The sequence below is a fragment of the Lytechinus pictus genome, chromosome 3 (assembly GCF_037042905.1).
Source record: "Lytechinus pictus isolate F3 Inbred chromosome 3, Lp3.0, whole genome shotgun sequence".
Taxonomy (NCBI): domain Eukaryota; kingdom Metazoa; phylum Echinodermata; class Echinoidea; order Temnopleuroida; family Toxopneustidae; genus Lytechinus; species Lytechinus pictus.
This window is the reverse complement of record NC_087247.1, coordinates 29,884,475-29,945,422: the sequence shown is the minus strand read 5'-3', so window position 1 is coordinate 29,945,422 and position 60,948 is coordinate 29,884,475. Positions and strand designations below refer to the sequence as shown.

At 36.8% G+C, this 60,948-nt stretch overlaps 1 protein-coding gene across 1 annotated transcript; it reads right to left on the bottom strand.

Moving 5' to 3' along the window:
* Positions 1-305: 305 nt before the first annotated feature.
* LOC129257476 (centrosomal protein POC5-like) lies at positions 306-45,879 on the bottom strand. The gene is made up of 10 exons (XM_054895802.2): positions 45,651-45,879; positions 35,034-35,180; positions 32,951-33,147; positions 29,971-30,041; positions 28,459-28,657; positions 27,590-27,769; positions 26,354-26,501; positions 13,236-13,429; positions 6,104-6,235; positions 306-2,229 (listed from the first exon to the last, which is right to left on the bottom strand). The coding sequence occupies exons 1-10, from the start codon at positions 45,877-45,879 to the stop codon at positions 2,068-2,070; spliced, it is 1,659 nt and encodes a 552-aa protein (XP_054751777.2). The 3' UTR covers positions 306-2,067.
* Positions 45,880-60,948: the final 15,069 nt, after the last annotated feature.

The window sequence follows — 60,948 nt, the reverse complement described above, 5'->3', positions numbered from 1 at the left end:
GGCTAGACCAATTTGGTCTACTATCAATTTAGTCTAATTTCCTTCTTCTCTACACTTCATCTGGTCTAATACTCACATTGTCCAATTCTAATGAGAAACACGCTTTTATAGCTCTCTCTTCTCACTCAACCAATGGAAAGGAGTGTGATAGCTAGTAGCGGACCGTGACCCGGAGGAGACAAAGCATTGGGGGGGGGGCACTATATTGTTTGTGAACAATGCTGTGCCCCCCCCCCCATGCTTTGTCTCCTCCGGGTCACGGTCCGCCACTGGTGATAGCATCAATCTTTACAAAGATTTCTTTTAAAACAATACTCTCGTCTTTTTTGATGTCGTTATCGCATCTTTTCAAGCATCATTTCAAAGACAATATTAGTCAAGAAGTCTTTTGAAATAATTCCTGATTGTACAGGAATAACGTTAAGGTGTTACTCTCAATGTATATATCATTTTTCTTCATTTTCATGTCAACATTTGTAGTTCATTCACAAATGTTGCGGAGATAAAATAGCTCCTACCCTCTTTTAATTTCATTTTATTTTTCTTCAAAGTATGATGGGTGCAAGCACATCATGAGTTGCAATGGTAAGATATGCAATGGGTATGTCTACGCAGGCACCTCTCTGTCGCGCATCGTCTATAGATACACAAGATAAAATTCTAAATTTTAATTGAGAGGTAAAATGTCCTCTCAGAATATCAATTTCATTTTAAGAGATAAAATAAACAATTTTAAAGATAAAATGACTTCAGAATACCGCCCGCTTAGTCTACTAGTTAATTATTACTTTATCAAATGAAAATTTGGTTCATCCCGGGGGGGGGGGGGGGGGGGGGGATCTCAAATTATTTTTTGAGGGGGGTGTGCCTCACGAAACTCTGAAATGGGGGTCTAAGGAACTGACTACAAGGGTAAAATATGGGGTCTTGGGAACGAAATAAATACCGGGCGGTTAGAAAAACAGGGTCTACTGAACAGGATCGCAGCACTGTAGGTACGTTGCACCATAGCGCTGTGCATGCGCTAGCCATGCACAGAGCGGCTACTAATTACGTGTAGGGAGTTGCAAAGCCGTACGTGCATCTCTCGCATGCGGTGCTCGCGCTTGACGATTTTGGCAGGGCTGGGGAACTGAGATGTCTCGTCACGGGAGTCTTGTGAGTGGGGCAGGGAGGCTTCTGCACTGAACTTTTGTCATTCAGAGTATCTAGAGAACAGAAAATTAGGTCTGAAAAAGGGGGTCATCAAAGCGGCATGTCCCCGTACCACCAATATATGGACCTGAACTGCGGTCGTCATATAGAGTCTTGCAAGTAAACTTGAACGTATGAAAAAAAAACCTGCAGGTACTCAAAAACAATATGACTTCGAATGACCCTTGACCACACCATATGACCTCCGACCACACCACGACATGATGGTACCCCCAAATGCATCTACCACTCAAGTTTGGTTGCAATAAGACAACCAGTTACCAAGTTGTGAGTCGAAAGATATTTGTGACAGATGGACAGTCAGACGCCATTTAGATTTTACAAACATTATTACTTGCACGCAAATACAGCTAGGTTAATTTCATTCTTTCAATGAACCGATTTAAGACATTTAAAACAACTGTAAGTGTATGATCACATTTTTAAAGAATAAGTTCATAGCAGTCTACTTTAACAATAGGCACCCCAGATTTACCAGTTCCGCAAGAATTAGTGGAGTAATTTAACACCCGATAGCCTAGTAGTTCTAGAAGGATTAGTGGACTACTTAAAGAGTTGGTGCCCCAAACCTAGTAGTTCCATAAGAATAAGTGGACCACTTTAAGAGCTGGTAGCCCAGATCTAATTATATAAATCCAGATGGCAGAAATGCCAAGGTCAAAGGACAGCAATTTCATGTGATTTTTTTCATAGGCAAGGAATTGTGACTTGGCATGATAACCAGGCAGTGCCTATAATGAGGATAGGCTGAGATACAAGCATGTGAAAGAAATTTGGGGGAAGATCGAGCAAGAGTCTGGAAAAGCGGGACTCTCATGCCCAAGACGTGAGATTTGGCGCGTCTGAAACTGATTAGTGAACTACTTTAACGGTCGGTGCCCCTGTCACTGCTGTTGGTTGCTTTCTAGATGGCATACTACTTCCACTCTTGGACGATGCACCTTTGAGATGGCTCGGCAAGCTCTGGGTTGTCGACATTGGATATCGGGAAGCAGTGGCGTGACCAAGGGTTTGCTGGAGAAAGAGAAAGAACCACAAATATTATTATTCAAAAGCAGAATATACTTTCCATTAGGAGGGTATTTCGCTTGTGAGCGTAGCAATCTGAGATTTATTTCGCCATGGTTCCTAAAATGCTGCAAAAGGTTTGCAAAATCTTGCAAGAAAGTTTGTAAACAGTTTAGTTTTCATTGTTGCAAACAATTTTTGTTGTTGCAAAGAAAATTTTTGTTGTTGCAAAGAAAATTTTTCAAACATGATCAAAATTTCTTGGCAAATTGATTTTTTCTGCAAACAGTTGCAAACGGATGTAACAGAAATTCTCTTTTATTTGCCAATAATAGTGACCGAATGTCCCCTGTATTAGAGGTTGTCCAATCCAAACTTTGCAGTCCACCCCAGAAATAAGTTGATTTGAATAAATTGAGAAAAATCAAACTAGCATAGCAGTGAAAACTTCATCAAAATAGGATGTAAAATAAGAAAGTCATGACATTTTAAGGTTTCGCCTATTTTTCACAAAACAGAGATATGCACAATTTACTCAGTGAAATGCAAATGAGACAGACGATGAAGTCCCTCACTCACTACTTCTTTTGTTTTTTATTGTTTGAATTATATAATATTTCATTTTTTACAGATTTGACAAAAGGGAACAACTTGACAAAAACCATACAGTGTTAAACAATGCTAATTCCACATGTTCAGAGAGGAATTAATCGTTGTTTCACTTGACAAAGAGGAGAAAATTAGAAAATTTCATATTTCCTAAAATAAAATACAAAAGAAATAGTGAGTGGATGACGTCATCAGTCTCCTCATGTGCATACCGACCAAGATGTGCATAGAACTGTTTTGTGAAATTAAGCGAAACTTTAAATTGTCATGACTTTCTTATTTTACATCTGATTTTGATGAAATTTTCAGTGTTATGCTTGTTGGATTTTTCTCTTTTTAGTAAAATAAACTTTTTGTTTGGGTAGGCTTTTCCTTTAAGCATTAGCTAGCTGCTCAGTGAGATACCCCCTTTTGCCTCCAAAAGTTCCATTTGGAAAAAGATATCAAACTTAAATTTGAATTTGTTAAAAACAATTAACCAGACTTTTCTTAGTCCTTCAACTAACTGTTCGGAAAGACAAATGCCTTGAAATAACATGTACGTCAAGAAAACCTACAATCAATTCTAATATATCATATGCCCTATTGGCAGTGGGCATAATTAATCCGGATGTAGACAGAGACAAACATCTTAAAATTTAGACCATTTAATTGTATTTAAATGTCAAGAAGTTTGAATATCAAGAAAACCTACAATCTACTCTAATATTAAAGGGGAATCCAGCCTTGGTAATAAATTGTTGTATTGGAAAGGAGAAAAATAAACCTAAAATGGTGAAAGTTTGAAAGAAATCGGACAAGCAATAAGAAAGCTATGGCTGTTTTAAATTGAGATCCCTAAAGGCCACCGCACACCTTACGACCCGATTGGTCTGCGACTGAGTGAGGGGAGATGTGACGTCACAGCTCTTGACAGCTTGATAGTCACATACCAGTTAGAGACAAGTCGCAAGGAAAATCGTAAGGATTTGACATGTCGAATCCTTATGACTGGATCGCAAGCTCAATCCAACGTCCAGCCAATCAGACAGCAGAGTTGCACGACGCGTATATGATAAACAACGCGCATACGCAGTAGTAAGCACACTTTCTCAGTTGCTATGGCAAAAAGCAAAAAGCGCATGCGTGAGTCGCAGATCGGATCGCAAAGGTGTGCGGTGTCGAGGCTTATGACTACCTTGCGATTCATCTCCCCTCTCTCAGTCGCAAGCCAGTCGCAGACCAGTCGGGTCGTAAGGTGTGCGGTGGCCTTAAGACTATGTAGATTTCAAATTGACAACTGGGTATATGACAAGAGGCAAGGACAACTTTCCCATAGGCCATGTACTTAATTATCAGGGATTTGTGGTTTTCCCCAGGGGCAGTAATCTGAATATAACTCAGGTAATATATTGTTGTGTGTCCTCATGAAAGAAAAATTTTATTTGAAGTAATACTTTTGAAAAAAAAAAGACATTTTAGCCATTTTATGTACTGTAGTACATGGAAGAGTAGTCCTTGCCTTACATCACTGACATCACATATGCGGCTAATTTGAAGTCTCCATGGGTATGGTGATTACCAATATTTACAACTTCTAAAAATTCTTAAGTTTTGTATTGTTTGTCCGATATTTTTCAACCTTTCACCTTTCCACTTGTCGTCTGATTTTTCTCTTTCCTTTAATTCCAGTTTTTATAAGAAAGAGAAAAATCAGACAAGTTGATAGGTGAAAATTGAACAATATTGGACAAACAACAAGAAACTTATGAATTTTTAAAAGTTGTAAATATTGGTAATCACTATACCCATGGAGACTTCAAATTGGCCGCATATGGGATGTCATAGTGATGTAAGGCAAGGACTACTCTTCTATGTACTCCAATACATATAATGGCTAAAATTTCATTTTTCCCAAAAGTTTTATTTCAAATTATATTTTTCTTTCATGAGGACATACAATAATATACTACCTGGGTTATATTTAGATTACTGCCCCAGGGGAATGGGTACTTAGGAGAAAACCACAAATCCCTGATAATAAAGTACATGGCATATGGGAAAGTTGTCCTTGCCCCTTGTCATAATTTTTTCATTATTTCATACTTGTGTGAATAATATGTCTCCCTTATAATGAAATAAGTTGCAGCAATAAATATCTAATGCACTAAATAAGTTGTCAATCCAATTTTTCTAGTTCTTGGAGGTAAAAATTTGAATAAACCTAATTTCATATAATAGAATACCAAAGAACAAGTGGGGATGTGACAAAATCAGCCCATCTAATGAATATTCAAGACAAAAATGAACACAGAAAGGATCAGGAAAGAAAGCTAGGAAAGATTGAAAATTAAGAAAGACGGACCAAAAAAAGGGCAAGCAGGCCGAAGGATAGAAGAAAGGATAAAGAAAGAAAGAAGGATAGAAAAGAAAGAAAGAGAAAGAAAGCTCAAACTTCAAACAAAACAAATCCAATCATCTAACAAAAATCTTTCTGATATTTCTTTTTTAATACATTTCAATAATTGTTAGAAAACTATTATGTTTTATAAATGAATAAAATTTCAAAGTGAAACATTGCCAAACTTTAGATGAATCATTTCCCATGGATTTTGTGATTACTTTGGTGGAGCCACCACAGCTAGCTAAGCCTAGTGTTACAGAAGCCTGGCCTCACTCAGTGCATGTTAGCAAACTAATTTTAACCGATTTTTGTCAAAAATTATTCCATAGTATCGAACCTCAACCCGACTTTCAACTACATCCAGCATCAGGAATGGCTTTCAGCTTCGATCTTGATGTCATTTGAATTCTCTGTCTGACGTATATTCCTTTCTCAGTCTGCCATATACTCTGATATGGTCAGAAGTTATCCATTGATTTCGAAAAGGCAACGTCAACGAACGTGGTGCTGTCTTCTATGCTCATTTGGCAAAGCTAAAATACAGCCGTCTACAATGCTTGATGAGGCTAAAATCCAGATTAAGTATTGTGTAAGTTACAGCAGATATTAGGAATAAATCCAAGCTCATTTCACGCATGGAGGTATTATGGTTCACATAATCTCGCTGCTTATTTGGTACATTTCCAACACATCTTCCAATCTTTGCTCTTTTCAGCTCCCAAGCTCTATGGAAATTCCCTCCCCCAACTCGCTGGGCTCCTAGTTCCAGCCCAGTCTAGTTCCCAACATTATAAACAGCCTGAAATTTAGGCCTTGATACAAAACTTCTACTCCAAAAGAACAGGATTAATTAATCTAAGAGGTTAACAGAGATGCAAATACACCCACCTGGGTAATTGGATGATGCCGTTCAACCACCACCGAAGCCATAGGCGGGTTTAGGCCACTGGATGTCTTCAAGTCGCTCATTCCGCTTGCTCTGGCTGTCACCGTCTTACTATCTGATGATCTCCAGGTTGCCTGGAAGAAAATGATGAAACACATACTCTCACACTATTATGTCCTATTTATACTGCTATGGAAGATTGAACATGCATCATGGATACTTGCTATTCTGCCTGAACACTTTCTACAAATTAAAAGTAAGTTCATCTGCGATTTGTCAATTTGTATCTTTTGTGACTTTTATCATTCTTTTCTATCAATTAAAAATGTTCAATGCTTTCTTAGGAAAAGACAATATGTTTCCAATATCAAAATAAATTCAAATGAATTAATTAGAAGTAAAGGTATTCCAGGAATGCTAGGATTAAGATTCAAACTAGCTAACGGCATCCCAATGGGCAGCCTATCATTTGCTGTTAGAATGCTAATAATTGTCAATTCATTGAATGATCAATCTGGACAATGTCACCAATGCTCCTGTTCCTGGTGTGCTGAAAGTATATCCTCACATAAACTCTTAGATTGCCTGCTTTCTACAATTGCTTCAAAAGACAATAGCCACAATGTCGAGCATAATGGTTTGACCAAAGCCGGTACGAATGAGTCTCACAATGGATTGTTACATTCAAACCGATCAATGATTTCCAAAGCCCCTATCATCCCCATTGTTGATAATTGAGTCATATATACATAAGATGCATTATTTGTGATATGAAGAGTTCAGATCACATTTTGAAATGAATATACGTCAATTCGGATTGAACAAATTGCCTTAGATGTAAAAAGAATGAAGATCGTTGATTCCATTCTTCAGCAACCGAGATTGAAACATTTACTCCATCCATGCCGTTTAACAATGAATAACGTCCAAACAACAGATTGGGAGAATTGTCCTCAGTGGTGCCAAATCAGCACAATACTAGTCAAATTAATTGCATCCCTAGATTAGGGAACGACCCTACCCAAACAAATATGTTTTTTGAAAGGAAATTATCTGATGTAGGTATAATCATACTCAATCACACTTTTTCAGGGGTGATATACATTCTTGAGCAACATAGACATACCTAATCGAGGGAGCGAAGCAGCCGAGGGGGGAGGGTGTGTCCTCCTCCCACGGTAGGGAATTTTTGCATTTTGGGACTTTAAATTGTGCAATCTTGTGCATACCTGGAGGGGAAATTTGGGCTTAAAACCGTTCTTCAATTTCAATTTCTTAGTTATAATACACAAACATGTAGGCGCTAGGCCTAACGTTATATCTTTGGGTAGGAGCGCATCAGCATGCACATGCTTTTTGCTTGCTCTCCGAAAGAGCTCTTTATTTGCTGTTCATACTGTGCCATAGTATTTCATATTGTTTCTAAGCTGTTATATATGTATCTTAGATAGCAGTGGACAAATTTCAGGTGATATTTTGTTCATCTAATGTTGTAATTTGATGTTAGATTTTTCTTCAGATTCTGAGTTTTGTAGCACACTGGAGGACATTTTCACTGTACTATTATGTTTTTGTGCCTGAGTGAACTTGAATTACAAGAGTCTTGAGCTTCAAGGTATCACAATGGGACCTTCTCAGTTTGGACTTTTGTTGATTCTCTGCTTGTATGCTACTGTGAAAGGGACTGCATTCTACATGTATAATGGACAACCTAGACTTACATCTTCAGATAATGATCTCTTCAACAGAAAACACTTTCTCAAGTGTAGAATTCCCTACAATCCGAATACTACAGCTACCCTTCAACTGGAGCTGCTTCACGCAGGTGACGTGCATCCAAACCCTGGACCGGAAAATCGTAATGAACTTGTACGATCATCTACCACTCACAGGGTCCCCCGTCTCCAGCGAAGGATCCAGTATTCTCCTACTGAACTTTCGCAATGGAGATCCATAAACTTTCCATTATAGTCGTCTGTTTATGACACCATCCATACCTATGGAATTCAGCGGAAGAAAACAAGGAGAGGAAGAAGAGGAGGCAAGAGGCGAAACAGCCTGCGACAATCAAAACTGTCAAAATCATCGGAACAAAACAACCGACAATACCAAGCAATATTGATAGAAACTTATTTGTCAACCAATTAGGCGAATTCTTTGTAGACAAAGTTAGGAAAATTCATGCTGATATAGAGTTGAAACTAAATGGAATAGATGATGACAAGCTTGTTCTTGATGTAGTTTCAAGTGAATCACAGATTGAAAGTTTATCTTCTTTAAAATCATTGACAGAACATGATATTGAAAAACTGATTTTGAAGCTTAGTAAGAAGTCTTGTCCAATGGACCCACTGCCTACAAAGTTGTTATTGCAATATCTTGATGTATTGACACCTGTTATTACATCCATGGTTAACCTGTCTCTGTCAACAGGACAGTTTCCTGCTCAGTGGAAGCTTGCCTTAGTTAAACCACTGCTAAAGAAGCCTGGTCTTGAAACAGAATTTATTAATTTGAGACCTTTTAGTAATCTTCAGTACATCTCTAAACTAGCTGAAGGCGCTGCTACCCAACAAATTCTTGGGCACCTTGAATCTCAATCACTTCTGCCTGTTAATCAGTCTGCATATCGAAAATTCCATAGTACTGAAACAGTACTCCTTAGAATTAAAAATGATCTCTTAATGTCCATGGACGATCAAAAGGTCTCATTGCTACTTCTACTTGATATGAGCAGTGCCTTTGACACGATAGACCACTCGTGCTTAGTTGAAACACTGAAAAATCATTTTGCAATCAATGGCAATGCACTCGAATGGATTAAATCCTATCTTTCAGAGAGAAGGCAGTCAATCGAAATGGATAATACTATGTCAGATGTATTCAAGGTGCCTTTCAGTGTACCGCAGGGTTATCGTCTCGGCAGGGGCGTCGATCCATTTTTCAGATTGGGGGGGCAAAATCATGAATCAACTTTCCAAAGGCACTCGATCACACAAAACAAACAAACTCACACACACATATGCCTATATATATATGACTCATGAGATAGAGACACATATCTCACCAACAAATTAATGCGAGCGCGAAGCGCGAGCTGAAATTTCTTTATATTGTGACCTGAAAGCTTGATATTCTAAGCATTTTTGGTACTAATGATTAAGATGGGTATCTAAAAAACAATAGATGCGAGCGCGAAGCGCGAGCTGAAAATTTTGATATTTCGATCTGAAAAAAATTGAGTTTAATGGACGTTTTTAATAAAGAACAAGATATATATCCAACAAAAGATTATTGCAAATCGAAGTGGGAGTTCTTTTGAGGTCTAGAACTGAAAAAGGGACATTCTATTTACCGATTTAATCATGAAAAGTATGGGTTTTGCTACAGAAATGATGCGAGCGCGAAGCGCGAGCTAAAATTTTTTTATATTCCAATCTGAAAATCGGACATTTTGAGCACGATTTTAAATAAAGAACGAGTTGTGTATTTCAATCTCGCTTACTGATTTCTGTGTAACATTACAATCTTATTTTATTTTTTGCACATGCGGCGGAATTATTGGGGGGGCAAAATGATATGTTTGCCCCCCAATATTTTCATTGGTGGGGCGATCGCCCCCCCCCTGCCCCCCCAGGATCGACGCCTCTGCGTCTCGGCCCCTTATTGTTTACTATGTACACAAGTAGACTTCTTTACGGTATAAAAAGAGAGTTTCCCAGTATCACTTCCCACTGCTATGCAGACGACACACAACTATACTTATCTTTCTCCCCAAATGCATCACAAGATGATAAATCATCAGAAGATTGTGTGGCATATATTAGAACCTGGATGCTTCAAAATAAATTAATGTTGAATGATAGAAAAACTGAATTGTTAGTCATTGGTACCCCACGTCAGGTTTCAAAATTTTGGGGCTATAGCTTAACTGTTGGCGATTCGGTTATAACTCCATCAGATAATGCCAGAAACCTTGGTGTAGTCTTTGATACCCACTTAAGCAAAGAATCACAAATCAACAATGTCTGTAAATCCGCTTATTTTATGATCTATAACTTGAGACGTATCCGTAAATTTTTTGATCAAGACACCATGAAAACTATTGTTCATGCTTGTATCACAAGTAAATTGGATTATTGTAACAGTGTTCTCTATGGATTACCAGATTCTCAAATAAGCAAACTGCAGAGAGTGCAAAACACATGTGCACGTTTGATATGTAGTCTTCCCAAATTCTCTCCAGTCACCCCATTATTGAGAGAATTACACTGGTTACCTGTCCGGCAAAGAATCACATTTAAGATCCTAATGATAGTCTTTAAAGGTCTTAATGGTCAGGCCCCAAGTTATATCTCAGATCTCTTGAAATTGAAATCCCGATCTCATGACCATCACCTACGTAGCTCACAAGATACACTCACACTGCAAGTACCCCCACACAAGACTAAAGCAACACTAGGTCAGCCCCACGACTATGGAACAAACTTCCCCTCAACATTAGGAATTCAACAAATTTACATAATTTCAAGTTAAAATTAAAAACCTATCTATTCCAATAGTATGAAAAGCACCTAGGAAGCTCTTGCAGCGCAATAGAATATATAGAAATAGTTTTTGCGCTATATAAATGCATATTATTATTATTATTATATCTAATGATGATTTCCCTATGTGATAGGCCTACTGATATTGATACGAGTCTGCACTGGTAACACTAGTAAACAGAAAAATATCACAGGTCCAACAGAGTTTCACAGTATCCAATTTAGCGAAATAATAATCCAAAATGAAAAGTGGCGAAGAAATCCAGAACAAAAAGTCCATTTACAAGGTGAGTTCCGTCTAAGGCGTGCAACAGTTTGTGTGATACTCCCTTGATAATAAGTGTTTCGTAAATACGAAGACGATGTTAAAAAAATTTGCAAAGGCCAAAGCTCAGTCATTGTAAACAAGAGAACAATTCATTTGCATGTCCATATCCATGGTGATCCACAAAAAGTTTTTTTGATGCCTGCAACAAATTCCTATTGAAAATTTTCAAAAGGTAACAATAGACGATTCGGATCGCGACTGGCGAACGGACATCCGCACACACGTTCCAAGATGCTAGCTCGCCTGCGAGCTGCGCCCAGGCAGCTCAGGGGTACGGTACTGCGCCAGCATGATCATGCTATATCGGCCGGAAGCTCTGCGGTTCTGAAATTGCTCACAATTAGAGCCATACGGTGCAATAGCGCTAAAAGATACCAAATCAGAAAAAAAAAACAGAAAAAAGCTTGGATTTTCAAAATTGGGTAAAAATTAAGGAAAAAATTGTATGCCTTGCTTAGGAAAATGAAAAAAAAAATTGGAATTTCGATTTAAATTAGAGGAATATCACCCCTGCTTTTTGCAGTGACAATATATCCAATGACAATGTTTCCTTAAAAGATTTCCAGATCTTTTTGCATCGACCACAACATTTGAGGCAAGGCTGTATTAGTTTAAGCATTAACCGCACTATACTTGTAAATTTGATGTTGAGTGTGAAGAATCAGAAATGATTTGTCTTGGAGGACCCCAAATTTTTTCTTCTAGTTTTATTTACATTTGCAATATTCTTAATAATATGCCAGACATTATTGAGGTAGTACTTATGGGTGATTTTATGATTTTATTTTGCTTTCACAATGAAGAATAATACTTCAGTTATCATTCCCAGACAATTCTCGCTACCCCAAATAGCGATTTCGCCGAGATCCGGGAAAATCCCTGTAACGTGCATTGCATTATGGGATAGCTTTTTCGGTATTACAACTTCCTGTTCGGAAGTCCAACGCACTGTTTTGCCATTTAGATCAACAGTGCCGTCATGCACAACAACACAACGTAGCTTTCGCTCGGAAAGTTCGTGATCACAACCCTCTCTTTCACTAACAGTTTTACAGCCTTTTCTGCTAAAGTCACTAATTCTGCCTGACGCTTTCCATTGCACGGTATTCATCTGTCAGTTAAGATTTTTTTAAGTTCCGAAACTGATTTTTATCCATTTTGTGGTCGACGAAAAATTGAACGAAATGAATGCTGAATATATTTAGTGTCTAGTTGAATACGATCGTGATGTCAGGCCGGTCGCTAAATGCAAAATTTTAAGATATTCATTATTTGTTTGATTTTTTTTATAACCAAATAAAAACATGAATAAAAATTATTCTCACGTGAAATATATTTTTTTTTTAAATTTATAATTCAAATGGAATCAAAACTGACCAAATGTAATAAAAAGTATTATACTCTGTACATATTACGCTGATTGGCATCGATTTCAGCTTGGTGGAAAACTCAGTATCGCGAACCTCGCGCGAGCATGACTCTAAACCGGAAGTGGTGATGACGACCCGACGGAGTGAAAATTATCTCGTCTCGCGCATTATGAGATTTGTGTTCCTATTTGGGGTAGCGAGAATTACAAACAATTTGGGTATCATATAAACTAATAAATTGAATGTGTTACTGTAAGGGATTTGTGCTCCAATTGGCTCTCCATAGTTCACCCACAACTTTAAACCATGGTTTAATTTAAACCTGAGTTCAGAATACAGGCCTAAATCAACAAAGTAGAGCTATGAAAATAATAGTACTGAGCAGGATTTTTTGCTTGCATTTAATCACCCGAAACGTTATAATCCCAATGGCATGGCTGCATCCATTTTGTTCTTTTTGCACGGTTTGCCCTTTTAGTTACTCCGGCCACTGCAGAATTCTTCTGCTTGGGTCACTACACAAGTCCTGTACAGTGGAGGAAACAAGATCTATCGTTGGGGTTGAAAGTTTCTAGATCTTTGGCAGTGCACGGCTCTGGTAGGAGGGGGCAGACCAAAAGGGTGTTGCGTCGTCTGATCCTCCTGCACAGTCGCAGGCAGCGTCTCCATCCCTGCTGTAGCCACATTTCTGCATGAGGACTTTGCACAGATGCCGCAGTATTTCCACGATATCAGTCAATCAAATGTTGGTGTTAGTAGGCAAACGACTAAATGTCATTTTAACCAAGTGAGTATTGGACCAAGTCATGGGAGGACCAAATGACTGTACAAAAAACTTTACAAGCAAGTCAACAAAGTAGACCCATTGCCAATTTACCAACACACATACCGTTTTCTTGACAGCTGAAACATTGCCCCTCTGGCTCTGCGATGACGTAGGCTTAGAGTTTGGTATAGATCTTCCCAGCGAAGTGGTATTGACGGATGGTGACGGTCTGGCTGGAGCTGGGGTAGGAACAGGGGCAGCTGCTGCTGGGGTGGGTGCCGACGGTGGGAAAGACGGTTGAGGCTGTCCGCTGCCTTCTGTAATCAATGAGAACAAAATAATTCAAGGAGAAATCAATAATGGTGTAATAATAGCTGGATTCATAAAGCACTCTAAACGTATAAATTATGTGAGTTCGTGGATGTGCACCCAAAATCATTCTAGCCATCCAATTGTGTAACTTTACTAAATCTATCAAGATTTTTTAATGAGAAATTTGACCATGCAACATCGGAATAATATAGAAGTGGCATGATTAAGGAACAACATAACATCTTCAAAATTTCATTTGGTAAAACCGGTTATGCAGATCGTCTTAACCCTATACCCGCGATTCGCGCAATATTTTCGACCGCGTCGCTCGCTGACTTTTTACTTTCAAGTCTTGCGCAACTTTTGAGACAAATTTTGCGTCACCCGGGTACGTGGTTCCAAAATTACGCAACATTATGTAAGTGCATGTTAGACCAAAAACGGCACGGCATATGAACTCCCAAAATACCCTGGCCTAGATAGGGTTAAAAACCCTATTCTTTGAGATACTTTACTGGCTATATAATCGATAGGCTCCTTCCGTACTATTTGTTCATCAAGCATGACACCAAGATATTTACATTTTTTTTTACTCTCTCGATATGCTGATTGGAGAGCATTTATTCCAAGTTATAAAAATCTTTAAGCTTTTGTCAAGTTCCTAGCAACATAAATTTGTTCGGCGTCATAAGTTCGGCGTCAGCTTATTATCACTAAAGCATTTTACAGCTACCTGCAGACCAACTTGCATATAATTTTGTAATTCATCAACATTTTTTAACTTTAAAAAAGCAAGACGGTGTCATCTGCATATATATGTACTTTGCTTTTGAGATCAGTAAAAGCCAATGGTATACTATTGATGTAAATCACAAACATTAACGGCCCTAATATTGAACCTTGGGGCACTCCAATGGTGACCCCGCAAATAAGGACATATGATCATCTTTTTTTAGTTATTTGTGCTCTCTCTTCTAAATACGATCTGAACCACTATATCTCACGACCTGTGACGCCAGCATGATTATATAATTTTTTTCTAATAGTATTTGATGGTCAACTGTGTCAAATGCCTTCTTCAGATCAACAAAACTTGCTCTTAGAGTGAAAAAAAGTTGTTCATGCCTCCAGTGCAGTTTGGGTTGAGTGATGCGGTCTAAAACCAGATTGCTCTCATAAAATATATTTGCTTTCTTTGGAAAAATTTGTACAGTTGATTATGAACTGCTCTTTCAAATATTTTAGAAAGAGCTCTTTTTAATAGTTATTTAATGTATTCATATCACACTAATTATGTTACCAAGCAGCAAAAAAAGGAATTCCCTCTCAAAAACAATTTAGTTTCTCTGTACAAATAAAATCTATAGGCTCATTCATTCTCTGTATTATTAATGATTATCTAAAAATACATATTTCAAGCCTAGTTATCTATAAACACGCAGTCAAATGAGAGATCACACAATGTGTTGGTCAGTTCGCTCCCACTCTGAGCGTTAGGATCTGGGAGTTATGACTATTTTGGGGCACTGTCAAAGCTGAGAGAAATAATATTGATACGCCAATCTATATCTACTGAGCCGACCTGTTTCTAACAAGATTCTGAGGGTGGTGTTTAAAAGCTCTTCAAAAGTTATGCACATCTACAATACTAGTGACCCTATATCGATTCTCAATAATTTCTATTCCCATCATCTCAAGCTGAAATCCAATCGAAATCGTTGCTGTAAACAAGCATTTAAGTGCAAATGTGTATCAAGATTTGATGAGCATTATATAAAATTCACTCCCATTACGTTAACCCTATAAAACAGTTCTTGAATTTTCACCCCAAAAAAAATCCTTCAAGATGTATATTTACCTTTGCTCTCTGTTCCCCCAAACCAATCAGATCATTTTTACACCAATAACCATACATCTTTAAGTTTTGAAATTGATTCCTTAACTACCACTGTGCAAATTTTCGCGGCGCTCGCACGATTGAAGGCCGAGATCTCAGAGGGAGGCGGAATCCATCCCCCCCCTCGGCTGTGAGAGAGGTTCAAATGATCCGCCTTTTTTAGGGTTAAGGTATATAATTATCTCTGTGATCTGCAAAGTTTATTAGATCACCATCACAACAATACGCAAACATGACGCGATTTGATATGTCAAACGATTCTTGAGTTATCGCAAAAACAGTGCAGTTTATAATAAATAACCTCTGTCACCTTGAAATTTTGACCTCCATACTCTAAAATCTGATCGGGTCATTGTCAATCCCACAGGCATTCATGTTTCAAATAGGAAGTCAATCCATCAAACAATTCTTGAGATATTGAGAGAACAAAAACGGGACAGACGGATGACCCAGAAACATAATGCCTCTGGCACCATCTATGTTGGGCGGAGACATGAAAATACCCACAAGTTAACTTGTTGACTGAAGGAAATCAAAATACAATGTTTATCAAAAGCTCACTTAAGCTTACCTACTTTCATAACCACTAATGAAGCTGATAAGCATTTACCGGTAAGCTTTTCCATCAGCTTAGTTGCTATTTTCATCCATAATCTTCTTTAACCTTTTCAAAGTGTTCGAATCCACTTATTTCTCTCCACTTCATAAATATATTTTTATACCATTTATCCTTGTGATCATCCCACACAGGAAAAACAAACTACTCATTTGTCCAAATTTTCTTTTCAATTTATATAACAAACCTGAGAACTGAAAGGTGAAGGGAAGGAAAGCAAGGAAGGAAATAGGAAAGAAATTCTGCAAAACTTATTGTGAATTTATTTTTGGTGATAAAAATGCCGAAATGAAAAATCTAATACACTTTTTGCTACTTTTTATATCTAATTTTTTATTAACGTTTATATATATAAAAAAAAACATGTGGAACGCCTCTGGCAGTCTCACCTGCATTACGCGATTCAATATAGCAGTGCTGACTTTGAAAACTACTATAAAATAATTATTAAAAAAAAAACACCATTCATATAATGTATACAATACTATGCTCATTGATGCTAAATGACAGTTGACCTTGATCATGTGACCTAAGACTTGTCAGTGATACTTGATTACCCTTATGTCCACATTTCATAAACTATATCCATTAACTTTAAAAGTTATGACAGTGTAAGAGTAGGAATAATCAATATATGATTTAAAATAAGAAACATTAGTTGAACTGTAATCGAAAGGGTTCACTAACCCAATACAACTTTGTTTATGTCCACCTGTTCACTATATACACTCACAAGGTTTCTTCCATAAAAATGACCATTACGGACTCAAGGTTTCTTCTTCATACTTGGTTCTCTCTTCGTCTCTCCCAGTCTCTCTCTCCCACTCTCACTCACGGTGGTCTTTCTAAACACACCCATTTCCTTCTTATCCAGAAATAGTATGAGTCAACTGGTCCAAGAATATAGAAACCATATCAAGTCCAGAGTATAAATACAGTTGTACAAAATATATATTCCAGAGATTTTGGGGTTATTGAGCTACCGCTCCACCCCGCATAAAATCACACAGTTTGTTCTCCTGGCCCATCCCATGGCCGTAAACAAAGGAGTCCTATAGCGTTTATATATTGTTATTCATATTTCTTCATTTGTATACTTCTCATCGATATTCCTTTTGTGCTTCATTATTACATCCTTTCTACCATTAAGAAAGGGTAAATAAATTATATCGGAACTGAATAATCATCGCCTTCTTGTCATCTTTCTTCGTTTGTAACACTGGCCTTAATACGCCATCGAACGCTACCATAACTACACATATATCTATATCATCAAATATACAGTGTTACATTTGGTGGCAGCGGTAAAAGGTTTACACCTTCTGCTCGTATTTTCTTCGAACTGTTCCTGTGCCAATTTATACCATACAACTTTATATCAATGATTTTGGTATGTTCATCTAACTTGGACGCTTTAGTTGATTATTACATGTATATCTGAATTTACTTCATTTGGAGGAATACTGTTTGGTATTTGTGTTCATACTTTGCTACTGATCATCATCGTTTATACGTGAACAGGAGTTCACATGAACTATACTCATCTGTGTTTTATATTTTCTTCGCTTGGTTGCCACGTAATTGTACTTGTTTGGACGCTTTCCTGAACAAATTCACGCATTGTATATGACTGGAAATGCTAAAATTTTTGTTATTTCTTCGTTTGGAGCTTCATTCACGTCTCTTTTATTCTGATGCCCTATATACCACCATTGCCAGTCTGGTTCCTGTGGAAGAATCTCCTGCGCATCAAGTCTACATCTTCAAGATTCATCTAGGGAGTTGTGATCATGGATCAATGATTCGGACACTTCTTTCACCAATATTCAACATCTCTATACTCCTGACTCTTTGTCTTCTCATTTTCATTGCTCCTTGACTTTGTGCTGGTGAGAGAGGATCATCGTTCTGGATTGCATAACTTGTAATTGCTGCAGACTTTTGATTTTGACATATTTATGTTCTTTAATGTGTTTTATGTCATATTGGATTTCATGATCTGAGTGAGTCCTTTCCGTTTTATACATATGTAGTTCCAATTATGAAGTTTCAATTTTTCTTTCATTTACTTTGCAGTTTCCTAGACCAAAATGAACCCATTAATGCGAGGTTCATTGCAATACCCTGTAATACCCCATATTATAGTAACGTTTGAGAATTCACCTACACTACTTCCCGCACAGATTCACGCAACCTCACGCAATTCGTACATTAGCAAATACGTTGCCGATAACCTTCCCTGCCTACAAGGCATAGAAGTGCCGAGTGGCCCCTGTTCACACCCTGCAATAATCACCAAAGTCCGTCCTTCGGATGATTATTATACAATACCATGTCTATTTCTTGTAGTTGATACGCTCGATTTCCATGTCATTCTAGGGACTGATTCTCTCGACAGACTTAAATATCGAGAGTCCTTCTCTCTGACTTACACCCCAGCTATCAATCCTGATTTCAGTCCTAACATTCAATATTCATTTTGTGCGCTGATCAAGGTAGTAGATCCTGTGAACGGGTCCAACCCTCTAAAAAGGCCCTCTGATTTAGACAACACTCCCATCTCATCCCAGTCCCATTCTGACACTGACCCCTGTGAGACTCCCCTTTCATCTATCCCGGTTACTTCTGCTCCTCATCATGAAACCAGTGTTAGTGAAACTGACCCCAGCGCCAGAGGCTTTGATCAGCATAATCAGTCTGAAAATGCTGACCTCCAGGAGCCTGACCATATACCAGCCAACACTTTAGAACCAATAGCCACCCATTCTCCTCCACCACCTCCTCCAGATCCCTCTCCATCTCCTGACGTCTCCTCATCCCTGTGCCTATCAGATCCCGACTCTTCTCAGACATCCCGTATCTCTCAATCTCCTAGTGATCTTGAATCCCGATCTAATGTGATCACTGGTGATCTATCCAATCTGCCCCCAGTATCGTTGAACACTATGGTCACCCACACTAACCTTAAGTCAATCTCTTCTCAGGACAATGTTATCCTCCACAATCCTAACTACTTGTCACAAGCAAGTGATACCCTTCACACCCTCTGTCATCTCTTCGCCCCCAATTTCCCTGACTCACTCCCATCCTATGGTATATATCATGAATTTACTCCCCTCATACTCCCTCATGGTCCTGGTCCTCCTCTTATCCCATGTTATTGATAACAAATTGTTAAATGTATCTGGATAACAGAACTGAATTGACTTTGACCATGATTCATTCTGCACTTAATTCTTAATCTATAGTTAGTTAGTTCGTAGTGTAGAAATTTACTTCTGTTCAGGAACTTATTTTATTCGACAGTTTATTTCCTTAAATATATGCAATTTTGACGTAAAGGATTAATAGCTACAACTACGGTTAAAGAAGGATATTTGGATGATTGGCCACCATCTTACTGCCTTGATAACTATCGATCTTCTTTACATGTACATCCACTACATTCCGCTCAAAATTTATTTCTTGTTTTCTAAAATCAAATGGGTTATCTTTCAAATAGTTCAAATATTCAATTTAATTATGCAGTTTTTTCCTTGTTCAATTGTCACAATATAATAATTTCTCTAACTTTAAGTTCCATATTTCCAATGACATGTGCCTTTTGAATATCTGTTCTTTTGTTTATAGCCACAATTGATTTTATGTGTTTCATTTAAACAAATTGTCATTCATTTTGCTGTTTGCATAGTATGCTTGACCGCTATATTAGGTAAATTTTCCTGTACGATCTCTGTTTTTGTTTTTCCATGTTATATCTTATTGTGTTATGTAATGTTAAATTCTCTGTTTTGGTATGGAGATATGGTTCTAGTGTAGAAGTCAATATTTATATCTAAATTTTTTTTTTTTTACATTTCTATTGTTATCTCAATTTCTTTGCAGGAGAGGTTACTTACAAGTGTACACACTTGTACATCCATTAAACATTTACCTCAAAATTTGTCCTCTATTTTAACTCCCAGCTGTTGTTCAGTTTATGACATTAACCTGGTCAGGTATTAAGTGATGTTTCTCGTCCAAGACATACAATTCATAAAGATTTTTCAACATGTTTCACTGAACATGTATATTGGAGTAACTGTTCCCTGATATAACACATTTGACATTTTTATTTTCTATATATTACACAATCTCCATAATTCATAGATATTTTGTTGTCTATTGATAGCACAGTTTCATGTTCATAATTCGTTGTGATAATTTATGTTATTAATACTGTAATAACACCTTTGACTTTGTTCTATTTTTTTGTGTAGTTGTACCATTATTGATTCGTGTATTTTGTTTCTTCTATTTACTCGCATTTACTTTTTATTATAAGTTGAGTTCCGTTTATTATTATACCATACATTCATTTCAACTGACTGAATTTTACTTTATGACACTTTCCTTTGTAGTATCACATACTGCATTTTCTAATTCATTTATAATTTAGAAACGAGGACGTTTCTTTTCGAACAATGGGACGAATGTAAGAGTAGGAATAATCAATATATGATTTAAAATAAGAAACATTAGTTGAACTGTAATCGAAAGGGTTCACTAACCCAATGCAACTTTGTTTATGTCCACCTGTTCACTATATACACTCACAAGGTTTCTTCCATAAAAATGACCATTACGGACTCAAGGTTTCTTCTTCATACTTGGTTCTCTCTTCGTCTCTCCCAGTCTCTCTCTCCCACTCTCACTCACGGTGGTCTTTCTAAACACACCCATTTTCTTCTTATCCAGAAATAGTATGAGTCAACTGGTCCAAGAATATAGAAACCATATCAAGTCCAGAGTATAAATACAGTTGTACAAAATATATATTCCAGAGATTTTGGGGTTATTGAGCTACCGCTCCACCCCGCATAAAATCACACAGTTTGTTCTCCTGGCCCATCCCATGGCCGTAAACAAAGGAGTCCTATAGCGTTTATATATTGTTATTCATATTTCTTCATTTGTATACTTCTCATCGATATTCCTTTTGTGCTTCATTATTACATCCTTTCTACCATTAAGAAAGGGTAAATAAATTATATCGGAACTGAATAATCATCGCCTTCTTGTCATCTTTCTTCGTTTGTAACACTGGCCTTAATACGCCATCGAACGCTACCATAACTACACATATATCTATATCAACAAATATACAGTGTTACAACAGCAATTCAATAATTACCTCCAACATGGCCAAAGTTCATTGACCTTAAATGACCATTGACTTTGGTCATGTGACCTGAAACTCGCACAAGATGTTCAGTGATACTTGATTACTCTTATGTCCAAGTTTTATGAACTAGATCTATACACTTTCAGAGTTATGATGGTTATTCAACAAATACCCAATTTGGCCAAAGTTCATTGACCTTAAATGACATTTGACCTTGGTCATGTGACCTGAAACTCGCACAGGATGTCCAGTGATACTTAATTAGTCTTATGTCCAAGTTATATGAATCAGATCCATATACTTTTAAAGGTATGCTGGTAATTCAACAAATACACCCAACTTGGCCAAAGTTCATTGACCCTAAATGACCTTTGACCTTGGTCATATGACTGGAAACTCAGGCAGGATGTTCAGTAATATTTGATTACCCTTATGACCAAGTTTCATGATCTAGGTCCATATACTTTCGAAGTTATGCTGTCATTTCAAAAACTTAACCTTCGGTTAAGATTTAATGTTGACGCCGCCGCCGTTGCCGTCGGAAAAGCGGCGCCTATAGTCTCACTCTGCTATCATACCTGCCAACCTTTGATAATAAAAAATCAGTATCAAAGCTACGAGGCCGAGGAGCGGGTGTCCCCCTCCAACGGTAATTAAAGTTTTTGAGAGCTCTGGTGAACAAGAAAAATTATTCCTAAGTCTATAATGATTTAAATGAAAACAAATCACACCTGAATGAAAGTTGGTGGTTTTTTGTCACAAGTGATATTTTAAAGACCTTTAAAAAAAAAATTTAATTGATAAATGATATTTAATTACATAAAGTTAGACTGCATGTAGGTCATCCTTTGGTGTGGTAATGAGGGTAAATTTGCTTTAAAAAGTGTAGGGAAATGCTACTTTTACATGCTGAAAATGCATAGTCCCTACTTTCTTCCTCAAAAATTCGACAATTATTCGAAAAATAAAGACCAGATCAATGTTAAAATTGCGTAGGGATAGATCTAACTTTAGAATAACTGCGTCGGTGCATGCGCTGGCCGGCCGGGGGTTGGTGTGCAGCAGCCGTTCAGCAGACTCAGCGATATACCACTGAAATCACCAACACACTCTAGACATGTACACTACACATTCACTAACTCACTCCCACACTACAAAATCATCCGGCGACATGGGCAAAACTCGAATAAAAAGTGAAATTTTCTCACCTATATCACCATATTTCGCGTCAAAATATCACCATCGGTAATTCTTAACATCGTAGTAAGGAAACAAGGGGTCTAAAAAAGTGAATTTTTCATGGTTTTTCCGATGTTCGTGGTTTGTGAAAACATATCTTCACTGAAAAATGGCACTTTCACGAGCCGATGTCAGCCGCCATTTTTTTTCGGGAGTCGACGCTAATATCGAAAAAACAATAAAAAACATGAAGAATACGACAACAACACTTCAAAATGAAGCGCCCTAAGTGCGGCTGTTGCGTATACGCTCGTTATTTTCACATGCATTTGCAATGGAACTGCGCACTTAGCAGTGTTTGCGCGCCGTTTAAAGTGGCTCTCTGTGTAGCTAGTGCATAATTTGCGTATTTAATGTGATTCTTTAAGCCCAGATAAAGCTATGAAAATTGAAAATTACACAATTATTTTGTTAAGATGTAAATGTTCCCCAAATTTGTTTGAAACTATTGAGTGGCTGAGGAAAGAATAAAAGAGAGACTAAGGGAATTAAAAAAAAAGTACAAGTGCAACAGGGAGAAAGGAAATTCATGAGGATCAGCAGATAGATAAAGCAAGAAGCTTGAAAATTAAATCATATATAACTCACATGGTCCACTAAAAGCAGCTGGGCTAAGCCTATACCACACCAGCTTAAAGGAGAATGAAACTCTTGGAGCAAGTTAGCTTTTGTGAAAGCAGAAAAATCAAAGAATAAGATCAACAAAAGTTTGAGAAAAATAGGACTAGCAATAGAAGAGTTATGAGCATTTGAATGTCGAGATCGCTAATGCTATGGAGATCCTCCCATTGGCAACGCAACCAAGATCTATGATATCACAGATGAACAACTCTCCCCTTTTGGACACTGAAAATATACCCCAAAACATCTCTTTTTGCTCATTCTAATCATATGACAAACGATTCATCAATGATATAATGTTGTGAAACCTCTGTACTTGTCCTCTCATAAAGAGAACACCTCACCTTGTGATAGATTCTATATAAGTGAGAATATAAGTGAAATAAGTACTAAAGCAATGAGGGAGTTGTACGTGTGTGACATCACAGATCTTGGTCGCATTGCCAATGGGAGGATCTACATGGCATTAGTGATCTCAATATTCAAATGCTCATAACTTTCTTATTAATTATTCATTCAATCTTCCTCAAACTTACAACAATATGTTTCTTTGATTTTTCTCTTTGATATGGATTCAGCTGGTTTCAAGGGTTTCATTCTCCTTTAACCATTTGGTGTACTATCAATTTTTAATAATTGCCTTTTGGTCTGGTCTACACTTGGTCAAAGACCAACATAGTCTAATGCTTACGAAAAGCTCATCTTTATAGACTAAATGGTGTAATACCAAGTTGATATTATTATGAGGCACAAATATTCATTAAATAACAATTGTCTACTCGTTATTTTAATATTTTATCAAGTTTCACTACATAACTTCATTTTATGCCGCAGGATTGAAATAATATGTGCTTCGAAAAATGGAAAAAAAGCTTGTACTCCATAAATGTGTGACTATGTTTATAGGGTAACCACCTCTTAATATTTTTAACATGTCCATAATATGTGAGTAGCATGTAAGAATATTGTCGAGCACACCAATCAAGGTCGATTGACCTCTATCACCTTGTCGAGCAAGAACGTCCAGGCTGAAAATGTCTAGATCAGGCTTAAAGAGTGTAGGTCAACCCACTGACCCTCATTTTTTTCATGTTCTGGCAAACAAATTTTGGTGAAATTCTATTATTTGAGACATTTAACCCATGGATTACTGATTACTGTCATTCCCAATGACTTTGTATAAGGACCAGAGCTGCCAAGTTGTATTTTGCATTTTCAGTATTCTTATCCCTCAAAATCAGTATTTTGACAAAAAAATCAGTACTTTTACCGTTTGAGATAAATATTTTGTATTTTCCCAAAAAAAAGAGTATTTTTATAATAAATGCTTGACGCACTCGCCCATCACTGCGCTCAAGCTGCATGCAAGCTAAAATGCACACTGCTCTTGCAGATGAAAAAAAAAACCCATTGAAACTTGTGTATATCTCACCCTGGTTTTTACAAAATGATTGAAAAAAAAACAAGTTACCTGAAATTACATTGATCTAATAACCATATTTGTGTACGTTTTATGAAATAGAGACATATAGAGATGATTTTTCTCAATAAATTACGATTTTGTAAGATAAAAACGTACTAAATACGGCTAAAACGTACTGGTTGGCAGGTCTGAAGGACCATCCTGTTCCAGTAGACAATTGTTAACCCAGAGACTACTGACTTATGTAAAACTTGTAGACTTTGTATAGGGACTGTCAAGGTTAAGTGTATGAATCTTACTAATTTAGAGCTGTTCTTGAAGACTGGACATTACGTCTAGGCGAAGCGCAATACGTATATGCAAATTATTTGTAAAACTTTTGTTAGGCAAATGAACTACGCCCTAAAAACCTCCGAAGGCGTCGTGTACTGTAGGCCTATTAATTTTGGCCATTACGTTTTATTGGTTTGGATGGAGCTGACGGGATTTGTCTCGATTTGTTTTTGCCTTAGGGGCGGTATCAACTCCATCGTTTTTATCATTTTGCTATGATTTAGCAGACACATAATGGATTTGTTTTATCGACGATTTTATGCTGCTATGTCAGGAAGGAGTTTTAGATGATTTCTATGATGTATTTCTTAACCCACATACGTGGTAAGTCGAAATTACTTCCTACTAGGATATTTCAAGAATCTTTAAAATTAAGACGGAAATTTGCACGAAATAAGGTGTTAAGTTAATTGCAGATTATATGAACCTTATTTAATGTTGAATTTTGCAAATTAAAACAATTTAAAAGATTTTCGATATTACGTCCATTTAATGGGTTTGTTTACATGCTATATCTGAACATGGTTGCGTGTTTGACAATTATGAAGTTTATCTATAATGGATTGGCATAATTAATTTGTAATGTATTTGTAAGATTAAACGTATTTTGAAAGGTTACTTTATGGATACTTTGAAATGAATTTCCACCAATTAAACGTGGACACTTGACACAACTAATTATGCAAAACTAATTAATGAATCAATTGCATGATTAGATCAATGTATTAGAAGTGTGGTTCCATGTTTATTATTTATTGTAGGGTTTTTAGTACCGATATTCTAAAGGCAGAGTCGTATCAACAGTGAGTACTGAGGGTGCTTACGGGAACTCCAGACGGGACAGAAGTCTCGGGAATCGTCCCCTAGTGTGACGTCATAGTCATGAGTCATCGATGTTCGGATTCTCCACTGATCGCGATAAACTCATCAGTTCTCTTCAATGGGCCCCAACGAAATGACAACAGCTAAGGACTTTATATTATTCAAATCGAAATTTCATTATGAATTTATTCTTTGATGCTATGCCATAATATTCACAGAAGTGAACATATTGAATTTAATTATGATTAAAGATATTTCGTTTGATTTGTAATTCCAATCCATTTTCTATTTTGTGATTTGTTGTGTAAACAGTACATACGCAATTATCTTTTCTCTAGAGTTTTTTTGTCCTTTGCTTTTGCACTGGGCCTGTGACAGGGACCACCTGGTTCCAGTAGGCAATAGGTTAACCCAGAGACTACTGACTTATTTAGAACCCATAGGCTTTGTACTGGAACCAGGTTAGGTTGAACTGAAGACTTCTACATTTTTTGATTCCCACAAACACTGAACACTTGGTTCTAGTAGGCAATGGTTAACAACATATTGTTGTCACGAGATAATTGTCATAATCAATTATTCGTAGAACATCCCCCCCCCCCCTCTCACTACCACAATAATTTCTATAAATATTTTTCATTGTCACTAAGTAACTGCCGCACTTAATAATTTGGATGATGTTTGAAGGTTTGCAATGGAGGAATGAACAATCGCTGAAGTGGTTCATGGTATACCTTCATTATTTGTTGAACAAACTCCGCCAGAAATTTCTTTTTATTTTTCAAAATTTCATTCAGCCAAGTGATATGCTTACCCTCCCCATCGTGAAACATGGCCATAGCTTCCATGTTGAGAGCACAAACACCTCTCATGAAGGCCTTCTTCATCGATTCTTCATAGTAATCCCTCTCGCCGTGGAGCTTGGTCACCTCAGCTCGTGCAGCTTCAAGGGCTTCGTTCAACTTCAGAGGAAAACAAAACAAAATTTCAAACAAACCATCGTTACATTTCTATATCTGTAGAGCAAAGCCACTTTTTGATCCGGCACATTTCTATGTTACAGCACAAATGAAAAAATCAAGTTAAAAAGGGGCATAGAAAATCTTTTGGGCAAATGAGTACATTAAAGGATGCCTTAGAATGTCCTTGGATTATTTCAGGCCTCAATGCTGGCTCAATTGGTTGATGGAGTGGGGGGGGGGGGAATCAGTGGAGAGTTCATGAAAGGACTTAAAAGACATTTTATCTGTAAAGTCCTGTTTTATCCGACAATTACCACATGAATTTTCCCTCTCAGCCAATCAAAATCAGATCTGACGATTGTCAGATGAATAATGTAGATGAATTGCTCCCCTGTAAGCAGCTTGTTTGGCTCTTGGCAGTTAGTGAAACACTCGGATCACATTAAAATTGACTTGTATGTCACCAGCAACATGATATTTTTTTGTCATTTCAATCAAATTCACGAGTAATTTTGCATGGAATTAGACTTTTTTGCTCCGAATGGATCAAACAAAGTCCAAATTAGTCCTCATGAGTAATTATTTCCCTTTCTTCCCCGTCAGGAATCTATGATTGTATAAACATCTTTATATAACAAAACATGATTATTTAGGCAGTTTCTGAAGGTTCTCTCCAACTGGGTAATGAGTTGGAATGGAGCAGGGAGCATCAAAGATTTCAGATGGGTCACAGAAATCATTAAAAAAATTCAGGCCCCTTAAATAGCTTCTTAAAGAAAAAAGAATCTAATTTATAAATAAAGAGAACTAGTTGGATTTGTGAATGCAACGGTTGAAATTAATGCCAACTGCCAAATCAATAGTGTACTACACACCTAATTTCAAACATTTCCATATGAGCAATGTGACCTCTAACGTTCAACCTTGTGACCCCAAAATCTGATCAGATCATAGTGATTCACACACGCATACATGAGCTAAGTGTAATGTTGACACCCTTTTTCATTTGATAATAATCCAAACAAATCTTACAAAATAATAAAAAATTTACCAAATCTACAAAATTAGTTTAAAGGTCAGTTACTTACAGAAGCCAACCTTGCCTCGTAGTCATTGGTGAGCTTCATACAGACTTCTTGAGCCTTGGTCTGGCATGCCTTCTCTACCCTCTGTCTCCATTTAGCAACAATGATGCTATGCCAGGCAGACCATACTTTAGATTTTAAATGCTTCTCGTGGTGCCGTTTTGCCAGTTTCATCGTAAACACCTAGGGATAAAATGATATGAATTATGATACCAAAGCGCACTTCCAAAATTAAAAATAACCTGGAAGTCAAGTATACATCAATCATTAGTCCCAATCAATGTTCTTCAGTTCCATCCCCAACTCTTGCTTCATTCATAATTCCCTACCACCCTATCTTAAAGCTTGATACAATCTTTCTTTTTATCCAATCTAGAAAAGGACCCAAAAAGGACCAGAAAATTCAAAATCAAAGATTCTTTACATATTCTTGACTCACCCCATGGCACGAAATTTTCCTGCCTATGAAAATAACAAATTTTTGTTGGCCTCACCAGAATCTGATCCATGTACACCTAAGTAGAAGTCTAACAACAACTGAAATTTTCAGAAAATCAATCTTTGAGAGTCAAGAAAGAAGCGAATGTTCTGCAGCTAACTAAATTAAAGTACTTTCAGTGAAATAGATGGCCTTTTCATGCACTCATGCAAGTATGAAATTTTTGAAGATTTTTATTACCTTCCTATCAGTAAAACATAACAACCCATATCCAAGAAGTGGTTGAGCATTTTTTTTTCAAAATGAAGGTAATGACTCAGGCCCTAGTTATAAACCAAACAACAGATCAGTTGGTGAGTCAAGCTTTCTTAAAATTTCGTTTTTTTGTTTGTCTCTGTGAGATACCATTTCCCAAGGAAAATGGCTGCATTACCTGTCTCCTATCTTCACTGTGCCTTAGCTTCCATGATTCAAATCGCCGGAGCATCTGAAAGCGATCCTTCTCTTTCTGGACGGCTCTTGTAAGATTGGAGATGATGTGATCCTTGCGTTCCACGGACTGCTCAAAAGTGTGAAGCAACTCCTTCTGATTCTCAATCTCATTCTGCACCCGTCTCAGGTCTCTGTCCGACCTGCATGCAAGAGGAAAATGGTTTATATTAACTTGGTCTACTGGAGCATTTGGTAATCTTTTCAGATAGTATTTAACAAGGGATTCAGTCTATTATCAATTTGATTCAACTGCTTGATCTACCTAAAACATAATCCAATACCCATCTAGTCAGATTTTTACTTGGTCTAATGTCCAGCTTGTTAATTACCCCTGAATCTGGCCAGTTTGTACATCACCAATGGAAAATTTGATTCATGAATAGTTCATCTAATCGTATAGACTACGTGGAATTATTCTAAGTGCATATTAAACAAAATGAATTGGATATTAGACCATTGATTTGACTACATTGCAATTATAATAAATGTTTAGCTGACGAACGGATGGACTAGGATAAAACCATGTGGGAGACCAATCTGGAAGAAAATGGAATGGTTGTCAACAAATCAATTTTTAATGAAAACATGACATTTATATATTCTTAATGATCCTGGAATAAAATGAAAGGCTGATAAAAAGCAGATCATCAAAGAAGAATAATGATTGATCAATTCTTATAAATTAATTGAGATAGAACTTAAAGGACAAGTCCACCCCAACAAAAAGTTGTTTTGAATAAAAAGAGAAAAATCCAACAAGCACAACGCTGAAAATTTCATCAAAATCGGATGTAAAATAAGAAAGTTATAACATTTTTAAAATTTAGCTTAATTTTAGAAAACAGTTATATGCACATCCTGGTCTGTATGCAAATGAGGGAACTGATGATGTCATCCACTCACTATTTTTTTTTGTATTGTATTATATGAAATATGAATTATTCTAATTTTCCCCTTTTTGTCATGTGAAAGAAAGTTTTATTTCTCTCTGAACATGTGGAATTACCATTGTTTTAACATTTTATGGTTCAATCTAGTTGGTCCCTATTGTCAAATTTGTTAAAATTGAAATATTGTGTAATTCAAACAATAAAAAACAAAAGAAATAGTGAGTGAGGGACATCATCGACTCTCTCATTTGCATGTAGCTGACTTGTGCATATAACTATTTTGTGAAAAATTAGCGAAACTTTAAAACGCCATAACTGTCTTATTTTACATCCGATTTTGATGAAATTTTTAGTGTTATGCTAGTTGGATTTTTCTCAATTGATTCAAATCAACATTTTTTCTGGGGTAGACTTGACCTATAATAATATATTGATAATAACGATCATTCTTATTTACCCAAGGTAGACACTTATTCTTATGAACTGTTCCGCCAGAGGGCCCTGCACAAAAAAATGTTTATATTTACCCTTGTAGTATTTATTTTAAGCATTCTGATTCTTACTTTTCTCTTTGTAATCGTGCATCCACCCGAGATTTCTCTATCACCTGGATCTTAGCTTGACTCAGCTCAGCCTGGGAAAAATATAAAAGAAAGATAAAGAAGAAAATCTATGATCATAGAAATTATTTATGGATTAAAATTAGCTTGTTGACGCTTGCGTCAATAAAGCTCATTAGAGAATCCAAACTTGAATAAGACAACAGAATTTATCCTCTTTTCTTCATTGTATATCATTACTACTACATTAAATCTTTCTACTTGGTGATCATAAACTTTCATAATAATAATATAGGTATTTTTACCCAGGGATGCCACTTTAGTTCTGAAAACTGTTCTCCCAGCGGGCCCTGCTATTATCATTACCCCGGCTTTAGCTGGGCTGCCTAGGCACTCAAAGCATTGAAGGAATTTCTTCCTACAGGGTACCCATTCACCTCACCTGGGTTGAGTGCAGCACAATGTGGATAAATTTCTTGCCGAAGGAAATTACGCCATGGCTTGGATTCAAATAAAACATCTTCCATCGTCAACAAATTTTCAAAGAAATCGTTCAAACTAAGCGTTCATTGAGTAAATAGTTTAAACTGTCTTAGCAGCCACATATCTAGAGTAAAAACCAGTCTTTAATGGCCTCTAAAATTGTCTCCCATTTGAAAGGAATATTTGTTTAAGAACCTGTCTATAAAGGTCACCCATCTACAGTGACCATTTATTTCTGGTTCCCTTGGATTGCCCTAACAGACAAGTGTGACTGCACATACACTAACCTGAAACAATTTTCCCTTCAACAGATAAGGGAGCAGATATACTATTTGGAATTAGTCATTATATCGAACACTTGGGTGGTAATTTCACTGGATTCTGTTTAAACACATTTCTAGATTTCCTACAACTGGCATTTATTTTCAACCTCTTTTACTTTGGTTCCATGACATTTGTTCTTGCGATGATTGCTCCACTGATTGATTGATTTTATTCGTCAAGAATATCACAGGAAATAAGACATAATAAATAGAAAGCAAACCTCGACAGGATAACCCATAAAAGCCGAAAGGCTCAAAAGTTGTGTGCCCACACTGGGAATTGAACCTGGGCCATGGCAGTGAGAGCGCCTGATCCTAACCACTAGACCATATGAAATTCCACACTAATCAAATGACTTACTTCAACCCTGGATTTAACACTATACCCTACACTAAACCTAATCCTAAACCTGACATAAAATCCTACTGAAACCTTAACCCTACAAGTGGACAAAATGAAGACCGGAGCAATTGTCGCAAGTGCAAATGTCACGTCACCTTAATTCTCCTGTCATTTGCCATGTAAGGATTTGGGAGAGAAATGATCTTTGTGTCCTTAAGGCCACCACACACTTTAAGGTTGGAATATGATCCAAATTTAGAAGAAAACATTATAATAATTGATGAGGAGATTAAATCATGGAACAAACTAGAGTCCAAAGTTTTTTTTATTGTTGTTTGAATACTTACATGAAAATGTATGGCTCATTGTTTCATTCATCTTCATAAGTATAAAAGCAAATTTAATTCAAAATCATGATTTCAAAGCAACCATACTATAAGCTAAGATTTTAGATGTTCCAATGAACCAAAGGCTTGCAATCATCTTAATTTTTATATAAATTTTTAACAGTTACCCTGAACCTCAAATGAGATCATTATATACATTTATATTTGGAAATGTTCAAAATGTCATATTCTTAAATATTAGGTTTATAATTAGATAGTCCTTTTTCTAGAAGACCTTCACTGGACCAATAATATCCCCTCGAATTGCCATGCAAGCTTTTATCAAGGTTGAGTATTGACCTATGACAAGCAGTCTTGACGACGTACTTGAGGAAGTGTATCAATTGATGCAAAACAACTTCTAGTAGTAAATGCCTCAAAGCTATTAAGCTAGTCTACAGACATAGACCCTTCTCCTCATCCCCTCAAATACTTGGTTCAGTCCTGTTTTGGAGAAGTGCTCGATTAAGTAAAACAAAAAAAAACAAGTTCATCTTTGTGAATATCAAAGCATTACTTTGAAAATGAGAGTATTTTATATATTTCAGGACTGGGAGTTACCCCCCCCCTTAATAATAATAATGATAATAATGATGATAATAATAATAATAACAACTACTATTTTGTTTTATGAAAAAAAATAAAAAAATAAAAATAAATAAATGCCCTTGTGCGAAGTATTTTCCTTGGTTTGTATGTTGTCAGGAAACATCCCATTTCATCATTTAAGTGATAAAGTGAGCTCCATTTACTGTAGAAAGATATAAATCACATGTCTTATTCTTAAAGTATTAGAAATTTTCAACATTGTCCCACATACATGAACATTGGAAAGTATATGCAACTGGAGGATTGGATGTTTTTCTCCATTAACATTTTATTGGAAATGATATTGCAACATCTCATGCATGTATGACACTTACAGTTTCAAACCAAATTACATGTAAAATTTCTGCAGGTATCCATTTATAGGTACAAGCTCCATCAATCCACTAGATTAGAGTAAAAAATACTATACAAATCCTACAAGACTAACCTACCGCTATGGAGTCCTTTCCATGGCCCCATAAGATCGCGGCCAGGTGAAGGACTTAACAACCCAGCATTCGTTTCATCTTTCCCGAAATGCTGCTCTCATTTGAAAGGGAAAATACCTACTATTTCCCTAGGAGGGTGTTTTGTGGGGAGTATTCCAAGAAGCAAGTTGTCTGTGATTTTTTTCAGTGATAAATTTGCTCTGAGCCAATCAGATGCAAGGATTTCAGAAGCTTAGAACAAATATTGAAAACTATTGCACTTTTGACCTTTGACCCAATAAAAGTCAGACAGTGAATAAAATTGGATGACTAATGGCCAGAATCTAAAATATCAAACAATATTTCCCGACCCCGTGCTTCGAAATGTTTGAAAATCAAGTTTCTTCCTGCAACAAGCCCCTAATTACTTACCAAAACACCCCTTTTGAGCTCAAGGCTCCAGTTGTCCAGTAGCTTCTCCATTCGGACCAGGTCTTGGTCCATAACAGGTGAACCAGGGCTGCTGGACTGGTTGGTCAGAGTAGACTGGTCTGTGGACAGTGGAGTACTAGATCCAAGTTCTTCTGGTGGATAAGGTCTAACTGGGCTCCTGAATTCATTGACTGGAGCTAAGTATCCAGGTGGATATGTAGAATGTACAGATAGAAAAAGAGAGAAAGGGGTAGGAGAAAAAAAGAATACAGAGAGAAAAGAGAGAAATGGGGAGGTATAAATAAAGATTAATTAAAAGGAGACTAAAATTAAAATTACTAAATTGTTCTTAAAATTTCAAAGTTTAACTGCACTTTTTTTTATTATTATAACAACACTAGCAAATCAGGAGGGAAACATCCTAAAATATGTGTTACTGGATTTTACACACTTGTATCAATCGAATACGAATATTTATATCTGGGAATTAGCATTTTAAACTTTATTAACATAAACACTTAGGGATCTTAGCAAAATGTACCTACACAAGTTTCAAATTGACAAAGAGTATCATTATTTTTCACAATTTATTTTATTTATTTATTTGTTTATTCATGTTTTATTTATAACAAATGATAAAATAAGGTGGAGGGTAGTTCGATTCAGTTATAAAACTGCTTTACAACGAAGCCCTCCCCCTTTACAAACATAAAATAGACCATAAACATGATAATATATACATAAATACAAGTGAAAATTTACATAAAAAGTTATAATCTATAAAATGAACATTAAAAAAAGAAAACAAAAACAAACAAAAAGGAAGGAATACTAGTAGATACTTTGTTATAATAAATGTTTGGCCAATTGGTAACCTCGTTTAAAAGAATTTATAGAATTGGTGGATTGAACTGAAAATGGGAGTTTATTGAATAGGGAGCTTGCTTTATAAGAGAAGGACTTTCTTTTAAATTCAGTTTTGATGAATGGAATGTCGAGGAGAGAATTTAGTGCATAGCGGGTACAATATTTAAAGGTGCGATAAGTAATAAGCGATTTTAAATAATTAGGGGCTTTTATATTAATTATTTTGAATACTAATAAACAGTAGTGATATTTTTTGGGCTTTGTTCAATGGATTGCCAATTTAGGGTTGTAAGAAGTGTACACTGCGGTGTGTTATAATCCTTATTTAATATTAATCTCGCATATCTATTTTGTAATTTTTGTAGTTTGGATAGATTTGTTTTTGAACAACTTCCCCATGCAGTGCAACAATAATCAATATGTGGTAATATTAAAGCAAAATATAAGGTTACAAGAGTTTTATGAGGTATTAATTGCTTTATGCGGCGAATACATCAAATTGTACGTGATATTTTAGTACTTATAAATCTTATATGCTCATACCAGGTCAGTTGTAAGTCAAGTATAACCCCAAGATATTTCATTTTATCAACACACTGCAGGTAGTTATCGTATAATTTGATCTTGAATTGGTGATTATCTAGCAGAATTCACACTTTCTTTTTTTTTTTTACACAAAAGCTACGTATTGAAAGAAAACAATGTGTCAATCTGGAAAGATTGTTCTGATAAGTGAAAAGTTGCACTAATATATCTATTTCTTTTTCAATGTTTTTTACCTTGTTTTTACATGACAATGACAATGCCAAGCTTATGTTTCAATCATTTAACAGTATTCAGAATGTGCTGGCTTTAATTTGATACCACATTTGTAGTCTGAAATCAAGTTTTCACAAAAATATTAACGTTTTACAAAAAATAGCACAAATATTGAGGATTCCCATTGAACAGGCGGCACTGGTTCCGGCTGTGCCAACCCCAGTGCTCTGTCTTTAAAGACGTATAACTCAGATTTTCTTGATCCTAGATCTATGAAACTTTCTAGAGTATTATCTATTGGATTCAGCTTTTTAATGATACTAATTCTGTTGGTGTAGCTCCTTTGGTTTTGAAAATGTTCAAGTTAGGAATAACTCTGCAAATTAACCAAAATATGTAACAGCACAACCCTTTTTTAATGGGCAACTTTGTGACACATGGCCCAAGAGATATTTACCAGTGAGGTCCCTTCTACGGAGCTCTTGATCTCTAGAACCTTCATCCTGTGAATCTGTTGGGGGCTCTTCACCATTTTGAGAACCATGGGTAGCAACCATGCTCTCTCCAAGTTTTGCCGACGGTTCACTCACTGAACTACTCTCATCTGGAAAAAAAATAATATTGTAAATTTGTGGTCTAGTAACTTGAGCATTGGACTCATGATTCTCAACTTTATCCTAAACACCCAAGAGTACCGGTAATTTCTGTCATGTATAAGGTCAGCCACTATGACTGAAACGTACATGTAGACATAAAATGATTCCAATGTAAATGGTTATACCGGCTGGCGGATTGGTGTTAATGCTGCGGGAAGCTGTGCTGCCCAGTTCCTACAAAAGTAACTTCAACAAAAACCAGATAATCAACTCAACGAAAGGTACATGTATAATTTGATCCAAAAGCTCTATCACTTCTATTGGGTTGTAGACATTGATTTTTTTTAAAAAGGAGTAGGACCATGCAAAGTTTCTGATATCATCATACACAACTGACACTACATGTAGTTCTACAACTTTACTTGACATATTTGTATTTGCTTTAATATTTGTATATTATATATGAAAACAAGTGGAGCGCCTCTGGCAGTCTCACCTGCATTGCGCAATTCAATATAGAAGAAGTGCTGACTTTGAAAACTACTATAAAATAATTATTCACAAAAAATACCATTCATATAATGATACAATACTACGTTCATTGACAACAAATGACATTTTACCTTGATCATGCGACCTAAGACTTGTCAGTGATACTTAATTTACCCATATATCCACATTTTATAAACTATATCTATAAACTTTGAAAGTTATGACAGCAATCTAATAATTACCCCGAAATGGCCAAAGTTTAATGATCTTAAATGACCATTGACTTTGGTCATGTGACCTGAAACTCGCATGAGATGTTCAGTTATACTTGATTACTCTTATGTCCAAGTTTTATGAACTAGATCCATACACTGAGTTATGATGGTTATTCAACAAATATCCCCAACATGGCCAAAGTCCATTGACCTGAAACTCGCACAGGATGTTCAGTGATACTCGATTACCTATATCCACATTTTATAATCTATATCTATAAACTTTGAAAGTTATGACAGCAATCTAGTAATTACCCCCAAATGGCCAAAGTTCAATGATCTTAAATGACATTTGACCTTGGTCATGTGACCTGAAACTCGGACAGGATCTTCAGTGATACTTGATTACTCTTATGTTCAAGTTTCATGAATCAGATCCATAAACTTTCAAAGTTATGATGGTAATTCAACAAATACTCCCAACTTGGCCAAAGTTCGTTGACCTTAAATGACCTTTGACCTTAATCATGTGACCTGAAACTTGCACAGGATGTTCAGTGATACTCGATTACCTATATCCACATTCTATAAACTTTGAAAATTATGACAGCAATCTAATAATTACCTCCAAAATGGCCAAAGTTCAATGACCTTAAATGACCTTTGACCTTGATCATGTGACCTGAAACTCCAAAGGATGTTCAGTGATACTTGATTACTCTTATGTCCAAGTTTCATGAATCAGATCCATAAACATTCAAAGTTATGATTGTAATTCAATAGATACCCCCAACTTGGCCAAAGTACATTGACCCTAAATGACCTTTGACCTTGGTCATGTGACTTGAACCTCCAGCAGGATGTTTAGTAATACTTGATTAACCTTATGTCCAAGTTTCATGAACTAGGTCTATATATTTTTGAAGTTATGATGACATTTCAAAAACTTAACCTTAGGTTAAGATTTTGATGTTGATTCCCCCAACATGGTCTAAGTTCATTGACCCTAAATGACCTTTGACCTTGGTCATGTGACCTGAAACTCAGGCAGGATGTTAAGTAATACTTGATTCATGAACTAGGTCCATATACTTTCTAAGTTATGCTGTCATTTCAAAAATTAACATTCGGTTAAGATTTGGTGTTGACGCCGCAGCAGCCGCCGCCGTCGGAAAAGAGGCGCCTGTAGTCTCACACTGCTTCGCAGGTGAGACAAAAAACTGAAATGTGGGTCCATTAACACAAAAATTAGCGATTAATCGTACGCTTGATTTTCACAATTGATTGTACATTGTAGTAAATGCAATTAATCGTAAAAAAAATGTTCTACAATCATTGCTAAGCTTTGTGTTACGGGCCCCTTGGGAACAATTCATGAAAGGACTTGTCAAATGTTTCATCTGAATCTGACAAAATCTTGTTTTTTATGATAGTTACCATAGTAAAAGTGCCTCTCAGCCAGTGAAAATGAAAGAAAGTTTTGAGATCTGATAACTTGTCAGAGAACAAATGTTGATTGAATGCTCCTCAGAACTAAGTTCTTTCTCATTATTAACCTCCAAAGTTTGTCAAGGTTTGTCTGTTTGCTTCACTGGGAGCAAATTTATCTTATATTCCTTTAAAAATCTCGAGCTACCTTCAAAGTTTGTCAACAAGGTATGTTTGTTTCTAGCTTTTTAAAGGAGAATGAAACCTTTGGAACAAGTAGGGTTGTGTCGAAACAGAAAAATCAAAGAAAGTTTGAGAAAAATCAGACAAATAATGAGAAAGTTATGAGCATTTGAATATTGCAATCACTAATGCTATGGAGATCCTCCCATTGGCAATGCGACAAGGATGTGTGATGTCACATGTGAACAACTTTCCCTTTGATGGACTATGAAATACCCCCAAAATTTCTCTTTTTGCTTTTTCTTGTGGTGATACAAACTCTTTATACACGGCGTATTCTTTAAAAATCTGTATTACATGCCCTTCTATAGAAAGGACACATGATCTACTGATAGATGTGATAAAAGAGGAAGTTTAAGTGAAATATATACTAAATGGGGAGAGTTGTTCACAAGTGACATCACACATCTTTGTCGCATTGCCAATGTGAGGATCTCCATAGCATTAGTGATCGCAATATTCAAATGCTCATAACTTTCTCATTATTTGTCTGATTTTTCTCAAACTTTTGTTGATCTGTTTCTTTTATTTTTCTGTTTTCACACAAGCTATCTTGTTCCAAAGGTTTCATTCTCCTTTAAGTAGGCTCAATTTTCATGGCAAATTGGGAATTCTGCTGCATAAAGAACATAACTGAAAGTCTGAAACCCTTCAAAGTTATTGATCTATTTCAGACTAATTTTCAATATTATGAAACTAGAAAATAGTTGCGGTAAACCGGATTTCATGAGAAAGTCTGTAAAATCAAGGTTCATCATAGATCTAGGTCTGGTACAATTACATAAACTGAAATTCATGAAATCATGAAATCTAAGCTGAACAAGTGGAATGCCTCTGGCGGTCTCACCTGCATCGCGCGATTCAATATAGCAGCAGTGCTGACTTTGAAAACAACTATAAAATAATTATTCACAAAAAACACCATTCATATAATAATACAATACTACGTTCATTGACATTTGACCTTGATCATGTGACCTAAAACTTGTCAGTGATACTTGATTACCCCTGTATTCACATTTTATACACTATATCTATACACATGAAAGTTATGACAGCAATCTAATAATTACCTCTAACATGGCCAAAGTTCAATGACCTTAAATGACCTTTGACCTTGATCATGTGACCTGAAACTCGCACAAGATGTTCAGTGATACTTGGTTACTCTTCTGTCCACATTTTATGAACTAGACCAATACACTTTCAAAGTTATGATTGTAATTCAATAGATACCCCCAACTTGGCCAAAGTTCATTTACCCTAAATGACCTTTGACCTTGGTCATGTGACTTGAACCTCTGGCAGGATGTTCAGTAATACTTGATTAACCTTATGTCCAAGTTTCATGAACTAGGTCTATATATTTTTTAAGTTATGACATTTCAAACACTTAACCTTAGGTTAAGATTTTGATGTTGATTCCCCAACGTGGTCTAAGTTCATTGACCCTAAATGACCTTTGACCTTGGTCATGTGACCTGAAACTCAGGCAGGATGTTCATTAATACTTGATTCATGAACTAGGTCCATATACTTTCTAAGTTATGCTGTCATTTCAAAAATTAACATTCGGTTAAGATTTGGTGTTGACGCCGCAGCAGCCGCCGCACAGTGGGCCAGAATGAGTTGAAAGTGCGCCAAAATTATATTCCGTGTTATATTTTTACTTTAACATGTTGATTAAGGGTAATTTTGGGCGTAGAATCGACTGAACATAATTTAAAGCCGATATGACGTCACTTTGATACCAAATTTTGATTGGCTACCTATCTGTGAAAAGACAAATTACGCTAAACAATGTTTAGTATATAAACTTTGTGTTATGTGTTACTTTAAGATTGACCAGAGTGAATGTTGATTTATGCTTCTCACATGCCTAACAAGTGTGTATGAGATCCTGAAAATAATTATATGGCATCAAAATGATCATTAGATTTAAAAAATACTTAAAAATCTGAAAAATATTAACCGTGCTTTATCAAGCGGTGTAGACTTGGGTAAAACGCAGAGTATATAGGACCACGAATGTTTTACTGTGAGGAGGGTTTTTGGCTGAAATTATTCTACAAGTAAATTTTATCTCTGGGGTAGCCCTTATATGCGTTATCAACCTTTATTTTGTTTGCATTATGCCCGGAATTCATGTCTTTTTCATGGAATGGAAGGGGAATCGTCCTCGCCGTGCAAATATGAACGGCAGTGTACACCCCACACGGTGCGCTGCGATGACTGCGTGGTATAAAAATGACCGTTTTTGAACAGGTTTTGGGGGTGTTGTGCCAAGTAAAATCGGCTCTAACATGAAAACGGGCAAAAACGGGCAGCTAAATTTGGTACCAACTTAAAGCTTAGACATCTGGCAAAATGATAATGATAGAATTTAAACAGAAATCCACGGAAATATAAACGTTTCTAATGTAAATGCTAAAAACATGGATTATCAGCCTATTTCGAGGAATAATTGTCCTATAAACCTCCTGAAATGTGTCTTTTATCTAATTTGAACCATTTCACACGAAAAGAAGAATATATCAGGATTACGTGGGTGCCATTTCAGATTCCTACATGAAAAACCTCCCGTGAAATTGCTTGCTTTTCAACTATGTTGTCATACACGCGGCATTTCGCAAAATGTCACATTTTACGATTTGAGGTAGGAAATTAACATCCTTTATGCAAATTCCCGAATAAAATATTTTGCTGAAGTATTCTTCAAAGTGTTGTCTTTCAGCTGGGCATGAAAAAAATTAAAAATCTGAAATTGCCCAAAATGAATTTTGGCGCACTTTTGTTTCGCCCCGGCCCACTGTGTGCCGCCGTCGGAAAAGAGGCGCCTGTAGTCTCACACTGCTTCGCAGGTGAGACAAAAAAATGAAATGTGGGTCCATTAACACAAAAATTAGCGATTAATTGTACGCTTGATTTTCACAATTGATTGTACATTGTAGTAAATGCAATTAATCGTAAAAAAAAATGTTCTACAATCATTGCTAAGCTTTGTGTTACGGGCCCCTTGGGAACAATTCATGAAAGGACTTGTCAAATGTTTCATCTGAATCTGACAAAATCTTGTTTTTTATGACAGTTAACCATAGTAAAAGTGCCTCTCAGCCAGTGAAAATGAAAGAAAGTTTTGAGATCTGATAACTTGTCAGAGAACAAATGTTGATTAAATGCTCCTCAGAACTAAGTTCTTTCTCATTATTAACCTCCAAAGTTTGTCAATGTTTGTCTGTTTGCTTCACTGGGAGCCAATTTCTTTTATATTCCTTTAAAAATCTTGTGCTACCTTCAAAGTTTGTCAACAAGGTATGTTTGTTTTTAGCTTTTTAAAGGAGAATGAAACCTTTGGAACAAGTAGGCTTGTGTCAAAACAGGAAAATAAAAGAATAAGAACAAAGAAAGTTTGAGAAAAATCAGACAAATAATGAGAAAGTTATGAGCATTTGAATAATGCAATCACTAATGCTATGGAGATCCTCCCATTGGCAATGCGACAAGGATGTGTGATGTCACATGTGAACAACTTTCCCTTTGATGGACTATAAAATACCCCCAAAATTTCTCTTTTTGCTTTTTCTTGTGGTGATACAAACTCTTTATACACGGCGTATTCTTTAAAAATCTGTATTACATTCCCTTCTATAGAAAGGACACATGATCTACTGATAGATGTGATAAAAGAGGAAGTTTAAGTGAAATATATACTAAATGGGGAGAGTTGTTCACAAGTGACATCACACATCTTTGTCGCATTGCCAATGTGAGGATCTCCATAGCATTAGTGATCGCAATATTCAAATGCTCATAACTTTCTCATTATTTGTCTGATTTTTCTCAAACTTTTGTTGATCTGTTTCTTTTATTTTTCTGTTTTCACACAAGCTATCTTGTTCCAAAGGTTTCATTCTCCTTTAAGTAGGCTCAATTTTCATGGCAAATTGGGAATTCTGCTGCATAAAGAACATAACTGAAAGTCTGAAACCCTTCAAAGTTATTGATCTGAAACCCTGCTTCGACTTCCTTCGGGAGTCTACATGTATTTCCTCAGCTCTACTTTTCCCCTTTTTTGTGCTCGTTTCGATGCAACTACTACTTTATTTACTTGTTACCATTGTTAAATGTCTTGTATTGCATAATCAGTTTTTTTTTCTGAAGGTTGCCTCCTATTCTCTTTCAAATTCCACCTCTTGCTTTCCCTTCTCTTTGTCTTATCCCAATTTCTTTCCCTTCTCCCACCTCTCTTCTCTTCTCTCTCTTTCATAATCTTTCATCCCTCTTTTTTCTTCCTTGGTGACACTTTGTAGTACTAATGGCCTTTTGTATTTATTTATGATACATTTCTTTTTCATTTGTATGAATTTGTATTGTATTTGATATTTATTTATAATGTTTACATTATATTTTGTTATGATTCTATTTGTATGTAAACATTCACTTATTTCAGTCTTTGACTGCTTGTGATTGTATTTTGATAGTTTTTATTGCAATAAAATCCAATATATATCTATTTCAGACTAATTTTCAATATTATGAAACTAGAAAGTAGTTGCAGTAAACCTGATTTCATGAGAAAGTCTGTAAAATCAAGGTTCATCATAGATCTAGGTCTGGTACAATTACATAAACTGAAATTCATGAAATCATGAAATCTAAGCTGAACAAGTGGAATGCCTCTGGCGGTCTCACCTGCATCACGCGATTCAATATAGCAGCAGTGCTGACTTTGAAAACAACTATAAAATAATTATTCACAAAAAACACCATTCATATAATAATACAATACTACGTTCATTGACATTTGACCTTGATCATGTGACCTAAAACTTGTCAGTGATACTTGATTACCCCTATATTCACATTTTATACACTATATCTATACACATGTAAGTTATGACAGCAATCTAATAATTACCTCTAACATGGCCAAAGTTCAATGACCTTAAATGACCTTTGACCTTGGTCATGTGACCTGAAACTCAGACGGGATGTTCAAAGATACTTGATTACTCTTATGTCCAAGTTTCATGAATCAGATCCATAAACTTTCAAAGTGACGATGGTAATTCAAAAGATACCCCACATGGCCAAAGTTTATCGACCTTTGACATCGGTCATGTGACCTAAAAATCGCACAGGATGTTCAGTGATACTTGATTACTCTTATGTCCAAGTTTTATGAACTAGACCAATAAATTTTCAAAGTTATGATGGTAATTCAACAAATACCCCCAACTTGGCCAAAGTTCATTGACCTTACATGACCTTTGACCTTGATCATGTGACCTGAAACTCGCACAGGATGTTCAGTGATACTTGATTACTCTTATGTCTAAGTTTTATGAATCAGATCCATAAACTTACGAAGTTATGATGGTAATTCAACGGATACCCCCAATTTGGCCAAAGTTTGTTGACCCTAAATGACCTTTGACCTTGGTCATGTGACGTGAAACTCAAGCAGGATGTTCAGTAATACTTGATTAACCTTATGTCCAAGTTTCATGAACTAGGTTCATATATTTTTTAAGTTATGATGACATTTCAAAAACTTAACCTTAGGTTAAGATTTTGATGTTGATTCCCCAACATGGTCTAAGTTCATTGACCCTAAATGACCTTTGACCTTGGTCATGTGACCTAAAACTCAGGCAGGATGTTCAGTAATACTTGATTAAGCTTATGGCCAAGTTTCATGAACTAGGTCCATATACTTTCTAAGTTATGCTGTCATTTCAAAAACTTAACCTTCGTTAAGATTTGGTGTTGACGCCGCCGCCATCGGAAAAGCGGCGCCTATAGTCTCACTCTGCTTCGCAGGTGAGACAAAAACGGGTGTTTTAAAACATGTTTTAAAACACACCGTTTAAAATGTGCCACCCCTGCGTGGCTGCATGCGCTACTGTGCTGAAAATACACAAATGGTTATTTGTCCATGCATATTTTCTTCAAAATAAAAAGATTAGTCCGGAATAAGATCTCTACATTAGTGAATATCTGTAAATCTGACTTTGTAATGTCTTTGGAATATTTCCTCTTGTATAACAAGGGTTTCCTGCTGGATCTAGCAAGAAACAATTCTCGCTACCCCAAATAACGATTTCGCCGAGATCCGGGAAAAATCCCTGTAACGTGCATTGCATTATGGGATAGCTTTTCGGTATTACAACTTCCTGTTCCCAAAATAGTGCAATTCATTCATACAGTACTAGGGCCAAGGGGGATATACGTTTACCTTTATTGAAATTGAAGTTCTCAAGAACAACTATTATATTCATGGGTACTAAATGCTGGAACAGTATCCCACTTGAGCTACAATTATATCCTACTTTGTCATCATTTAAAAGAAAATATAAATACTATATACTGCAAAATGATAATTAATAGATTTTTGTAGAAACATGCTACAGTGTGTCAATCTCTCCTGTTTACTATGCAATCTCATTTTCATTTCCTCACTCTTTCTCTTTCTATCTTGGCTTTGACATCTCTTCATAAAAATATGTTTAATTTGTATTTTAATCGTATGGGAATACCCTCGATAAGCCCCCGTGGCTTTTGATGTTTCCACCATATTTCAATTTGTTATGTATTTTTTATATGTATGTAAATTAGCCTTCTCTCACTTTCTTTTTTTATAGGTGTTTTTTCTGTATGTGATATATATGTATATATTCTTGTTTGTGATTTGATGATTATGTTTGTTTTTAATTGAATATGGAAATAAATGAAATGAAATGAAATGAAATGAAGTCCAATGCACTGTTTTGCCATTCAGATCAACAGTGCCGTCATCCACAACAACACAACGTCGCTTTCGCTCGGAAATTTCGTGATCACAACCCTCTCTTTCACGATACAGTTTAACGGCCTTTTCTGCTTAAGTTACTAATTCTGCCCGACGCTTTCCATTAATAATAATAATAAACAGTTCTTGTATAGCGCATATCACAATTATGAATAATGTCTCTATGCGCTTCCAAAGGACTTGGATATTATTACCCCAGCTGTAGCTTGGCAGCCGTAATTACTAAGATACCATTGCACGGTATTCCTCTGTCAGTAAAGTTTTTTTTAAGTTCCGAAACAGATTTTTTATCCATTTTGTGGTCGACTTAAAATTGAACGGAATGAATGCTGTAGTGTATATATTTAGCGTCTAGTCAAATACGATCGTGATGTCAGTCGCTAAATGCAAAATTTTAATATATTCATTTTTTGTTTTATTTCTTTATAACCAAATAAAAACATGAATAAAAATTATTTTCATGTGAAATATATTTTGTATTTTTATTTATAATTCAAATGGAATCAAAACTGACCAAATTAAATAAAAAAGTATAATCTGTACATATTACGCTGATTTGCATCGATTTCAGCGTGGTGGAAAACTCAGTATCGCGAACCTCGCGCGAGCATAACTCTGAACCGGAAGTGGTGATGACGACCAGATGGAGTGAAAATTATCTCGTCTCGCGCATTATGAGATTTTTGTTCCTATTTGGGGTAGCGAGAATTCTTGTTGACCAATAAATATTGTACGCAACATTGAATTACAATATAGACTCCCCACCAGTTGTAAATTTCTAAGAAAGTTAACCTAAAAATTGACAAGAGAATGTTCAGAATACTTTACATCTCGATATGTTATCTGGCACAGAGAAATTTTGTGCATCGTTTGTAGTTTAACACATATCATAGCTCTGACAATATGAGTACTCAGTGAAAGTTACAAAAGTTACAAGGAACGATCAAAAGATTTACAGAATAATAACTCCTTAGATACAAGATGTTAAAACAATTTTCATAACACCATCCCAAGATTTTATCTCTGAAAGGTATTTAGGTGTCTTTTTATTATCTTAGACATAATCATAAGACAACCAAGCATAAAACTTTTTTTTTTCTTGCAAAACCAGAAGTAGGGCTTAATACAGCACATTTTAAGTAGTACGAGATCCGACGCAGAGCTGGGTAGTGCACAAGGCTCAAATGCGTGCAATGTGAAAAATAGCACACAAATCGTTGATGAACACGTATTGGTTTCTTTTTCAGGATGTAGGCCTACAGTATGTGGAAGTGATTTTGTTCATTTACCGCTTGACTGGAGATAGATGAGCTGGTCTTTGATCGGTCTCTGGGGTTGGAACGATTGGGCAGCTCCGGCAAGGGTGTGGGGGAGCTGAGAAGGATCATAATGTGGAGTGACTACAGCATACTGCAGCAGCTCCTGGTATTCTTCCTGGAGACTCGAGGAGATGGAGCTTCCTGGTGAATCATCAGGAGGGAGCATCGGGATGCTATCTGCCTCAGTCGATGTAGACATAATGCTCTGTTATTAACAACCACCAAAAAAAAAGCAAATGAGATATCAACTCACATCATTTGGGAAAACTTTTTTCTCAAATAATTTTTTTCTTTGTAAATTGTCTGTACTGTGAGGTGTGAGCTAGCATCTCAATTGGAGCTACACCCCAAGGAATTCATCAATCTGAAAGGAAAACGAGAATATCATTGATATAAAAGTAGATTTATCAAAATCAGTAATAAAATAAGAGTTATGGAAGTTTGAAACATGCTACATCACAGGTGATTGTGTGGACAACTCTCCATTTATTTAGTACACAAATTTACAGATTTTTACTCATACTTCTCATTCTTGCCTCCTTCACATCACACGAATCCACACACAAGTAATACCACTTTCCAATTTTTGAGAAAATTGCATTTTCCATATGTACTCCCAGTAAATTTGTTTTTGAAGTCCCAGCTAAGAAACATTTTTCCCCCTTTTTTTCTACTTCCGCTTCCAGTCACACATTAATAGCTACCTTTCTGGGATTCAAACCTCTGTTGCTCCAATCTTTTGATTCTCAGTCCAATACACTGCCACTGCGCTAGCGAGATATCACTGAAAGAAAGTGTTTCCAAAACAATACAAGTGGAATGCCTCTGGCCGTCTCACCTGCATCACGCGATTCAATATAGCAGCAGTGCTGATTTTGAAAACTACTATAACTCGCACAAGATGTTCAGTGATACTTGGTTACTCTTATTTCCACGTTTTATGAACTAGACCAATACACTTATAGAGATATGATGGCAATTCAACAAATACCCCCAACGTGGCCAAAGTTCTTTGACCTTAACATGACCTTTGACCTTGATCATGTGACCTGAAACTTGCACAGGATGTTCAGTGATACTTGATTACTATTATGTCCAAGTTTTATGAACTAGACCAACACACTTTCAAATTTATGGCTGTAATTCAACAAATACCCCAATTTGGCCAAAGTTCATTGACCCTAAATGACCTTTGACCTTGATCATGTGACCTGAAACTTGCACAGGATGTTCAGTAATACTTGATTACTATTATGTCCAAGTTTCATGAATCAGATCCATAAACTTTCAAAGTTATGATGGTAATTCAACAGATACCCCCAATTCGGCCAAAGTTCATTGACCCTAAATGACCTTTGACCTTGGTCATGTGATGTGAAACTCAAGCAGGATGTTCATTGATACTTGATTAACCTTATGTATAAGTTTCATGAACTAGGTCCATATATTTTCTAAGTTATGATGACATTTCAAAAACTTAACCTTAGGTTAAGATTTTGATGTTGATTCCCCCAACATGGTCTAAGTTCATTGACCCTAAATGACCTTTGACCTTGGTCATGTGACATGAAACTCAGGAAGGATGTTCAGTAATACTTGATTAACCTTATGGCCAAGTTTCATGAACTAGGTCCATATACTTTCTAAGTTATGCTGTCATTTCAAAAACTTAACCTCAGGTTAAGATTTGGTGTTGACGCCGCCGCCGCCGTCGCCGCCGCCGTCGCCGTCGCCGCCGCCGCCGCCGTCGGAAAAGCGGCGCCTATAGTCTCACTCTGCTATGCAGGTGAGACAATAACCGGATATCATGATTAGTCCAATCCCATTATTCAAGGCTATAGTGCCTTCATTCTTGTGACTAAATAATCCAATGTCTTAAGGAGTTAAACGCCCTGGATTTTCCTTCAAAATTTGACAGAATAAAGCCATATTTTGGTATGTGCATCAGTGCATGAATATCCAACTGTTCCTTGCTAAATGTCATAGATATTTGTTTGAGTAACTTGTCCAAGATTTGACATAATGAGCTTTTCTGCATGATTCATTTATTAAGCTATCTTTTCACAAATGAAATTTATACCAACGCATGTTAGCCTACTTTTAATTCCATAGTTCATTTTCAATATTTCATAAACTCTTGAAATTATCACCAGGTTTTGCGGATAAGAATCGACTCCCTCTGCCCTTTGTTTGACATAGCGCATCACGCACTTAATAGTCAATGCATGCAAGAGGCGCTAAATTGCGTTGCACTACTTGCGATATGCAACCTGGAAGTAAGTGGCCATTCACTCCCACATTGCTCCTGGAGCCAGTCGAATGAAGGCAAACTAGAGGCATGCCGTTGCCTCTATTTTTTGTGCAAATTGAATCCATGAACTTTTAAGATACAATCCTAACGAGAAATTTCGAAAAAGCAGAACAAAACCAGATTCTTAGTTTCTAGCACATTTTTTTTTTACTTTTAGCGATCCCTGTTTCTTGAAATCAGATTCCACGTGTTTTAGGGCAAAATCTGACGTTTGACATTTCAGAGAGAATTTTGGAGTTGAAATCAGGACTTTATATGGTGAGTGATACCAATGTCTTTCATTGTTCATGTGTTTGGTGTGAATTGTGGTGATTGATCATTGACATTGTCGCTGGCTTGCGAAAATGGTTTCTCCGCACATCAGTTGATAGATTTAATTTGTCTAGAAGATCTAGTGTAGGGACAGTGATTTACCGCAATCACGGAAAACAAACGGAATGCACGGAATTGGCCATTTGAAACGGAAAGTGGCTTTTCAAAAAGAAAATCAAGGAAAACATATTTTTTCTCAAAATGCACAGAATAGCAACAGAAATTACTTCATATCCTCAACGAAATACGAATATCAACTGGCTACAAACATGATATCACTTTGCTACATCCATGACAATCCACACATCGTGACTGCACTCGACTCCATCACTCAATTGTATCGAAATTACATTCATGTCTGCATAATAAAGGCAGAAACACAGCTTTGTGTTGCTGCCCTCTGCGTTCAGTTAAAACATCATGACCACTGTACTCCCTTAATCCAAAATTGTGGATAAGCGAGAGTCGTCGACTGCTCAAAACGATGTCCAAAAAGGATGTATTCATGTTAATGTTTTTTTAAATAGTTTTTGTACTCGTATTACCTCTATTACAATAGATTTTAAAGTATTGTTAGTACAGTGGCAGATACAAATTTTGACCCGCGTGAGCATTTTGACATCGCTACTTGTCGCGTATTGATTTTCTATGTAAACAGAATTGTCACTTTTTCATGTACACAAAGTCTATGGGGAAACAGAACTTTCGTTTTCATACATGCTAAAACGGAATTTAAGATTTTCTGAAACGGAAAGGAAATTTTTAGAAATAGAAAATCACTGTCCCTACTAGTGTGCATGCCATTACTAGTATAATTTTTACCTTATCCATAATCTAGATAGGCCGAGATAACATTAGACTTATAGATCTAGATCTACTAATAGTATAGTGAGTCACCACATACACATGCATCAACCACCTCTTTCGAAACCAACCACCTTGCGCTCATTTAGATTATTGCATATTACAAATGCTATGTGCGGGAGAGTAGGCGCAGTGTCCATAGGAAGATAAGAATCGATTTAACTAGAGAAAAGGAGGGATAAAAAGGTTTAAAAAATTTAGAATTCATCAAAATTGTATTGACCAGACCCGAACCCTACTGCAAGACAGTTGTTCATAGTCACACCAAGAAATCTGATAGGAAACAACAAATATCCGTCGTCAATCATCGAGTCATGTACTGGAGCATGCAGTGGAAGTAGTGAGACCATCATTTAGCATGGTGACATCATAGAACTGAGTTGGAAGAGTAAAAATATTTCACCAGCGTGACAAGAAACGGCGGTAAAATAAGTGTATGGCTGGTGGTCGGTCCTAAGTCAGCGTGCGACACTGGTCAGACAGTCCCAGACCAGTAAAAATTGCTGTAGGGCCAGTAACTTTACAGAAATAGCCAGATTTACTGGTCCAACATGACCAGTAAAAAATATATCAAACTGATACAAATGATATTTTCTCCTCTCTTGTGAATTGTAAATATGGCTCTAGCATCTTAAAATATGGGTATAATATTGCCAAATATTTTGTACTAATATTGATGAGACTTTGCTCATGATGCTTAAGTTGTTACTTTATGACTGTTTAAAATCAACTGTCTGGCAACACAACTAGGTATGTTTAATGATTACTGGGGGTTGCAATGATGATATGGAACTCTTGCCTTGTTTTCTGTGTCAGACCACCGGCGCCAATGTTTATGTTTAGTTTGTTTGAAGCTACCATATGATTGTATAAATATTAGCCGGCATGTTCAGCCTAGGCCTTGTTGAATAAAGGTGTTCATTTTGCATCCCAATCTGATGTGGTAATTTCTCCCTTTTTATTGTCGTGGTGTCAGCGCTAGGTTCGTTCCCTGCCACATAGGAATTTTTAGGCCAAAACTGGGTCACGCATCGACAGTTTAGGACTATAGCTGTAGTGATTTTTGCAATTTGAACTGGCTGATTCATCGCTCCATCAGCGTTAGCGACACACAGGTAATGCTTTGATAGCCTCACGTATAGTACGATACGATGACGCAGTCAGCGGAAGTGCCCGCACAGTTGCGCAGGTTGAGTCGGTACGAGACTCCCGAATCCTTCCTAGAGTGGAAGCGTAGTTTAATGATGAATTTGTGTTCATATACTGATTTTTTGCCTTTTCTATCGGAGAGTATTTCATGGCAAAGGAAGTCGAAGGCAAATACCGTACGGGGTTTTGTTGACGATTCCTTTGACGTTGCTGGCGGTAAGACAGCCGCTCAGAAAGTTGTGGTTTTGGAACTCATGCTGGGGCAAATTTCAGCTTCTTGCCCGATTATCGCCAGAGGTTCTATTGTAAATAAGTCCACTTCACTTGCAGACATATGGGATCTTGTTTGCATACATTTTGGTTTCGACAGACAAATGCTAGCTAATGACAATTACCAATATCATGTCAGTCAAACTCAAAGTCTTGATTGTTGTGAAGATGAGTTGAATGACAATGAATTGAGACATGCAGGACGTGAGAAAAATAATGTCACTGAGTTCAGATGTAATGATCGAATTAGAAGTGATCAGAATAAACATGAACTTGTTATTGTGTTCAGATGTGATGAAAGAAGTGATGAAAATAAACTTGAAGACAATGTCAATGATAATGGGTTGAGATTCGTTGAAGGATGTGATGAAAATAAACACGAAGACAATGATATTGAGTTGAGATGTGATGAAGGAAGTGATGTAAATAAACATGAAGACAATGTCCATGATAATGAGTTGAGATGTGATGTAGGAAGTGATGAAAATAAACATGATGACAATGTCAATGATAATGAGTTGAGATTCGTTGAAGGATGTGATGAAAATAAACACGAAGACAATGATATTGAGGTGAGATGTGATGAAGGAAGTGATAAACATGAAGACAATGTCAATGATAATGAGTTGAGATGTGATGTAGGAAGTGATGAAAATAAACATGAAGACAATGTTAATGATGAGTTGAGATCTGATGAAGGAAGTGATGAAGGGCAAGTCCAAGAATTCGCGCACGTTACGTACATGTATGGGACATTTCAGAGGCTTTAATGACCTTAAAAATAGTGTTAGATTACTTTGATTAAATTGAATACCCTCATGATGGTAGACATCTAGGAGAAGAATAATCATGCAAAAAATTGTGTCATATGGCCTTGACCTTGACCTTTTAGACAGAAAAGATGTGCTGTTACGTATGGGACGCAGAAAAAAGATAATTTTTAAAACCTTTTTTTTCAAGTTGAGAATTCTCTGAAAGTATTTCATTTGACAGCTTGTATCTTAGTGTGATAGAAGTCACTACACTCTAGTATATCTATGGCAAGTTTCATGTCATAAGCCCAAACCCTCTAATTACAGACTCTAATTAAACAAATTAATGACATGTTACGTATGGGACAGTTACGTATGGGACATTTTGTCCCCATAGAGAACGTACATAATTTTCCCTACAATTTCAAAAATCCAAATAATCTAAAATATGGAAATAACAAAAGAGTTTTTTTCTTTTAAAATGTTTTATTGAGACATATTTGATATGACTGAAAAGAAAATGAGCCATTTCAACAATTTTTTTTCTTTTTTTTCATAGTTTCATGAATTTCTTATGTATTTCTATTGTTTTTTATTTTTTTCATATTGTTCCATTTTCACAATTTTTCCACTTTGATTGTTTTCATCAATCAGTATTCATAACAAATTAGTCTTTAAACACTAAAGAAAAGGTAAATAATCACTTTTTAGAGCACTCTTGAAAATGGTTTTTCTCCATTCACTTTGTACACAAATCTCCCCATTGACATTATGTGTAAATGTCCCATACGTAACATGTTGTCCCATACGTAACAATTTTTAATTAAAAAGTAAACTTTATTTTTGAAACTTTTTGTGGTATAAAAATTTCCTAATTAATGAATTAGAACTTCCCAGAGATACAATAATACAAGTATTGCATTATGAGAAATAACTTTAAAAAACATCCTCGAAATGTTATGTATGGGACATTCCATCCTTGGACAAGACCTAATTTGCATATTTAATTAGATGACACCACTTTTTTCCCCAAAAAGTAATAAGATGTTAGGGGGTCCATGTCCCACCTATGACTAATTCTCACAAGTTTTGTTTTGATTTTCTATGAGTTTTTATAATTGTCCCATACGTAACGCCCATTTTACCAATTATGCAAATTAGGTGCCCCAAATTAGCATAAATATGCATATTATCATATTTTTCTTTATGAAATTTTAAAATTCAACATTTGGGCTTTCTTACCCCACCAAAGATAACTTCTTAAATTAAAGATGAAATTTTGCCTTCTAGGGTGACCTTTTCTTGGACTTGCCCTGAAAATAAACGTAAAGACAATGCCAAGGAGTTTAGCTTTGTACATGCAGACGAAGGTGGTATCCCCAGTCGTGATGTCGATGACGTTGCTTTGCGAGAAGATGGAAGAAGTAGTCATGACGTGTTTCATTATGGTTGTAACATTGGAGTGACAGGTGATTGGAGTAGGCCTGTTCACACTAGCGATTCTTCGAGGTTTAGCGTTGAGTTAGATGGGTCTAGAGCTATATCGTCCGGAGATTTAGATTTAACCGACCTTGTAACACATTCTGTTAATCTTGATGGTTGCGCTGCTGAGTTGTCGGCAATGCATGTAGCTAATGATGATCATGGTTCTCACAATGATGTGGTATGTAATCCGGGTATTCCTACCGATGATGATTGTTTATCGGAGCCTGATCGTTTCCAAGGTCATGAACTCACTGTTGGACTGGGATGTGATCCCCCTTCACTTGATATGCTATCAGGCACTTGCACACTTGGTGCGAGTAAAGATCAGTTGAATTTCTGTGATGTTGTTGATAGCAATGTTCGCTATGTTGGTTCATCAGAGAGAGATGAAACGTGCAAAGACTTGTCAGTTATCCCTGGCAGTACTCCTGGTTTCCAGATTGAGCCAACTTTTACCTGCATTGACGGGGCTGATAGGCTCTTGCGCTCTCTGATACACTGTTCACTCATCACACGCCCGAACAGTGCATGCACCATTCACATACAGGCACTCGTTTTCGATTCACACATTCGAACGATAGGCTAGCCGTTCTCGATCTCGCTATTGGCCAAACTAACAATACCTCTGTTCGGTTCGCATGTTCGAATGATAAAATAGCTGTTCTCGATCTCGTTCTTGGTCCAACTAACAATACCTCCGTTCGGTTCGCATGTTCGAATGATAGAATAGCCGTTCTCGATCTCGCTATCGGCCAAACTAACAATACCTCCGTTCGGTTCGCATGTACGAATGATAGAATAGCCGGTCTCGCTATCAGCCAAGCGAGCAGTACCTCCGTTGACATGACAACACATCAACTGCGCCTGTATATGCTCGAGCCATCGTCTCGTATTCAGTTATCTCCAGTTAACCCAACTCGAGCCATTGATCCAGGTGCTGATCGGAAGTTCACCATGGACTGCTTTGAGCAAAGTACCATCCCTGATCTACGTCAGGATCCACCACATTCTCTTCAGCTTGAGGATGCCCTGGTCCCCCAAGGACACTCCCCAGATGTCCATATTTACCAGCATGGTGTTGTTCACTCCAGCTCTTTTGTGGTTGATGCCATAGCCACCACTGTCCAGGATGAGGAATTCCAATGTCCTCTAGACCGATACCATGATGACTCCACCTACCAGCCTGTGAGGGATACCGCCTCTGATGTGATCCCCAGCCTGGGTACAGTTCTTATGAGTACCAACATCTCGGTTCCCATGGGTCGACCCCCCGACGTCCAACGTGTTCGCGATGTCTCCACTTCATGTACCAGTGGAACTGCCCGAGATTGTCATCACACCACCCTCAAGATGGGCCCTACTACAGGAATTTTGATGGCCTCACTACGACTCGCCTATGGACTTTCGCGACCTTTGGTCCCCATGTCCGCTGCTCTATATGATCCTCGAGGTAACCCCTCATCGCTACTTGGTCTGCTTCGGAACAACACCTGTTGTCCAGACATAGGTCCAGACATAGGCCCAGACATAGGTCGCTTTGCTAGCTATGCGCCGGATATTACCCCACCCCCCCCCCCCCCCCCGGCCCCTCCACACCCCCAGCCTGTCCCCTGCATCAGTGTTTTTAGTTAGCAGCAGCCGGTCACGTCGCATTCTACGCCGCAAGAATTGTTGGACTATTTTTACTGTTTTCACTTGACCGCTGTTACTCTTTCTTCGAACATTCGCAGTTATTGACTGTATTGATGGTGATTTATTCCTTGTCGATTTGTAATCTGTCTTTGTATATTTATGACAGTGTTTTTGTTGGTTTCTTTATCATGTTTAATGTTAATGCCATAACCACATTATCTGTTAGTATCTTAGACATGTTTTAATCTTGTCCATTTTGATATTGTTTTTTATTTTTACCAGTTGGTGGTGCAGTTGGCCTCCAGTTGTACACATATAGTTTAATTTTTGTACAGTTACTTAAGTTGGTTATTTTTGTCATACATTTTGTTATTTTTTTTACAATAGCCAAGGGTACTCATGTAAGTTTTTATTGGACTTAACACTGACCAGTGAAGTTGTGTAAAAAAATTTGTAAATATTCCTTGAGTGAGATATTTTTGTTTGTTATGATTGTGCTATTGTTATTTTGGGATACTGATGTGAGCCGTAAGCTTATTACATAATGGAATTTTATGCTATTGTATTGTTTAATACTGATAGTTTAGATTTTACCTCTTGGTTTTTATTGGTGACAGGTTTATGTACATGTAGGCCTCATTTGTGATATTTCCAGTATATTCGATCGCACCGTTTCGCTCCATGGTGTAGCTGTTTTATGCCTTTTAGGTTCTGTTTTACTTGTTTTTTAGCTTGTATACGCCCTGTTACAGGTACCTGTTTTGTATTGTTCCTTACAATTATGATATACAGGTGGCACAACAGTGCATATCATAGTTAAGATGTGTTTAAGCTTGTTTACACGGTTTATCAGTGTAGGTCAAGTGGAAGAGAGAACTGTTTTTCACGACATGCCTGAATTTTGGTTTATAGTTACTGTGTATAATTTGTTTTTATTAAGGATAGTAATATGGATCATCATTTTTTTTTAAACTATTGAAAGGAATAACTTTTGATTCGGATTCATTGGTTGACTATTGTGTTTACCTGTAATGGCACGCTGTTATGGAAATGTGAGTAGATATTGGTCAATTTAGAAATACCTTATAGATGTATTTTTTTAAAGCATATGTTTGGCCTTTGTTTAATTTTTTTGTGGTCATGCACGGTAAGAAGTTGATGGACGAAGAAGCATTTGTATATTGGTTGTTGTAGGTATTGTTTGTTCATTTAACGTTAATGAACAGTTTACATGCCTTTAAACTTGCATATTTATATTAGCTATTGCCTTTTGTAGTATACTAGTCTAACTAGAGTTATGCAGATACGTGTATTGTATTTTTTTACTTGATTGTGTAGGTTTGTTGTTTAACATGTTCATGGCCATACATGCAGTGTTGTTACATACTAGTTTGTGCTTTTTATGCAGATTTCTAGTGAAATACTTGAACTATTTTAGATACTCGAATCATGTGATTTGTACTGAGGGTTGTTTAGTCCAGAATGTAGTGCTTGTAATTCGGTGCAGCACAGTGTTTAGGTAATTCGCTTTCCATAGATGAAGATGGAAGAAAGAAGAATGTATCACGTCAATGTTTGTGTTTAGTTTGTTTGAAGCTACCATATGATTGTATAAATATTAGCCGGCATGTTCAGCCTAGGCCTTGTTGAATAAAGGTGTTCATTTTGCATCCCAATCTGATGTGGTAATTTCTCCCTTTTTATTGTCGCGGGCTGGTGCGGCGGTACCTCAAGCGATGTTCGTGTATGCTCCACTCCACTTCACTACCACTACACTATGCTTCCCAACTCATCCAGGAACGAATTTATAGCCAATATAACCTCCTTCTCGGCAGCATACCGTGGCATGGACAAAAAACCTCACTATTTTCCTCCCCATCCCTCGCCCCAAGTATCACGACTTGATCTAACTAGATCAAGTGTGATACTTAACATACCTTTATATTATAAAGACCACTCTAAGTGATCTATATCAAATAAAAAATGAATAAAAACTCACTGATTTTTCCACCATATTCATGATAGGACTATAGATCGAAATCTGATGCAAATGTGAAACGATCCAAAATAGCGAACCAAATTGCTCACGACCTGTGGGCAATTATTTGCGTTTGCGATCGCCATTTTGGATTCGGCGGTGAATAGATACGTGTGGGGTACTGCGAACCGGCTTCAAATCACCGATTTTTAGACCTTTACAAGAAAGGGAAAGGAGTGAGTCTGTGTCCGATAGCACTTGCTCACTGCAACCATCCTGCCTGTGGGGAAAGCAATAAATGGGACTGATACACAAAAAAATATGCAGGTTTGGGGTTGAATTGTTTTAGTAATTAACAAAAATTAAGATAATGTGAATGGAAATTTCTTACCATATATGGATGATGAATGCTTTTCTTTCACTACAATAGTTGTAATTAGTTTCCATAAAATCCAAATTTTTAAGAAAAAACAACTTTACTGACATTTTTTCAACTTTGTTGCAGTCATCCCTGCAGCAGTAATTTACCAAAAAAGTGCTAGTCTTGGTTAAAAGAGGGTTATTATTTCCAAAAAGAATTTTAAACCCGGGTTTAACCCAGGTTTAGTTAAACCTGGCTATCAGAATACCAAAATAATTAAACTACACTTAGACCAGAGGTGAGGTTTAGAGGAGGTTTAGTTAAACCAGGGTTAACTTTAGACTAGGGTTAAATTAAACCTGCTATCAGAATACGGGCCATAGACTTCTACGTAGAGAGGCCGTACCGCCCTCTTGTGCTCAATTAAAGAAAGCTAACGGAAGCGACCACACCACTGACCTCCACAGAGCTGGATAAAAATGCTTCTCACCACAGATACCTGTTTCCGGTGATGCTTCTATTTCAAAGCTCCGAGATCCAGCGATAGTAGTCTCTTTCTCCCCTGACACTCATTTTTCTTTCTTCTATATTTTATACACAAGAATAATTGTTGTAGCACCATCAGCGTAGTTTATTCTATAATGAACTGTATCTTGTCGTATGGTGAAAGGAAATATGATGGGTTTTTTTTGGGGGGGGGGTGCTTCTTCTCTCGATCCCTCTCTTTTTGTTGAGTATTATCATTGTAAGGCCTATTAATATTATCATTTTGGTTTTTCATTTATTTTTCATATTGTTGTTGAATGTTCATTTTTATCATCATATCACTTTTGTAAGCCCCCATTTTGTACCGCCTTGGATTGATATGGGTGAAATAAAAGAATGAAAAGGGCAAGGAACTCAAGTGATAAAACAGAACATATTAATGTTGTAAATCGGATCAAAAATCAGATCGAAAATCGGATCGGCAGTTAAGCTTCTAAAATCAAAATCGAATCGAAAATCGAATCGGCGATGTTTAAAAACAAAGGAATACATCAAAATGTTGTTCGCGGTCGCGCGCATCTTCCTGACAAAGTCACAAAGACGAATGCATTGGAATGGAAGTCGCCAACATGCGCGATCGTTTGGAACATGTTTTAAAGCCAGGGGTTTTGAGGTGTTACAGCTTTAAAATAAACCGAGTGATTTTTATTAGAAAGATAAACGAAAGACGCATCTTCCGAGCAAAGGCGCAAAGGAAAATAAAATGAAAATATTTCTCATAGATCACATGTTAATGAACGATCGGCGGGACATCTTTTAGAAGTATTTTTAGGTGCTAGCGATTTAGAATTATTTGAATGATCTCTTACGACGCATCATCTTAAAGTCGCAAGTGCAATTAAAATGAAGTAGAAGACGCAAGCACGCACGATGATTTGAAATATGTTATTAAAATGTTTTGGGTAGCTAGCGTTTTCAAATCAATTTTGAAGTTCACGGCGGGGTCCGCTATCACCACGAGGTTGAAGATAAGAGTTATATCATTATAAAGGGGGTAAGAGAGTAGCGCAGTGAGCTCCGTCGGTAATACGACCTTTCAAAGTTCACGGCGGCATCCGCTATCACCACGAGGTTGAAAATAAAATGTATATCATCATAAACGATGTAAGAGAGTAACGCAATAAGCTCCGTCAGTAGCACGATCTTTAAAAGTTCACGGCGGGGTCCGCAATCACCACGAGGTTGAAAATAAAATGTAAATCATCATAAACGATGTAAGAGAGTAACGCAATAAGCTCCGTCAGTAGCACGATCTTTAAAAGTTCACGGCGGGGTCCGCAATCACCGCGAGGTTGAAAATAAAATGTAAATCATCATAAACGATGTAAGAGAGTAACGCAATGAGCTCCGTCAATAGTACGACCTTTCAAAGTTCACGGCGGCATCCGCTATCACCACGAGGTTGAAAATAAAATGTATATCATCATAAACGATGTAAGAGAGTAACGCAGTGAGCTCCGTCAGTAATACGACCTTTCAAAGTTCACGGCGGCATCCGCTATCACCACGAGGTTGAAAATAAAATGTATATCATCATAAACGATGTAAGAGAGTAACGCAATAAGCTCCGTCAGTAGCACGATCTTTAAAAGTTCACGGCGGGGTCCGCTATCACCACGAGGTTGAAAATAAAATGTAAATCATCATAAACGATGTAAGAGAGTAACGCAATGAGCTCCGTCAATAGTACGACCTTTCAAAGTTCACGGCGGCATCCGCTATCACCACGAGGTTGAAAATAGAATGTATATCATCATAAACGATGTAAGAGAGTAACGCAATAAGCTCCGTCAATAGTACAGTCTTTAAAAGTTTATGGCGGGGTCCGCTATCACCACGAGGTTGACGAGAAGATTTATATCATTATAAAGGGGGTAAGAGAGTAGCGCAGTGAGCTCCGTCGGTAATACGACCTTTCAAAGTTCACAGCGGCATCCGCTATCACCACGAGGTTGAAAATAAAATGTATATCATCATAAACGATGTAAGAGAGTAACGCAGTGAGCTCCGTCGGTAATACGACCTTTCAAAGTTCACGGCGGCATCCGCTATCACCACGAGGTTGAAAATAAAATGTATATCATCATAAACGATGTAAGAGAGTAACGCAATAAGCTCCGTCAGTAGCACGATCTTTAAAAGTTCACGGCGGGGTCCGCTATCACCACGAGGTTGAAAATAAAATGTATATAATCATAAACGATGTAAGAGAGTAACGCAGTGAGCTCCATCGGTAATACGACCTTTCAAAGTTCACGGCGGCATCCGCTATCACCATGAGTTGGAAGAGAAGCGGAAGAGAAGATATCTATCATCTTAAACATCGCCATAGATAATACCGCGTCTTTCTCCCTGAATAATGCGACCTCTAAATAGCTAGCACCTCAAAAACAATCACGCACTGTAACCAGATCTACGCCGATTTTTTATTTTCGATTTTTTCCTTCAAGGGGCATGATCGAAGATCGGCAAGTGATTGCCGATTGTGGTGAAATCGAATGGAATCGGTTGCCGATTGCAAAATCGGTTACAAGCTTAGAACATATGTTCCAATATTTTTTATTGAGTTTCTTTTTATTTATCCAGGATGGGGAGCACATCAGGCCCGTGCCCCCCCTGAAAGCCATAGAATAGATTTGTGTGGCATTCATTTTGTGTGATAATTTGTAAAAATTGTTAATTTCATTTGATTGTAACCCTTTATGTTTGGATTTGAAATCAATAAAATTACCTTGAAACTTTAAAACTTCATACTGTGAAGCGAGGATATTTTTTTTAATCGTCAATTTTTTCGTGACACAAATCATCTTCAATGGAACCTTGTTATTTTTTCTGTGAAAAATGCCCCTGCCCTCCATTTGAAAAATCTGGATCTGCCCCTAAATAGTTTTTTGTGGTAAGGGATTTTTAAAATTTTACTTATTTATTTTTTAATGAAAATCCTTCAGGTTTTGATTTTAAATCAATGAAAACAAACTTTATACTGAAAAGAGGATCTTTTATTCTAATTGCCAAATTATTCATGACATAAATCTCCTTCACGGGGGAGGGGCTTGTTATTTTTCTGTAAAAGAAACCTGCCCCCCCCCCCTGGAAAATCCTGGATTCTCCCCTGATTAGACCCACGGTAAAGTTTGTTATTCCGAACATCTGTCTTTCTTATTAAGCAAATACAACATATAATAAACGTTCACGAATTCAGTTCACCATCAATACCCCATTATTTTTTTTGTCCTTTACTGGGGAAAAATAATTTTGACTTTTTATCGATACAAAACAAAATTGCGAATTTGTCTTGATTGAGGCTATCGTGACTTCCTTATCAGAATGCATTACGAGCAAAGTTTCGTCAAAACCTGAGAGGTCAGTGGTCCAAACGGGTTGATAAGCCTCTATGGTTTCGTGAGATCTTTTTTCTTTTTTGATTTGTCACTGTCGAACACCATAGAGTTATAGACGTAATGGAGGCAACTGGATGAGGTTCACGTAGAGAAATCGGTGAGTTTTTATTCATTTTTTATATCATATTGATGACTTAGATGGCCTTTCCATCCAAAATACAGTTTTAATTAACACATTAGTTCAGTTTGCATTAATTCGGGATGCTT

What these genes read in the sequence shown, in the direction of transcription:
- LOC129257476 (XM_054895802.2), bottom strand. Translation starts at nt 45,879, where the DNA reads ATGTCTACATCGACTGAGGCAGATAGCATCCCGATGCTCCCTCCTGAT. An exon ending in ACAGTGAAGATAGGAGACAG is followed by an intron (nt 27,770 to 28,458) that starts GTAATGCAGCCA and finishes TTTTATCCCTAG; the next exon opens with GTGTTTACGATGAAACTGGC. An exon ending in CATGTTTCACGATGGGGAGG is followed by an intron (nt 13,430 to 26,353) that starts GTAAGCATATCA and finishes CATTGATTACAG; the next exon opens with AAGGCAGCGGACAGCCTCAA.